At 37.9% G+C, this 72,089-nt stretch overlaps 1 protein-coding gene, 1 long non-coding RNA gene and 1 other non-coding gene across 6 annotated transcripts; 2 read left to right on the forward strand and 1 right to left on the reverse strand.

The window, feature by feature from the left end:
- Positions 1-7,675: 7,675 nt before the first annotated feature.
- NUF2 (NUF2 component of NDC80 kinetochore complex) lies at positions 7,676-44,870 on the reverse strand. 3 transcript variants are annotated; one of them, XM_043877759.1, is made up of 14 exons: positions 44,722-44,870; positions 41,403-41,537; positions 39,892-39,966; positions 38,873-38,949; positions 38,316-38,377; positions 29,695-29,792; positions 28,479-28,552; positions 26,275-26,371; positions 25,068-25,130; positions 22,606-22,743; positions 19,330-19,470; positions 18,333-18,508; positions 17,319-17,454; positions 7,676-8,071 (listed from the first exon to the last, which is right to left on the reverse strand). In XM_043877759.1, the coding sequence occupies exons 2-14, from the start codon at positions 41,523-41,525 to the stop codon at positions 7,934-7,936; spliced, it is 1,398 nt and encodes a 465-aa protein (XP_043733694.1). In that variant the 5' UTR covers positions 41,526-41,537; positions 44,722-44,870; the 3' UTR covers positions 7,676-7,933. The 3 variants fall into 3 exon arrangements, with proteins under 3 accessions (XP_043733694.1, XP_043733695.1, XP_043733696.1); XM_043877760.1 differs by having other exon boundaries at positions 44,718-44,860; XM_043877761.1 differs by lacking the exon at positions 44,722-44,870 and adding an exon at positions 44,578-44,706.
- On the forward strand, positions 21,913-21,985 carry TRNAC-ACA. Its single transcript has one exon. It is a non-coding gene; the product is annotated as a tRNA-Cys (tRNA).
- Positions 44,871-44,986: 116 nt separating the features above from the next.
- Positions 44,987-51,233, forward strand: LOC122677595. Of its 2 annotated transcripts, none has more exons than XR_006335851.1 (4): positions 44,987-45,179; positions 48,433-48,550; positions 50,169-50,390; positions 50,809-51,233. It is a non-coding gene; the product is annotated as an uncharacterized LOC122677595 (long non-coding RNA). The 2 variants fall into 2 exon arrangements; XR_006335850.1 differs by having other exon boundaries at positions 44,989-45,179; positions 50,182-50,390.
- Positions 51,234-72,089: the final 20,856 nt, after the last annotated feature.

Below are 72,089 nucleotides of genomic sequence, written 5' to 3' on the forward strand. Positions count from 1 at the left end.
TAACATAATGTAAGGTGCTTGCCTCTGCACAGGCTGCTGTGCCATGCACTTTACACACACCGTCACTTCCTTGGAAAGTAAAGGACTTGGTGATATGAACGTGGAACCAGTGATGAGCGGCAGGGAGTGATACTGACTTTGGTTCAGTGTCTGGAGTCCCGCAGCATGTTTCACCCAGAAGCTGTTTAGAAATGCAGGATCTCAATTTTTTGCATGTGTGCTCAGTTGTATCTGACTCTGCTACTCCATGGACTGCAGCCACCGGGCTTCCCAGGCAAGAATACTGGAGTGGGTTGCCATGCCCTCTTCCAGGGGATCTTCCTGACCCAGGGATCAAACCAGAGTCTCCTGCATTGGCAGGCAGATTTATTACCACTGAGCCACCTGGGAAGCCCTGCAGGATCTCAGATCCCACCCAAACCAGCTGAATGAGAATCTGTATTTTAACAAGATCTCTAGGTGACTTGTAAGCACATCAATGTATTTCAATTGCTATAGAAGACCTATGAGAAAAGCCTATCCCCATCTGTGAATGGATTTCTCTGTTGCAGTGATTCTCTCAGTGGGATCCCTGACCAGGAGTGTCATCTTCACCAGAGAATTTGAAATGAACATTCTAGAACCCCACCCCAGACCTTCTGAATGCGAAATTCCAAGGCAGTAGTCTGTCTTAGCCTTTCGTGTGATTCTGATGAAACCCGAGGTTTGAGAACCATCCTTCAAATGTACAATCCTGACACCTGTGCTCTACTTGGAACGAGGAGCCAGCAGTGACACCCTGTGGAGCCAAGGGAAGCTTGCATGTTTTCTACGAGTGTACTTGCCTTTTTCCCCGGTAAGATAAAACCTGGAGAAGGCAATGGCACCCCACTCCAGTGTTCTTGCCTGGAGAATCCCAGGGACGGGGGAGCCTGGTGGGCTGCCGTCTATGGGGTCGCACAGAGTCGGACACGACTGAAGCGACTTAGCAGCAGCAGCAGCAGCAAGATAAAATCGTCACGATCTATATCCTTTGTACTAAAAATACAAAGCTGATTTCCTACCCGGTAAATTATATGCTTTAGAATCCTCTGCTCATTTTGGCCAAGCTGACAAGATCCTTTAATTCAGCAAACATTCATTCATCACCAAGTAGGTATAAAGGACTGCAAATAGGGGTAGTGCAGAAAATAGAAAGATTGTTCCCTGGAGCAATCTACTACCAGTTATGTTTATACCAGCACCAGCTACCGTGTACTTGCCGTGGAGTAGGCACTGTGCTGGGTTTTAAAAACTCACTCAATTCTTATGAGCTAAAGATGTATTTATTATTCCCATTTTATAAGAAATATAAATACTGACTCTAAAGTGTACGCTTTTAACCACACAGCAGAGATTCTTAAAGTGATCTCCAAAGACCACTGTTACAAGCACTCAGCGCACTTGTTTTAAGTGCAGCCTCCCAGAGACCCCTCCAAATCAAGGCATACTTAACAAGCACCCCAGGCGAATGTTATACACAGTATAATTTGGGAACTACTGTGTTACACCACATTGCCTCTGTCAAAGGGTATTATCCTTCAAAGTATTATGGATCATATCCTGAAATGAGCATCAAATATTTGTAAAGCAGTGGCAAAGAGATGATTAAATTTGTATTTTAGGGAGATGTATATATTGGCAGTATGAATGGATTAGAGGAGGATGGTAGTAGTAGAGAATGACTTTATCATCTTATCATGAAGACAAACAAACAATGTCACACTAAAATAAGGCCAGGTGGTGGTCTAGGTTAATTTCCTAAGTGACTTGCTCATTCTTGTATGGGTATCTCAAATTCATGTGAGGAAAGTTCAGTTTTAAGAGCTGCATGGAATCTAAGCTAGAAACCCTGAACCAAGTACTAGGAGGATAACTGAGGTAATCTAAAGAAAGATAACAAAATAGGGTCAGAACTGGAGCTTTGGCAGTCATCCTCTTAGCAAACTTTTAAAATAATTTAAAGTTACTATTTAGAACCTACTTCAATTTCTAAATAGATTGTCTATAAATTCTGATACTTTTTTTTTGAGTTGTTACTATCACTTTAAAAATTTTCAGCTCTGCTGTTTCAAATCTTAAAATCGAGTTATTCTATTTAATATCATTGGTTATATAAGTTGTGTTATGCCCCCTGGTGGCAATAAGGATAGGAAGATGAGAAGCATATTTCAATCAAAATGAGAGAGCTGGCTTAATTGAAACAGGGGACAGGCCCTGAACTTGAAATGGAATTTCATATAAAACTTTTCTGGTCTTACTAAAAATAGGAAACATCCCGTTAAAACTAAAATCAGATGTGTTAACTTCAGCCTGAAAAGTGCATATTTCAATTTCCCTTGCTTTGTCATAAAATGGATTAACTCCTTGAAATATGTCAGTTGAACTTGAAATTAAATATTTGCTCTACATATAGCTAATAAGTTGCTGCACTCATAGAACATAACTGAAGTCTATACACAGAATTTCCTTCAAGATCAGACTTTAGCATATGTCACATATACACAGTACCATTGCCTTCTTTCAGAGCATTAATTTCCCTCTATTAATAAACTTTTCAAGGTTATATAAGCCCAAGTAGCCATTTTCAAGAAGGTGTTAGAAAAAAGTTCTAAATTTTATAATTTGCCCTCCAATCAAAACAGTCAAATAATGGTTTTAATGGGGATTATACTGATAGCTTCTTGATTAAGGCTTTTATCTGTTTGGGGGCAAAAAAAGATGAGTGAAGATACTGAACTACTAGAACCTATGCTGATGTTTGGTGTAAAAAAAAAAAATGCACGAAAGATAAATGTTTCTTCTTCGAGTAAGAGAACTTGGCCTCAATGGATATATTATTTGGTCAAAGAGGAGAAAAAAAAGCCTATTTCTTAAGTAAACAAAGTGGTTACCAGGTGCCTGGTACTATACTATCCTGTTAGTACGAAACAGAGACAGTCACTGGCTTCAAGAACAAAAAGCCTAGGCAAGTGGAGGATGTGTAAAAAATTACAATATGATACAAATTATAGTGAAAGTAATAACAAAAAAAGAGAGGAAAGCCTGACCTTTAAAAAGGCATTACGGCTATTGTTTGGGTTGGAGACTTGAAAAATGAGTACTGTATGTTCAATTGGACATACCAAAAAAACCCCAAAAATCTATGCAAAGAAACATGAAAACACATGGAAGTGTGAGGTGCTAAGAAAGCAAAAATAGGTGCTACTCATGGATAAAGTTCAAATGAGAACTAGCAAGAGAAAAGGCATGGGAGGCTAGAGGACAAAAGGTCTTGAAATTCATGCAAATTTCTTCTGTAAGTGACAGGTCCCAAAACTTTCTCAGTTCAAGAAGCTCTTCAGTTCAGTTCAGTTGCTCAGTCGTGTCCGACTCTTTGAGACCCCATGAATCACAGCACGCCAGGCCTCCCAGTCCATCACAAACTCCCAGAGTTTACCCAAACCCATGTCCATCAAGTCGGTCATGCCATCCAATGATCTCATCCTCTGTTGTCCCCTTCTCCTCCTGCCCCCAGTCCCTCCCAGCATCAGGGTCTTTTGAAATGAGTCAGCTCTTCGCATGAAGTGGCCAAAGTATTAGAGTCTCAGCTTCAACATCAGTCCTTCCAATGAACACCCAGTCCTTTAGGATGGACTGGTTGGATCTCCTTGCAGTCCAAGGGACTCTCAAGAGTCTTCTATAACACCATAGTTCAAAAGCATCAATTCTTTGGCGCTCAGCTTTCTTCACAGTCCAACTCTCACATCCATATATGACTACTGGAAAAACCATAGCCTTGACTAGACGGACCTTTGTTGACAAAGTAATGTCTTTGCTTTTTAATATGCTGTCTAGGTTGGTCATAACTTTCCTTCCAAGGAGTAAGCGTCTTTTAATTTCATGGCTGCAATCACCATCCACACTGACTTTGGAGCCCCAAAAAATAAAGTCTGACACTGTTTCCACTGTTTCCCCATCTATTTGCCATGAAGTGATGGGACCGAATGCCATGATCTCAGTTTTCTGAATGTTGAGCTTTAAGCCAACTTTTTCACTCTCCTCCTTCACTTTCATCAAGAGGCTCTTTAGTTCCTCTTCACTTTCTGCCATAACGGTGGTGCCATCTGTATATCTGAGGTTGTTGATATTTCTCCCGGCAATCTTGATTCCAGCTTGTGCTTCCTAGTGTATCCAAAATTCTTTTACTATGCCCCTTGGCCAAAAAAACAACAAAATCCAAAAGCTGAACAGTTCCATTATCAAGTAGTTAGGTTCAAACAACTTAATATGTATTTATGCCCTAGCAATGTTCATTTAAACAAAACAAAACTGAAAGAGTATTTTCTTCTGTTGGATAGCAAATATTAACTGAGTGTGCATGCCAATTCGGCACTGTACAAATCAGATTGGATATTGGCACTCTCATTTCTTATTCCATAATGATTTTCATGTGATACTTGATTTGTATTGCAGCAAGCAAGAGAGTTCCAGAAAAACATCTATTTCTGCTATATTGACTATGCCAAAGCCTTTGACTGTGTGGATCACAATAAATTGTGGAAAATTCTGAAAGAGATGGGAATACCAGACCACCTGACCTCCCTCTTGAGAAACCTGTGTACAGGTCAGGAAGCAACAGTTAGAACTGGACATGGAACAACAGCTGCTGCTGCTGCTAAGTCGCTTCAACTGGTTCCAAATAGGAAAAGGAGTATGTCAAGGCTGTATATTGTCACTGTGCTTATTTAACTTATATGCAGAGTACATCATGAGAAACGCTGGGCTGGAGGAAGCACAAGCTGGAATCAAGATTGCCAGGAGAAATATCAACAACCTCAGATATGCAGATGACACCACCCTTATGGCACAAAGTGAAGAAAAACTAAAGAGCCTCTTGATGAAAGTGAAAGAGGAGAGTGAAAAAGTTGGCTTCAAGCTCAACATTCAGAAAACTAGATCATGGCATCTGGTCCCATCACTTCATGGGAAATAGATTGGGAAACAGTGGAAACAGTGGCTGACTTTATTTTTCTGGGCTCCAAAATCACTGCAGATGGTGATTGCAGCCATGAAATTAAGATGCTTGCTCCTTGGAAGGAAAGTTATGACCAACCTAGACAGAATATTGAAAAGCAGAGACATTACTTTGCCAACAAAGTTCCATCTAGTCAATGGTATGGTTTTTCCAGTAGTCATGTATGGATGTGAGAGTTAGACTATAAAGAAAGCTGAACACTGAAGAACTTATGCTTTTGAACTGTGGTGCTGGAGAAGACTCTTGAGAGTCCCTTGGACTGCAAAGAGATCCAACTAGTCCCATTCTAAAGGAGATCAGTCCTGGGTGTTCATTGGAAGGACTGATGTTGAAGCTGAAACTCCAATACTTTGGCCAGCTGATGCAAAGAGCTGACTCATTTGAAAAGACCCTCATGCTGGGAAAGATTGAGGGCACGAGGAGAAGGGGACGACAGAGGATGAGATGGTTGGATGGCATCACCAACACAATGGACATGGGTTTGGGTAAACTCCGGGAGTTGGTGATGGACAGGGAGGCCTGGCATGCTGCAATTCATGGGGTCACAAAGAGTCGGACACGACTGAGCAACTGAACTGAAGTAAACTGAAACCAGTGAATGCCAAAAACCAAAACCCCAAACCCAGCTTCGTAAAGAGGTACCATTGAAAGGAATTTAGTGTGATCTAACATTGAAACTGAACTACCTTGAGCTAGCAGTTTGCACTGGTGTCCAACAGATAGCAACAATTACTCTATTTCCTTTGCAAACTTAAAATACTGAGCTTACTATGACACCCAAGAACAATTTGAAAATCTAAAAGCTTTTGTAAAAATAATTGACATAATCTAATTAGACAGTTTAGAATAACCTAATACATTTGAAGAGGTGGATTAGAGATTGTAAACCTAGTAAAAAAGATTAGTGCAAGTACATCAGCTAAGAAATGAAGATGATACAAACTGCAACATGGGCAAAGATATGAGAGGTGGAGACTTGGGTACATCCATCCATAGTTCTTGCTAACTAAATGGATATAAAGGAGTGAGTAGTGGCATGAGAGAAAGTTGGCTAAGTTCTTTTTCCATAAAATACTTTGAGTATTTTGATAATCATATTAGAGTTTAATTGGTTCCACCTGCAATCCTGTATTTTATGCACGAAAAACATTATATTACTCTGAAAAGGCCCGTTAGGCTTCACCAGAATACCACAAGGTTAAAAATATCTATAGTCACCTCTCAGTATCCGCAGGGGACTGGTATCTGCAGTATCCCAGGACTCTTGGTCTCAGATTGTGTCTGCTGATGCTCAAGGGCCATAGTGGTCCTCCGTATCCACAGTTCTGCATCCATGGATTCAACCAACTGTGGATCATTTATTCAAAAGTTCTACTGAAACAAATCCACATAAAAGTAGACCGACCCTTGCAGTTCCCAGCTGTGTTGTCAGGGTATACTGTATTGGCTATTGAACATCCAAGTCTGAAATTCAGGAAAAATATGACAAATGTTAACAATGTACACAATGCAGTAAAAGTTGCATGGATGTTTAATTCATGATTAAAGTGGTGGGTGTAGATGAAAATTTTCAAGGAGGGGTACAGAGGTTGAGAAGAGAAGGAGGGTCAAGGGCAGACGCCTAGAGAACACACACACTCTGGGGAAGAACAGAGAATGAGACCCTCATGGGAAAACATCTAAAAGGAACAGACAGACAAGAGAACCAAGAGAGCAGTGTTACTGAGACACAGGGGGAAAAGTATTGTACAGGTAGAATGTAAGGAAGATAAAGATTAAAATGGTCCAGGGAATTTTGAGAACTAGTAAAATGATTTTAGAAAGTTCAGTGAACCAGTATGAATAGAAATAACAATACCATTATGGGCAAGGAAATAAATAGAGGCATGTATAAATTAGGTTTTCTAGAAATTTGGCTGTGGGGAAAAAAAAAAAAAAGAACAAGAGCTAAAGGTGGAGACAGGCCTTGGTGAGTTAAAAAATTTTTAAATATAAAATGAGAGACATGGTCATGTTTACAGCTGTTACCCAGCCTCATCAACAGACCTTTCTATGGGCCGAACTTATTTTTTTAAAAAGCAAGAAAGGGACAGGGCAATAGCTCAGCTTTGTGCCCCTACTATTCCTCTCCTGGACACCTAGCCCTTTCCACTCCTCCTAGGGCTTTTCCTCTTACTGAAAGCCTACTCTCTACTTACTGTAGTATTTTATATTTCTGTCAAAGAGAAAAATAACTGGAACTCTAAACACCATTAATTAATATGTATTGTCTACCATGGCACTGTTCTAAGCAGTTTGCACATTTTATTTTCCTCATAAAAATGTCATAGCATAAGACCACTACACTCATACTTCCTCTTTCAAATAACTACACTAGGAAGTATGGTATAGTAAAAACATTCCAGACCTCAGTATTATACAAAGCACAGTTCAAATTTTGGCTCAACTATTTACTCTTTCAGGACCTTCACAGTTACTTCACCCATCAAGTATTTATAAAAATGTCCACCTAGAGCTGCCTGAGTGAAGATCAAATGAGATCCCACAATGCTTAGTGCAAAGTCAGGGCTCAATAATACTATACCTCTGTATGTTGACAGACAAAGCGACAAAAGCCATGAAAATAACAGAAAAGAAAAATTCAAATGCAATTGTTTTATTTCAATGACTACTTACAACAAGGAGCAGAGACATGAATACCTGCACAATTTAAGTTCATGGACATCTACAATAAATGTATTATCTTACAAAATAATAATCTATGAGAGTATATAAAAGATGACTGAGCCAACATTATTTGGTACTTTTGTTACTTTCATTAACTTCAACTTAACTATTCCCTTTCAGAATATAAAATTAAAAATTGACAAGCTATTTATAAAAAGATGAGTAATTCTGTTAATCAGGTTGAGTTCTGAACATTTTCTTCTTCAGTTCAGCTGTTTTCTCATCTATTTTAGCATGACAGTCCTCTGTTGCCTTTTCAATGCCTTCGTGGTATTTCTCCAAAGCAGCTTTCAAGCTGAGAAATATTTCCTAAGTAGAAAATGAAATACAATAAGGATTATTCCATGAAATGACCAAAACTAAAAGTGAGATATAAGAATTCCAACAGTCCTATTCATATTTATTCATATTTTAAAGCCTACATTATCTTATGCACATACACATACAGACACATGTGTGCCTACTCTTATTAAGCCACACAGATGCATCAAAAGTCAGCTACCTAGAAAGAACAAAGCAGAGACATTAACAATGGCTTGAATTCTAAGACATTAAGGACATATTTTTAATAACCAAAGAAAAGTTTTTACTTCGGAGCTTTTCACGTTTACCAGGCAGATACCTAGATTTCTGTAAACAGCTATAACCTCTGCATTTGACTCTGATCGTCATTTAAATTACATGTGAACAGGTTTAATAAGTAAACTACAGGACTGAAAAATATACCAATAGCTTTGTTTTAATAAACTGCTCAGGCAGTCCTACTATAAGCAATAATGAGTTTTCATATAAACCTATATGGATATATTAAGAATTAAGAAAAAACTACAAAACACTTTTTATAGACTGAATAAAATAATAAACCAATTAGTCTGCATGCATTATCTTTTATCTCATGCTTATCAAGTGCAATTTTGATCCATTTATTATTGATTTTTCTTACACAAAACAATTCTCAAATCTTGATACAAGAAAAAGTAGTGTTCTGAAAGATTATAAAAGGTGTTCCACCACTGAAATAAAACAGCAGGGCTTTTCCAATGGAAGGAAAAAGCAATAAATGGGTATAATGGTTATAAATATTCTCAATTTTAACTGCTGTTCCCATTAAACTTTTCTTAAACCCATAGTATAGCTAGTACTTATCTTAGTTTAAATTCTAGTGTAGATACTGATTTTGAGCAAATTATATAGCTCATAATTAAACATAGTATGAATTCAAAATGTTTCAAAAAAGAACAACACTATTTCCAGAGACTGCCACCTATGCAAGTTTGAGAACTACTGCTCTAGATTAAGTGAGAATATGAAGAGATGGTGAAGGCTAAACACTGTCCTAAGATCTAAACACGGATCATTATTAAATCATAATACAAAAACAGAAGAGTGCACTTAAGATTCCCAACATCCAGTCAGACATAAAATTACTACAACTATGATGGAATATACATCATTAGGGAAATAAATAAAAAATTTTGACGCCTTTATTTCTTAAAGCTTATAGGAAAAATAAGGTGAATTAGTTGCTCGCTTATGTAAACACCATTTTTAAAAATTGGCACAATCAGCAGCTACAGATCAATTTAATTTCATGATTCTATATAGGAATATGTATTTATTCATATTAATAGAAAGCTGAAAAATTCGGTAGAAAGACATTACTCAGGAGAAACTATTAAAACAAAGTGTAGCTAAATAAAGATTCATAATCTGTAAATATCTGAACCAACCATTCAGACACATTCAGGGGAACAATTTTCTCACTCAGGGACAACTATATTCTCAAGGAGGAACCAAATCTGGCAGGTAGAGCCACAATGAATGAAAAAAATATTAAAGCCCAATTCCACTGGCACGTCCACAGAAGCGAACGGACATCAGAAGTTCTAAGCCAATCCTCACAGGATGTTTGTTAACAGCAATAGATCAGAGCCCTCACAAAAGCTACGTATTTCAGTTTCCAATTAAACTCTGTATCCAAGTGGAATTTTATATTAGCTTGCATAATAAGTAAGTCTCACTGTAATGGCTTGCCTGGAGTTAAATATTTTTAATCTCAAACTCTAGTTCCACAGTGTCTAACAGACAACACTAGGAACATGTGATTATTTAAGTTCACATTTAAACAGCTGCATGCTCCTCAGCTGCACGAGCCACGCTTCAAATGCACTGTAGCTACATGTACCTAATGGCCACATCCTCAGTAGTCCAGGACATCCCCAGCAGTAGGTTCTATTGGACAGCATTGGTCTAGGTAATTATCTCACTTTCCAAATCAGAGATATCAGGATTATATAATATCCATGGAGTTCTATGGCCAATATAGCCATTTATCCATCAAGAATGTATTAACTCATCAACCAACATACTATTGACTGCCTTCTACCATAGCGCTGTACATAGCATAACAGTACAGTGGGACATGCAGTTAGTTATGCTTTCCTACCCCATGAAACATACAATCCAGACTAGTTTGGATACTCAGCACTTGAAATGTAGCTAGTATAAACCAGGAACTAAATTTTAGATTTTATTTCATTTTAATTAATTTAACTGTAAGTGTAAATAGCCACACGTTGCTAGTAGCTATGGACAGCACAGATCAGAATAGACTAATAATGCTATAGTATTTGAGGTGAGAAATCAACAAGATCTGAAAGGAGCCACGGAAAGTTATAGGGAGAATATATTTTTCATTAAACCTTAAACAATGAAAACAATTAGCTTAGACACAAAACTTGAATAACCCTAGAAGGCAGGGATCACGGCTTCTTTGCTCACACTCATTCTCTGAATCAACTATAAAGGCTACTGCCTAGGGGATCCCTCTCACGGCTCACAGCTCTGTCACAGCAGAGAGGCTGAAGTGACTCACAGGAGCTGTGCGCCAGGCTCTGCAGGACCCGCCGAGACGGCCGGGTCACAGTGAGGAGCTCTGAGGACACACAGCTCGGTGGGAAGGAGACCGCAGCTCACTGCAGCACTCGTGCCTGGAGAGCATGACGCACAGTGTGAAAAGGGAGACACTATACGCCAGAAGACGAGCCCCCAGTCACAAGGCGTCCAGCATGCTACTGAGCAGGAGCGGAGAACAACCACACATCGCACCAGGAAGAGCAGGCAGCTGGGCCAAAGCAGAAACGATGCTCCCTTGTGGATGCGTCAGGTGGTGAAGGCAAAGTCCGAGGCTGTATACTGTCATCCTGCTTATTTAACTTATACGCAGATCACATCAGGTGAAATGCTGAGCTGGGTGAATCATAAGCCGGAATAAAGACGGCCAGAGCAGAGGGTGAGGTGTACGGAAAGAGGAACACGAAGCTTACATTGCCACATGTAAAACAGACAGCCAACAGGAATTTTCTGTGTGACTCAGGAAACTGAAACAGGGGCTCTGTATCAACCTAGAGGGGCGGAGGGGGAGGGAGGTGGGAAGGAGCTTCAAAAGGGAGGGATACATGTATACCTGTGGTGAGGTTTGACAGAACACAGCAAAATTCTGCAAAGCAATTATCCTTCAATAAAAAAAAATAATACTGCTGGGGGAAATGTCAACAATCTCAGACATGCAGATGATACCACTCTATAAAGAATACTGCACAGGAACCTGGAATGTCAGGTTCATGAATCAAAGTAAATTGGATGTGGTCAAGTAGGAGATGGCAAGAGTGAACATCAACATCTTAGGAATCAGTGAACTAAAAATGGACAGGAATAGGCAAATTTAATCCCGATGATCATTATGTCTAATACTTGGGCAAGAATTCCTTAGTGAAATGGGGTAGCGGCCTTCACAGTTAACGAGAGAGTCCAAAATGGAGTACTTGAGTACAATCTCAAAAATGACAGAACGATCCTGGTTTGTTCCCAAGGCAAACCGTTCAATGTCACAGTAATCCAAGTCCACGCCCAACCACTAACGCAGAAAAACCTGAAGCTGACTGGTTCTATGAAGACCTACAACACTTTCTAGAACTAAAAAAGACATCCTTTTCAACAAAGGGGATTAGATTGGAAGTAGGAAGTCAAGAGATATCCAGAATAACAGGCAAGTTTGGCTTTGAGTACAAAATGAAGCAGGGCAAAGGCTAACAGAGTTTTACCAAAAGAAGAAACTGCTCATAGCAAATACCCTCTTCCAACAACACAAGAGATGACACTACAGATAGACATCACCAGATGGTCAATACCAAAATCAGATTGATTATGTTATTTGCAGCCAAAGATGGAGAAGCTCTATACAGTCAGTAAAACAAACAAACAAACAAACAAACAACCAAAAAAAACCCCCGGAGCTGACTATGGCTCATTATTGCAAAATTCAGGCTTAAATTGAAGAAAAGTAGGTAAAACCACTAGGCCATTCATTCAGGTATGACCTAAATCAAATCCCTTATGATACAGTGGAGGTGATGAAAAGATTCAAGGGATTAAATCTGGTAGACAGAGCATCTGAAGAACTATGGGCAGAAGTTCATAACAGTGTACAGGAGGCAATGACCAAAGCCAACCCAAAGAAAAAGAAATGCAAGAAGGAAAACTGGTTGTCTGATAAAGCTCTAAAAACAGCTGAGGAGAAGAGAAAGGCAAGGGAGAAAGGGAAAAATATACCCTACTGAAGAGAGTTCCAGAGAATAGCAAGAAGAAATAAGAAGGCCTTCTTAAATAAGCAATGCAAAGAAATACAGGAAAATGATAGAATGGAAAAGACTAGGGAGCTCTTCAGGAACATTTCATAGAAGGATGAACACAATAAAGGATAAAAATGGTAGGACCCAACAGAAGCAGAAGAGATTAAGAACAGTTGGCAAGAATACACAGAAAACAGAAGGACAATACAAGAAACGTCGTAATGACCCAGGTAACCACAATGGCGCGGTCACTCACCTAAAGCTGGACATCCTAGAGTGTGAAGTCAACTGGGCCTTAGGAAGCATTCCTATGAACAAAGCTAGTAGCGATGACAAAATTCCAGCTGAGCAATTTAAAAATCCTAAAAGATGACGTTGTTAAAGTGCTGTACTCAGTATGTCAGCAAATTTGGAAAACTCGGCAGTGGTAACAAGACTGAAAAAGGTCCGTTTTCATTACAATTCAAAGAAGGGCAATGCCGAAGAATGTCCAAACTATTGTACAACTGAGTTTATTTCACATGCTGGCAAGGTTATGCTCAAAATCCTTCAAACAAAGAGTCTGCAGTGTGTGAACAGAGAACTTCCAGATGTACAAGCTAGGTTTAGAAAAGGCAGAGCATCAGAGATCAAATTGTGACATCTGTTGGATCAGGGAGAAAGTAACAGAGTTTTTCAGAAAAAACACCTACTTCAGCTTCATTTGACTTTGTGGATCACAACAAACTGTTGATAATTCTTAGAAATGGGAATATCAGATCTCCTTACCTGCCTCCTGAGAAACCTTTATGTGGGTCAAGAAGCAACAATAAGCAGACATGAAACAACTGACTGGTTCAAAATTACTCAAGTTAAGGCTGTATATTGTCATCCTGCTTATTTAGCTTATATGCAGATAAAATCATGCAAAATGCTGAGCTGAATGAATCACAAGCTGGAATAAAGACTACCGGGAGAAATATCAACAACCTCAGACTTGCAGATGATACCACTCTAATGGCAGAAAGTGAAGAGGAACTAAAAAGCCTCTTGACAAGGAAGGAGAATAAAAAAGCTGACTTGAAAATCAACATCAAAAAAACTAAGATCATAGCATCCGGTCCCATCACTTTATGGCAAATAGAAGGGGAAAACGTGGAAGCAGCAACAAATTTTATTTTCTTGGGCTTCAAAATCACTGCAAATGGTGAATGTAGCCATGAAATTAAGACACTTGCTCCTTGGAAGAAAGCTATGACAAACTAGACAGCATATTAAAATGCAGAGACATCACTTGGCTGACAAAGATCTGCCTAGTCAAAGCTATGGTTTTTTCCAGTAGTCATGTACGGATGTGAGAGGTGGACCATAAGGAAGGCTAAGTACTGAAGAACTGATGCATTCAAATTGTGGTGATGGAGAAGACTCTTGAAAGTCCACTGGACTGCAAGGAGATCAAACCAGTCAATTCTAAAGAAAATCAACCCTGAAAATTCATTGGAATGACTGAAGCTGCAGCTCTAACACTTTGGCCACGTGATGCAAAGAGATGACTCACTGGAAAGAACCCTGATCCTGGGAAAGATTCAAGGCAAAAGGAGAAGCCAGTGGCAGAAGATAAGATGGTTAGATAGCATCTCCAGCTCAATGGACATGAATTTGAGCAAACTCTGGGAGATATGGGGCTTCCCTGGTGGCTCAGATGTTAAAGAATCCACCTGCAATGCAGGAGACCTGGGTTTGATCCCTGGGTCAGGAAGATCTCCTGGAGAAGGGAATGACTACCCACTCCAGTATTCTTGTCTGGAGAATTTCATGGACAGAGGAGCCTGGTGAGCTATAGTTCATGGGTCAAAGAGTCAGATACGATTTAGCGACGGAACCACAACAACAATCTTGTAGGTATATAGACCGTTTGCTGAATGGTTGACTAAATGCAGGAATAACTACAGGAAAACAGGGAATTTGGGTTTTAAACAAGAAAGTGTAGCAATAAGAGTGATATTTTAACAGCATAAATTTGGCCATACTTAGGATTCAGGGCAGATTTGATGCAGGAGAATCTTAAGGAACAAATTTAGCAAGTTTTTGCTGCAATTCAAGAATATTAGAAAAGTATGTGATAGAAATATTATTAGAAAACAGTTGTTATGAATAGTTATCAGTGAGTTTTTACAAGTCATGACGTTAACTTGGTGACTGACTGGATATCAGGATTATCTAAAGAAAATCCAAAACTGCAACTCTTTGTGATATTTTGAAAATGATGATGCCACTGAAGAACATGAGGAAACTAAATGAAAAAGAGAGGAAAAGGGAAGGGGAAGGAGACAGAGGCAGAGGGAGAAGGAGAAAGTGAAGGTGAGGAAGAGGAAAGACACTGAAAGATGTTAAATTTCATAAATGTTATTTTGTAATGATAAGCTTATCCACTGAAAATATCCATCAGGCAACTAAAATAAGGAGTTGACGTGGACAGAATAGGAAAAATAGATTTTTGAAAGCTTTCTAATAAAGATGACAATTGAAGCTAGAAGTGATGAATTATCTATGGAAAAGAATATTTAATGAAAAAGAAGAATAATAAAAAAGAAGGATCATTAGGATTCAACAAAATTACGAAAAGAAAAATTTGGCAATTTTAACACATCCTTCTTTCCTTTTCATGAAAGATGACTGTAAAGTAAGCTAAAGGGTTTTTTTTTGACAAAATGTGTCTCAATGTCATCACAGGACTTAGAGACTCTCCCAGGCTATTTTGGAACAAATGGATATGACAATGTCTTCTGGGTAAAGGTATAGTTAGAACAACTTACCAAGTTGAACAACTAACTGCACTAAGTGTTTTGTTGTTGCTAAAAATCCAACTTGATATTATGCTTCATTTAACAAAGGCATTGTGCTCTGGGACTGGTGATACCATTACTTGGAAGACTACATTTAGTACTGAACTCTACATATTAAGCAGAATAAAAAAAGCAGGAAACAGAGTAGAGGACAGTAAACAGAATGAAAATTAAACGATATAAAGAATGGCTGGAAAGCTAGCACTAATTAACCTGATGAGCAGGCTAAAAGAACCCATGATCTTTATCCTCAGATATCTTAAGTACAATTTTATTAAGTAGAAGAGGGTACAGATTTGTTCCAGAGAGATGATCCTGGTCCAGTAGAGTACAGAAATGAAAATTTTTAAACTCAAAACAAGAAGTAACATTTTAATGACTAAAGCTGTCCTAGTAGAACAGCCTGCCTGGTGATGAGCTTTGTAATACTGAAACAATGAAGCAGAATACATGAGTGGTTTTCAAGAGTTATGCTAAAAAATTTAGGTTCATGGGCCCCACTGCTGATGGTTCTAATTCAATACATTTGGATGAGGGGTTGCTCATCTTTAATTCTCTTGAATTCTTTATTGAATTCTAATACACTGCTAGTTTTAAGCAACAGCATGTTACAAATATTTATGGAAAGCATACTACAATATAAGGCATGGTTTCCAGGCATGGTTTGACATGACATATTAAGGTAAAATATTTGATCACTATTGTTAAAAAACTTAAAATGTTATTGGTGAAACACATACACACAAAACTAAAAGGAATTTAAAGCAGGCAAGGCACCTTTTATGACCACAGACAAAAGGTACTTACATTAGTAACTGGTTCATTAATTGTATCTGACGAGGTGATAATAAGTCTGCTCATATGATTTGGTTAAGAAGTAGGATTAAATAAGGTTTTTCTAATCCCCATTCCAGAGATAAACTGAGGGCCAAAGGCTTGGCAAATATCCAACTGAAGGAAAAGGAAAGTAGTTGGAATTGGAATGTAAAAAGAAAGAAAAAAATCAGGACAGTGTACTGGGCAGACCATGGAAGAGGACACCCAACTATTTTCTTTTTCTTTCTTTCATTCCTTCCTTTTAAAGCAGCCTCGAGGTAATTCTCAGCTGTATATATACACTTACATGTGCTAATAATCTAATGCTCTGGAGGATAAAAATTCCTGAGAATAGGTGAGGGATTGTCTACTGTGATTCTTTTTTTTAGTATTAAGAATCCTTGCAAATTAAATGTGAATGGTGAAAGGGAATGACAGCATGTTAAATATCTTTCAGGTTTCAGAGGTTTTAGGATATCAATGTAGGCAAGATGAAGCAAAATGAAAAAAAAGAGGCCAAGGGATTTTACATGATAAAGGGCTATATTTAGTGACTCCTGGTAGAGCAGTTTGGGACCACCTTGAGGCTACTGGACAAACTTTAAAGGTTAAAGACAGAATGATAATGTCATAAACAGAGGAGGAATAGACTACTTCTTTGGGTCTTTGGCAGTCAAAAAAAAGAGAAACAGGTAACATGTTTGGCTATACTGATATTTTGGAAGATAAAAATGTAGAAGATGCCTGTCCACATTAAACTTGAGACCGTTTATGAAACAATAAATATACTTGAAACAGGCAAAGCAACTTGGTAATTATGATAAAATTATCATTAAAAAATCTCAAAATACAGGAACAGACCCAAGCTTCTTTGTTTCAGGTAACAACTCAAATACATCTAAACTGATCATAAGAAACACTTTTGAGATTCTTTTATCAGAAAAAAGATACAAAAATTTTTTGGAAGACTTTACTTTAAATCACCATCTAAGTTAATTTATCCAAAAAATTCAGAAACTTTACAGAGCACCTGCACTTACTGCAAAGCACAATTCTAGGTGCTGACAGGGAAAAAAGGTGAGTAAGGAAAAGGTGTGAGGAGACATACATGCAAACTATCCCAGGGTAATGGGAAAGATACCACAAATGGAAATAAAAGCAACAGACCTGAGGGGCCAATTTTTACTCTAAAGAACTGACAAAATCTTCAAAACGAGGGTGACATAATTTACATTTTAAACCCACGAGATTATCTGAAATTATTTCTTATGAACATATCCTCACCTGAGACTTCAGTTTCTCCCTTTCAGCAGCATCTTTTAGTTGTTGAATTCCAAATTTAATTTTTTGGATTTCTTGATTAATTGTGGTTACTCGCTCATAGACAGCACCTCTTTTTTCTTGAACTTTATTACAGTCTCTAAAGGAATACAGAGATGGGTGAAATTATAATTCCACTTAAGCATTTAAACAGTCAAACATTTAACTCTAATTTTGATTCCAAAGAGATTTGAGAATCACAAGGTGGTGCTATAATCAGGTCTTTGTGTGGAAGACTCTTCCACACAAAGCTGTTATTTAAAAATGAGATTTTTAAGTCACCTCTCCCAGCTGCACTCACTCATGACTGTTGGTGACAGTGTGAATTAATACAACTTTCTTGCAAAGCAAGTGAAAAATTAAAACCCTCAGGTTCTGCCCTTTTTCTTTATCTGCATGAGGAAGAGGAAAGGAAATCTTCAGACCATCCTATATATACCTTTTAGAAACAGAAATAGTGTCATCTCACAGACATATCTGGGGCATTTATTCTAAAAACACTTTTTTAGAACTGATGGGAAGAAGATTCTACCAATGAAACATCCAAACATACTAGCCAGCAACCACGGTGACAAAATTCTTGCAAAGTACTACTTTGCACTTAAATAAAAAAGGCTTTTTCTCAAAATATGCTATAATGCTATAGACTAGCTGAACAGTAACATGAACTAGTTGATTTATTCTAACACAATTCTAGATCGCTGGCTCTGAAATGCACAGAAATAAGCAATAGCACTAGAACCTTTCTAACGAATTATGCAAAGGATTTAGAATTGTGATTATCAGGAAAATAAATTAGAAAACTAATACCTAAAACATCTCTATACATTCAGATGTAGCAGCATCATGAGTCATAACTAACTGCTTTAGTCACCCAAAGGTGGAATACCTTTTTGAAATTAGAGGAGGGTTGGAATCTTAGGGAAAATAAAATGAATTAGGCTTTTCTAATACATTAAACTGAAAACAAGTTCATACTCAATCACTGTGCGTTTGTACTGCTTGACATCCTCATGCTTCTTATTTATTCTGAACTGTGCTGTGGCAAGTTTTTCCTTCTTCACAATCATCAGTCTTTTAAAGGAATTTTCTTCAGTCTTCAATTTCTTCAATTCTGACTCATCACTCTCAATTTGGTCCTCCAAGTTCAGGCTCTATATTTTACGAGATGTATTTAAAGTCAATACAACAAATTAGAATTTACAAACAAAATAAAGGACTGTCTTTGAAGATGAGGTGTAATAAAATACAATTTCAAAATGTGATAAAACTGTTTAAACACTGACTCAACAAAAGAGACAACAGGAAGGCACAAGGGATACTGAGAAAGAATGTGACGCCTAGAGAGGTGTGTCATTTTACCAGCAAGGACCAGGACAGAGGAACACATCAAGATCAGCCAGCAGGCTAGGTTTGAGGGGGTGAGGGTCTGAATTAAAGGTGCAGGAATAAAGAGGAGAGGGGAGACCCTAGAGACAATCTCACCTTCCAACCCCTTCTTTCCTCAAAAGAGAAATCTTTCATCGAAATCTATGTTAGTGATCCTGGGGACAGTCTGGATTGGGATGATGAAGTGAAAAGGATTTTCACGTTTCTAGCCTGAGAAACTTTAAAATATCTCTTTATATACCCTAGCTATAGTGTTAGGCAGTAAGTTGGCACTTTATGCTTACTGACTAGATTTTCCAACTGTCAGAACAGGTTTAAAATTCCATTGCTTTTTCCCAAAATATACATGGCAATACGCTATGTTAATTAATTTATTATTCATTTCATCTGAAGGTAACAATGGGTCTACTGCTGCTGTTTAAAAACAAACCGTCTTATTCCTGAGCATACATCGCCACGTCTATTATACTGTAGAAGGATCCTGCTTTTCTGTAAGAAGGTAGTAACAGAAAGTAAAAGCAAATCCACGGGACTATAGTAAACTACTACATAATAAAAAGGCATAAAAATTCCACACAATACAAACCTCCTTTAAGACAGTGGTTAATTTTTCTCTATTATCTGCAAGGTCCTGTATTTTCTTTTGATATAACTGCACTTCCAGCTGACATGAAGGCAGGCAGTCAACAGAGTCTCGATAGATTTCATATTTTTCCATCACTTCTTGCTTTGAAAGAAAAAAAAAACAACAACACAGAAACCAGTTTGACACTCTCCTTTATGAAACTGCAGTAATGTCAATTTGTTTGCTCTTAATTTCTGTACTTAATACTGAAAGCTTAAGAGCAAAGAACAATTAAAGTTTCTAGGTCAGTAACAAAGCACTATTGCTGACATGTGTTTGAGCACATATAATTAGGCTTCCTAACTGTTAAATATCCTTGAACAAAGGAAACATGCCATAATTTTACTAAATCACTCATTGAAGTACCTTCCAAAGGTTATTCGTAATGATTTTAAAAGAGTTCATTTCTGCTAATACTCAAACTACTCCCAATTACTCCTGGACAATTATATTACCAATTACAATCTTCCTACTCATTTGTATAACTATTACTACAAGTCATTTGTTCAAAAAGGTTAATTCTTCTTCTAAAATTAGGAAATGAGCATATGTTTACCATAAGCACTGCAATAATACAAAGGCTTCTTTCCGAGTCTACCCCTTCTTCCCACTTTATTAACCAGTTGGATTTTGTCTTTAGTGAAATGCTTAATCATAGCACTGCTCATTTTTCCATTAAGCTGTCTTTTTCCTATTAATTCGTAAATACTCTTTTGTGTCTTTGCACATCATGGATATAATCCCTTTACCTATCATATGCATTATATATATGTTTCACAGGTCTACTTTTTTCTGCAGCTTTTGGGTTTTCAATCTTAATTTTAAAATTCTATCCAAGATAATATCAATGTTCACCTAAAACTGTTAAATTTTCAATCCAATTAGAATTTAGCTTTGTAAATGGTAGAAGGTATAGACCCAACTTACTTTTCTTCTAGATGAACAGCCAATGGAACCAAAATTGCTTATTCAATAAATAGACCTCAAACACTCAGATCTACTTCTGGGCTCTCACTACTGTTCTATTAATCTTTGTCTATTCTCATGTGATAATTCTCAATTACCAGAAATGACTTAAATAACAAATTCAGAAACTCTTTTTCAATTAATAGTTTTAAAACCTTTCCTCATCCAAAAGTCTACAAGCAATAAATGCTGGAGAGGGTGTGGAGAAAAGGGAACCCTCTTACGCTGTTGGTGGGAATGAAAGCTAGTACAGCCACTATGGAGAACAGTGTGGAGATTTCTTAAAAAACTGGAAATAGAACTGCCATATGACCCAGCAATCCCACTTCTGGGCATACACACCGAGGAAACCAGATCTGAAAGAGACACGTGCACCCCAATGTTCATTGCAGCACTGTTTATAATAGCCAGGACATGGAAGCAACCTAGATGCCCATCAGCAGATGAATGGATAAGAAAGCTGTGGTACATATACACCATGGAATATTACTCAGCCATTAAAAAGAATTCATTTGAATCAGTTCTAATGAGATGGATGAAACTGGAGCCCATTATACAGAGTGAAGTAAGCCAGAAAGATAAACACCAATACAGTATACTAACGCATATATATGGAATTTAAAAGATGGTAATGATAACCCTATATGCAAAACAGAAAAAGAGACACAGATGTACAGAACAGATTTTTAGACTCTGTGGGAGAAGGTGAGGGTGGGATGTTCTGAGAGAATAGCAATGAAACAAGTACACTATCAAGGGTGAAACAGATCACCAGCCCAGGTTGGATGCATGAGACAAGTGCTCAGGACTGGTGCACTGGGAAGACCCAGAGGGATGGGATGGAGAGGGAGGCGGGACGGGGGATCAGGATGGGGAATACATGTAAATCCATGGCTGATTCATGTAAATGTATGGCAAAAACCACTATAATACTGTAAAGTAATTAGCCTCCAACTAATAAAAACAAATGGAAAATAAATAAATAAATAAAAAGGAAAAAACAAAAAACAAATCACCTATAATACTCCAGTGTGTATCTCTAACACAGAAAGGATGAAAATAAAATAAAACCACAGGAGCTAAAACAAAAAAACAAAAAACCTTTCCTCATAAAGGATGCTAAATTGTCTACCCACTTCTACTTCTATCCCCTCCTAAATCTATCTCCCACTGTTAATTCATAATTTCTTTAAACATAAATCATACCATGTTCCAACATCCCCCACTCATAAATTAGCCAATGGTGCACTCCTGCTCTAATGGTAAAATCCAGCATCCTGAAAAACCTGCCTGTTGCCTATTTTTCCATCATCATCTCATACCATTCTCCTTCTTATACATCATACTTTCTTCCTTGAATATAACTTCCTCCCTACTACTTATCTCATACAATTGGCACATGCTGTTCCCTTTGTCTTGAATGCTCTTCAAAGCATATAATTACTAAGATAACCTCTGTTCATCCTTCAGATGTAAGCATAAATTTTTACTTCCTTCCCATCTTTACCTCTAACTTTCACAATACTAAACTAGAGTACTCTCATTATGCTTTTTTGAAGCACCCTATGCTATTTAACTTCCCTGGTGGCTCAGATGGTAAAGCATCTGCCTACAATGCAGGAGACCCAGGTTCGATCCCTGGGTTAGGAAGATCCTCTGGAGAAGGAAACGGCAAGCCACTCCAGTACTCTTGCCTGGAAAATCCCATGGACCGAGGAGCGTGGTAGGCTACAGTCCATGGGGTCGCAAAGAGTCGGACATGACTGAGCAACTTCACATCACATGCTGTTTTTTATTTATTTCTCTTTTTGGTGCTTAAAAAAAAAAAAACAACACCGTTTTTAGAGCAGTTTTAGGTACACTGCAAAATTAAGCAGAAGGTACAGAATTCCCAAATACTTCCTGCCTCCATACATGCATATCCTATATTTTTTCATACTATATAATTTAAAATTATATAACTGATTATAAAATTAACACCATTCTTCCTTAAGATATAGTGACCTAAGTCTTATGAGGACAAATCACTTCTGTTTTTGATCACCCAGGGCAAAAAAAATTTGTTGCATAATTAAAAAAATGTCTTGAAATTATACTTCTTTTCTTATATCCACTTTAGAGAAGAGCTAAAAATTAGAGACAAAGGCCAAAAGTCTAAGAGGGAGAGATGTATAGATAATTTGGAAATTAGAAAATTAACACATGATTAAACAAGAGTTACTAAAAAATAAAAGAGGGACAGAAAAGCATTAAAATAAAAAGAAAACTCACTCTGGAATTTTTAAGCTTCTGGACTGTATCTTTCATTTTTTCTTTATAATTCTTAACTTTCTCTGGAGAATCCACAATTTTTGTTTTCAAATTCTCTTGTATTTCTTTCAAAGAAACCACTGACAATTTTAGTTCATTCTGTTGAAAAAACATTTAAATATATTAGATATAATAATAAAACTAGTGATTTGCCACTATAATAATGAAAAAGAAAAAAGAAATTGGATCTGATTTTGTTGTAGTCAGAACAACATACTAACTTCTGGCCGTATCACTTTCCTGCTTGACCGCTCACATTTGTCTGCAGGCCAAAGGTCAGGCTCCCTTGTACATTATGGAGCTCCTACTCTCCTCCCCGGTGTCATCTTCCACCAGCTTCCTGCTACACCCTACAGTCCGGTAATTCTAGTCTGCCTTATGTCTGGACAATTACAAGTGATCTCTTTCTGATCTCGGAATACTACCATCCGATTCCTGTACTGCAAATGAATTTCCATTAACCTTTGAAAATCCTCTTCCTACCTACTCTGTATTTTTTCTATAAACAGTATAATCATGTACATGATAATTATAATTATGTATTTAATATGTGTTTCTGAATTAACTGAGCAACCTGGGGTTGTAAAGTTATTTTTGCTTTCCCACAACCCAAAGAAAGTGATAGCACTGAGAAGGTACTCAGTATATGGTTACTGAACTAAAACAAATTTTCTTCTCCTGAATCTCAGACTATCAGGGGAACTGAATGAAGGGTCTCTGAGAACTCTCTTACATAAGACAAATTCAGTCCTATGCAAATAGAACAAAACAGCAACAAATAAGTATATGCATCTATACATGTGCATGTAATAGCATAGAAAAAGGACTGGTAAGGTATAACCTCTAGGGAAGGTTGGCTGAGAGAAGAGGGTCTTTCATGTCTCTCTCTCTCTCTCTAAATATATATATATATATATATATATTTACAACAGGAATGTATTACTATATCACTTGTATAATTTGTCTAAATTATTTTTAATTAAAATTTTTTAAAAAGTTCTCACTTTTTCATCAACTAACTCAGAAGCCAAAACTGAATGTTTGAAACAATATATTTGTTATTTTATTATTAGAATTTAGCATACCACCACATTATCTACTCTTTTAATACCCTATGAAATTAAACATCATTTTCCTTACATTAGCACTGACTCTTTATCACTTTTAGTCCCTTCACAAAAACTCTAAAATCTGATATTATATATAACTACAAAATGATTTTATTTTAATATAGATTTAAATGGGACAGAGAAATGAATAAAATTGAACCATAGTCAATACTACTCTGATAAAAACATCTGGCAATAAAAAGAGTGATAAAAAAGTAAGGAATATATTATACTAAGGTAAATTTCAGATAGTTATAAAATATAAGTATCAAAATAATAGGGAAATCATAAAAGTACAATGGGAAAATATGGGAAAAAATGAGGAATGAGATAGGCCTTTCTATACATAGAATTAAACCCAAATGTAGAAGGCTATCTCTATCAATTTTACTACATAAAAACATGAACCTTCTAATAGGAAAAAAATGATGAATTTGAAAGACAAATAGAGTTAAAACTCCTAACTCACGGAGGTTTAAAAAAAAATGAAATTAAAAAGGAACATAAACAGGTAATTCACAAAGTAAGAAATAATAACAAACCTCTGAATAAGGTGGTCTAAATCACTGAAAATCAAAAAAAATCAAAATGAAGATGAGACATTTATTCCTCTATAAGAATGACACAGATTAAAAAGGAAAAAAAAAACCATAAAAATATCCAATTTTGACAACAATGCAGAGAAAGGAATACTCTCATATTCTATACTAATATCTTTTTAGAAGTCAGTTTGGCAATATGGGCCAAATTTAAGTGTAATTCTCTTTAGCCCCAAAACCCTACATTTAGGAATCTACTAAGAAAAAAAGCAGCCTGGTGGGCAAATATAGATGTACATGTATAGGTGTGTAGCACACATATGCTATTGTTCAATGGCAAAAAATTTAGAAGCAATGTGAATGTCTATCAATAGGACACAGGATCGACATTAAGGTGCAGTTATCAAAATAATGGAGATCTATATAGACATGACAACTATTTATACTATAAAGCGAAAAAAAGCAGGTTTGAGTCACATAGAGTATAATATCATTTATGTAAAATTACACATATATATGTATATTTGCTTAGAGAAATGTAATCTGTGACATGTATCTGATTGTGTGGTGAATTTGTAGGTGATTTTCACTTTTGTCATACATTTCTGTGTTTCTGTATTTTTTACAACAATAGCCATCTATTCTATTGGAAAAAGTTAAATTAGCTTCACTTAAAGGGAAGAAAGAAAGAAACATTTAATAATAACGCACAGTTAAAATACTCCTACACACAAGATTCAAACCTTAAATGCTAGTTAAATGAAAAGATGCTTACCAAACGCTTGGTTTTCTCTGAAATATCTGACTTCTTTTGTGAATTTCCCTCTTGCAGCACTATCTAGGGAAAAAAAATAAACAACTATTTTACAGCGATTCAAACAGATTTAAATTTAGTCAATGCTTTTTCACAAAATAGAAGTCAGAAAGTAGAGGAATTAAACAGATTAGACCAGATATTCTCAAACTTTCTCTGTTCATTATGACCCTAAGGCCAAAATAAACCCCTAACAGATCCTTTATTGGGTCATTAAATTCAAATAACTGAGTATTCATGCCCTAACAACTTAGCAGCCCTTTGAAAAAGTAATACATGCAAATTGAAAGAAAAATACTATTTTTATGTTATTCTTAAACAGCTACAACTACTTCCAAATTGGATGGGTATGGGTATATTGTAAAAACTAAGTACTGTACACATCTTAGAATCATGAGTCACTGGCAATTTTCATTTCCTGTTGCATGATAATATTCACACAGCACTTGGCTTTTTATTATGCCAAAAGCCAAAACCCCAGGTTCAAAAGATATGAAAGGAAGGTAACATGAATTCATGTTGAAACTGTGAACTACCTTGAGCTGGATACTCAAGCAGTGTATGACAGATGCTGAATGTTGTTTTCCTTTAAAATTTAAAATATCCTGAAGCAACCTCGCGGGCTTGCTGTAGCACCCAGGGTGCCTCAGTGCACAATTTAGAAACATCAGGATTAGATATAGAAAAAAATCTTAATTCTAGTCAACAACATCACATATACCTTTGATACCATCAATAATCAGTTATTAAAATTCTGCTGACCTGGACAACAGAAATATATATTCATTATAATGTGAACAAATGGACGCAGCAATATATCCTATTTGTTTAGTAACTGAAAGTAATGTGGTGTTAGCCCCTCCACATCACATATACAAAAAACTTTTGAAAAAGATCTAAGGTGTCTAACAATAGACACCGTTTTTATTTACTTATTTTATTTTTATATATGTAAATATATAAAAATATATATATTATTATTTATTTAATTGGAAGACAATTACTTAACAATGTGTTGTGATGGTTTTTGCCATACACCAGTATGAATCGGCCACAGGTATACATGTACCCCTCCATCCTGAACATTTCCCTCCTCTCATTTCCCTCTCCACCCCATCCCTCCAAGTTGGATGCCCGGGCACCGGCCTTGGGTGCCCTGCTTAGATACCGTTTTTTGACGAAACTCTTGATTCAGCGATTGCTGCAGCTCCTGAATATCATCTGAAAGCTGCTTGAACTCTGCCTGCTCTTCAACTGGGACAGAACTGAACACAGCAAAATAAGTTAAAATAAGATGTATTAAGTTCTTAACCTTGAAAGTCCAAAAAAGGTCTCTGCTCTTCAACAACTTAAATGAAAAAAACTATCTGCTTTCATGTTTCTGAATTCTCATCCTTCCACATGACAATAATTTAAAATCCATGACCTGGACTCTACTACCCAGTAAAAATAAAAGTCAGATGAGCTCTTTAAATCCCTGCCACCAATCTATGCATGGTCTCATCTGCACACACATCTACCCTCACTCCATTCATTTTAGTGCTGATCCCATCTTTCACGGGCTCTCACCACCTCACACCTCTCTACTGTATCACCCATTTGTTTTGCTCCACAAATCCTTCCTAAGAGCACTTTCACATGTTCTAGTCTCTTCCATATGAATGCTATCAACTTTAGTTTTTGATATGTGGTATACAATTGTTACTTTAATTTTCATTTCCTTGACTGCTATTGAGTTTAATGATTTTTACGTATTTTTAATGGTATTTGCACTTAATCCTCTGTAAATTCCTTGCCCATTTTTAAAATTATTTTTTCCCACTAGTTTGTAGTTCTTTGTATTTTAGGAATACTACATGGGCATCATTAGAGATTGAAACACTTTGCTGCAAATGTTGCAAATTTCACTTCTAGTTTGCCATTTCTCTTTTGACTTGGTTTATCATAAATTTTGTTGTTGTTCAGTCATTAAGTCGTGTCCAAAGCTTTGAGACCCCGTGGACTATAGAAAGCCAGGCTCCTCTGTTCTCTACTGTCTCTGAGTTTGCTCAAATTCACATCCATTGAGTCCGTGATGCTAACCATCTCATTCTCTACCATCCCCTTCTTCTTTTGCCTTCAATCTTTCCCAGCATCAGAGTCTTCCAATGAGTTGACTCTTTGCATCATATGACCAAAGTGTTGGAACTTCAGCTTCAGTCATTCCAATGAATATTTGGGGTTGATTTCCTTTAGGATTGACTCATTTGATCTCTTTGCAGTCCAAAGAACTCTCAAAAGTCTTCTCTAGCACGATAATTTGAAAGCATCACTTCTTCGGTGCTCAGCCTTCTTTATGGCTCAACTCTCACATTCATACATGACTACTGGAAAAAAACATAGCTTTGACTTTATGAACATTTCTCGGCAAAGTGATGTCTCTGCTTTTTAATACTCTGTCTAGTTTGTCACAGTTTTCCTTCTAAGAAACAAACATCTTTTAATTTCATGGCTGCAGTCAACATCCACAGTGATTTTGGAGCCCAAGAAAATAAAGTCTGTCATTGCTTCCACTTTTCCCCTTCTATGTGAAATGAAGTGATGGGGTCAGATGCCATGATCTGCTTTGAATGTTGAGTTTTAAGCCAGCTTTTTCACTCTCCCCTTTCACCCTTGTCAACAGGCTCTTTAGTTCTTCTTCACTTTCTGCCATTATAGTGGTATTATCTGCATATTTGAGGCTGTTGATATTCGAACACTGTACAAACTTGCCATCTTAAATTTTATTATCTGACTCCTACTCCCAGTCTTTTCAGTTTACTGTTGTCTCTAAAGGCAATTTATGCCAGAGCAGGCTAAAAACAAAGTTTTTAACTGAAACAGAAAAACCCAAAACATCAACATATTAGAAGGGATAAAAAAATCCTTTTGTTCAAAATCAATACATATAAAGCCAAGAAATTATAACCCTTGAGTGATTTCTTCTCTTATCTGACCTTTAAGTCAAAACAAAACAAATCAAACAATAAACCTCAGGTGAAGGAATAAAAATTTTAAAGAATTAACTGATCCGAAGGAGAAAGACAGTCCTGTCAGTTACTGCTTACTACATAAGATAAATACCACTAGATATAATTTAGGAGCATAAGTTAATGGCTCTAAACATGTCTGGCTAATGTGCTAACAACAAAAAAAGAAAAGAATACACTATGTGTATATTAAGAGTTAAAAGAAGCAAAAGCTAGCTTTTCTTCTTGAAAAAAGGTCAACTTAAACACTCTATTTAGTAAGGAAGATAAAAGAGATGAAGTAGACTGTAGATTGTAAAATACTCTTTACCTTCATTTTGCATTTTGAAATTGAATTTATTTTATTTGTAAATTTCCTACTTACTCAAGTCTCTCCAATTTCATTAATGCCTCCTGGTGTGCAGTATTTAACTGCTGCATTTTGTCCACAGAAGATTTCTATTAAAGCAATTTTAACAATTTAATATTAGCATTTTTCAACATCAATCAGTGATGTGTTTAAAAAATATCCAGTACTTGCACACTCTACAACTTTCACCATGAGAATTAAGAAATTTAAGAAAGAATTAGGCACCTATGACAAATGAGTTAGGAATTTCTTTACTTATTCAACATACAAATGCTGAGTTCTTAACACAATTAATCATGGTGCTAGGTACCAGGAATAACTCCCAAGAAGACTAACTTGTAGTTCCTGGACTTAGATAGTTCAGTCTCTTTAACGAGTCAGAAAAATAAATATAAAACTATACAACTTGTCATAAGGCTGAATATAATGACATTCAACTCAACCTGGGTAATGTCTGAGAAGAAGTATCACAGAGGGTTCATAGAAATGATAGAAGTCTGAGCCATATCTTTAAAAAAATGAGAAATTAGCCAAGCAAAATTGTGTGTTAGTATGTATTGGCACACACATCTGTATGCTTTGGAGAGTATTTGATGTTTAAGTGGTATAGACTGATCATGATTTGTACAAGGAAATATTTATCTGTGTAGCTCAGTTGTTCAAGTACTAATTCTCTCGTGTTACCCAAGTGCTTTTCTAAAAGTATAGTACCCCAAACTGAGGGCAGATGGGAACAAATCACACAGATGACCCAAAATCTTTCTAAATTCTCTAAATTGTTGGTAAAAGGAATTTAAAGTGATTTACTTGATTCTTATAATGCAATGCTGAGCAAGCAGATGAACACCTAATTAGGCCATTATTTAGAAAGCAAATATAAACTTCAAATTTCTCAATTATTTAAAGAACATTACACTATCTATTAAACTCTAAAGAAAAAGAATTTGATTATCACTATTGTCTTCCCCCTCCATTTTCTAATAAAGGAAAAGGAGTCTCTGGTACAAAATTAGAATAAAAAACCCAGCCTCTCCCTAATGATACCAAAGAGAAAAGAAAATCTCATTCTGAGATAACCTTACTAAATTTGAAATTTCATATAAATATGTAAATTTGATTCTAATGGCCATTAAAAATTAGTTATCGTGACAACCACTTCAAGACATATTATTGGTGCATAAATGATGTTACTGATCTGGTATATGACCCCCAAAATACATTTGAATCTTACATATTGCCAAAGAAATTCCATATATGTCTCACGGCATGCTTCTCGGAAGTGAATAAAGTTGATAATGCCGCTTAAAAACCGAGTTGTCCGTTTTGCCTCTAAAAATAGAAAGCAAGCCTTCTTAAATAAATCTTTGAAACAGTAAAAGTGAAAATTTATCTTCTTCCCCCATATATTCTGCTTATAGTATACAGAACAAAAATATTTGTATGCTAATTAACCAAAGTATAGAATATGTGCACTAACTTAATGATCACAATTACCTTAAAAAAAAAAAAAAAGCAATTTTGGCCATGAGAGAACAGAGACCAGATATACCATCCCATCCTAAACAACCAGAAAACCAGATAAAAAATATAAAATAACAAGTTGTAGACACTGAACTATAAGTAATCTATGATAGCAATTTCTAAGAGAGGTAAATGAGGTGAACCCTACTAACGCACTAGCCTACCACTTGAGTGAATTTTCAGGCTGTATCCTGGGGGAGACCACAACTCTTGAGTTTTGCTGAGACATGAAGACAGAATTTAGAGTTTGGAGAGAACAAAAAAATTAGGATTTTTAGAGTTTAAAGAGGCCAAGGAAGCTAGAATATATAAAAACTCTATCTTCTTGACTCAGCCTTCATGAATATAGTCTATAAATACATTCTGTTGGTTCAGGAAGGTTCAGAAAAGCTATAGCATTATAAGGACAGAAAGGAGAGACCCAAATCAAACTTTTACAGCTGAAAAATAAAATATCTGAAATGAAAAATACACTAGATAGGATCAACAGCAGATTATATCTACAGGTGAAAGGATTAATGAAACTGAAAACAGCAATAAAAGCTATCTAAAATAAAAGTCAGAGAGAAAAAAACAAATAGAATATTTAGGAACTTAAGGACAATATCAAGCAGCATAATAAATGTGAGTCCTACAAAAAGGAACGGTAGAAAAAACTTTTATAGAATAGCTAAATGTTTTCCAAATTTGACAGAAACTTGAAACATAACCAGGCTTCCCTGGTGGCTCAGATGGTAAAGAATCTGCCTGCAATGCAGGAGACGTGGGTTCAATCCATGGGTCAGGAAGATCCCCTGGAGGAGGAAATAGCAACCCATTCCACTATTCTTGCCTGGAGAACCCATGGACAGATGAGCCTGGAGGGCTACAGTCCATGGGGTCACAGAGAGTTGGACACGACGGAGTGACTCACACACACACATAAACATATCCAAGGAACTATAAACATATCTAAGGAAGGGGACAAAAATAAAAGCTTCAAAGGAAAACTAATATAAAGAGAAAGTCTTATTAAAAACTGCCAGACATGAGGAGAATCAAGAGAGAATAACTCCAGGCTCAGTAAGCAATTAGTTTGGATTATTAACTTTCATGAAGAAACAGCTGATCACACCTTGGACTCACATGACACAGGGAATTGGAGCTGAGGTCCCTACAAGATGTGGGACTCTAGAAAGTTTATATCCTTAGTGAGATGGTAGATTAAGGGGATAAAATGCAGGGAAATGACAAAGTTAGTAGTGTTTCTGCATCGTCTCTGTGAGGAAATAATCTCCTCTGAGAACTCTAAATCTTGGACTCATTGCCATAAGGATTTTTATTTTAAACTATATATTTGATCTAAGAACTATCAAAATTAGGCATTTAGATAAAAAGCGGTCTTTGACCTATGATAATCCTGAAATAACTTCCAAAAACAAAAGATATCTCAGAAGGGATGTGGCCTCAAATCCCGAAGCCAAAGAGTCACAGGACTACTCTGTTGAAGATAAAACTTAAATTTATAATCACAAATGCATGTGTGTGTGTGTCAAGTACAGGCAGGATGTAGAGAAATTGAAACTACCACACAAACATCTATAATAAAGCCATGGGATACAACTAAATCAAGGCTAGAGGGAAATTTATAGCACCAAACATCTATGTTAGGAAAGAAGAAAGGTCTCAATTGATGGCCTCAGCTTCTATCTTTAAAAGACTAGGAGGAAAAAAAAAGAAAAGCAAACCCAAAGTAAGCATGAAAAAAGAAAGAATAACAATGAGAACAAAAGCCAATTAGACAAAAAACAGAAATAAAATACCTAAAAACTAGTGAGACAAAAAGCTGGTTTTTTCAAAAGATCAGCAAAATTGATAAACCTCTAGCCAGATTGATCAGGGAGAAGTAAATGAATGAAGAAACAAATAACTAATGTCAAAATGAGAGAGGGGACATCACTACTGACCTCAATGATACAGGAAAAATATGAGCAACTTTATGTTAATAAATCTGCCCATTTTAAGTAAATAGATAAACTCTCTGAAAAGGTAACCTACAAAAGCTCACTTAGTAGCTCTGGAAATAACCAGCATAATCCTTTATTTACTGAAAAAAATAAATTAATTAATAATTCACACCTTCTCACAGAGAAAACTCCAATCCCAGATGGATTCACTGGTGAATTCTATCGAACATTTAATAAAGAAATAATACAAGTTTTACATTAACAATTTCTGAAAATGAAAAAGGGAATCTCTCTAAACTCATCCTGAAAGGCCAGCAATATCTTGATATCCAAATTTGTCACTGCAGTAGCATTACAAAACAAAAAAATACAGACCAATAGCTCTCATGAACATGATAACAAAAACACAACAAAATATTAGCAAATCAAATTCAGCAATATGTTAAAAAAAAAAAACTATCATAACCAAATGGGATTCATCCTGAATACAAAGTGGACTTAACATTCAAAAATCAAACAATGTAATCCACTATTCTGAAGAAGAGAAAGCACATGATTTTCTCACCAGATGCAGAGAAGAAATTTAACAAAAGTGAACACCCACTCATGATACAAAATACAAAGAGAAGTTGCTTACCATGATAAACGCCATTTAAGAAAATCCTATAACTAACATACTTCCTGATAAAAGCCTAAATGCTTTCCCCTGAAGAATAGGAATAACACAATGATGCATACTCTCAACATTTTATTCAACATTATGCTAGAAGTCCTAGCCACTGCAGAAGGAAAGAAAAATAAGTAAAATACATCTAGACTGGAAAGATGTAAAACCATCTTTGTTCTCAAACAACAGGACTGCCAGTGTAGAAAACCCTAAGGAATCTATTCTAAAAATCTATTAAAAATAAGGTCACTATATAAAAAACAATTGTCTCTCTACACTAGTAATGTCCAATCAATTCAAAATTTAAACTGAAAGAAATATGCAATATCAGTTACAGATAAATTTAACAAAATGTATATGACCTGTACTCTGAAAATTATAAAACACAGTCATAAAAAATTAAAGACAACCTAAATAAATAGAGGTATAAACACTTGGATCACAAGACCTAATATTATCAAGTTGTCTCAATTATCCACCAAATGAACTATATATTCAAAGTAATCTCAGTCAAAATTCCAGGAGATTATGGAGAGTAGAGGGGCACAAAAGTGACAGGCTAATTCTAAAATTTATATGAAAATACAAAAGACCAGAACAACTAAAACAATTATGAAATAGAGAACAAAGTTGGAGAACTTAAACACGGCCTGATTTCAAGACTTACTATAAAGGCTAAAGTAATCAAGGTAGTATGGTTGGTGCAAAGACAGACATAGATCTATGGAGCAAAGACTGAAGCCAGAAATATATATATTAACTGACTTTTTAATGCAGAATTTTTAGAGCACTTTAGGTTCACAGAAAAATTAAGCAGAAAGTAGAGTTTCCATGTATTCTATGTCCTGATACAGACTACTCCACTATCAACATCCCCCACCTGAGTGGTACATTTGTGACAAAAGATGAACCTACACTGACATGTCATTATTAGTCAAAGTCCATAGTTCACATTAGAATTCACTCTTGGAATGTACGTAGAAATCCGTACATTCTACAGATTTTGACAAAGGTATAATGACACAAATATAACACTGTATAACTACAGTATTATACAGGATAGTTTCACTGCTGTAAAAAATCCTCTCTGCCCTGGTTATCCATTCTTTCTCCCCCCACAGTCCCTGGCAAACAATGATCTTTTTACTATCTTCATAGTTTTTGCCTCTTTCAGATTGTCATAATTGTAATAGTCCTGGAAACAGCATTTGCAGACTGACTTCTTACATTTAGCGATATGCATCTAAGATTCCTGATGTCTTTTTATTGCTTCATAACTCATTTCTTCATAGCACTAAGTAATATTCCCCTGGCTTGATGTACTAGTTTATTCATTCACCTACTGAAGGATGTCTTGCTTGCTTCTAGGTTTTGACAATTATGAATAAAGCTGCAAAAAGATGTCAGCAGGTTTTTGTGTGGACATGAGCTTTCTAGACGTTTGGATAAATACTAAGGCACATGACTACTGGGTCACACAGTAGGGATACACTTAGCTTTGTGAGAAACTGACAACTGTCTCCCAAGGCTGCTTTGCTATTTTGCATTCCCACAAGCGAGAAATCAAAGTTCCTGCTGCTCCATATCCTTCCTCATCAACATTTGGTATGGTCAGTGTTTTAGATTTCTGCCGTCCTAATAGATGTGCAGAATGTACACTTTTGACAAATGTGCCAGGGTAGTTCAATGGCAAAAGGATAATGAGTGGTGCTAGAATACTTTGATAATCATATGCATAAAGGAAAAAAAGTGAACCTTGCCCTTAGCCTCACATAATATACAAAAATTTACGCATTAAATAATAAAGGCTGAAACTATAATATGCTTACAGCAAAATAAAGGAGTAAAATTTAGCCAAATGAATACTTGAGGCCAAGATTTTCTGACAGAATGCAAAAAATAGTTTTATGAATGACAAAAGAAAAATCAATTCAAATACCAATTAGAATATTCAATTTATTAGAATATTCAAAATTCAAATATATTTTGCTTTAGAAAAGACATGGTTATGAAACTGAAAAAGCAAGTAACAGACCAAGGGAAAAATTTGTATAACACATATCTGATAAACTACTTGTTTCCAAAATATCTGAAGAAACCTTCCAACTCAATCATAAGACAAACAATTCAATTTTTAAAAAGTAGCTAAAGGATTCAAATAGATACTTCACCAAAGATATATGGAGAGCAAATAAGCATGTGAAAATTTACTCATTATTATCTAGCCATGAAGGATATGTGAACTGAAACCATGAAACATAACTGGACAGTCTTTGCGTGCACGCGGGCTCAGTCATGTCCCACTTTTTGTGATCCATGTACTGTAGCCCACCATGCTTCTTTGTCCACGGAATTTTCCAGGCAAGAATACTGGAGTGGGTTGTCATTTCCTACTCCACATGATCTTCCCTGACCCAGGATCAAACCCACATCTCTTGTGTCTCCTGCATTAGCAGGTGGATTCTACACTACTGTGCCCAGAGACAGCATTTAGCATGTCCAATTAAAAACCTACAGTATCAAGTACAAGGAGGATGTAGAAAAACTGAAACTATCACATATTGCCAATGAAATTCACTAGAGCTTTACGATACAGCCACTTAGAAGAACAATTTGGCAGTTTCTTAAAAAGGTTAAGCATGTGCTTATTATGTAAACCAGCATTTCCATTTTTAGCATTTATCCCATCTGAATGCAGAGTTCCAAAGAAGAGCAAGGAGAGATAAGTAAGCCTTCCTCAGTGATCAATGCAAAGAAATAGAGGAAAACAATAGACTGGAAAAGACTAGAGATCTCTTCAAGAAAATTAGAGATACCAAGGGAACATTTCATCAAAGATGGGCTCAATAAAAGACAGAAATGGTATGGACCTAAGAGAAGCAGAAGATATTAAGAAGAGGTGGCAAGAATACACATAAGAACTGCACAAAAAAGATCTTCACAACCCAGATCATCATGATGGAAAGATCACTCACCTAGAGCCAGACATTCTGGAATGCAAAGTCAAGTGGACCTTAGGAAGCATCACTATGAACAAAGCTAGTGGAGGTGATGGAATTCCAGTTGAGCTATTTCAAGTCCTAAATGATGATGCTGTGAAAGTGCTGCACTCAATATGCCAGCAAATTTGAAAAACTCAGCAGTGGCCACAGGACTGGAAAAGGTCAGTTTTCATTCTAATCCCAAAGAAAGGCAATGCCAAAAAATGCTCAAACTACTGCACAATTGCACTCATCTCACACGCTAGTAAAGTAATGCTCAAAATTATCTCCAAGCCAGGTTTCAACAGTATATGAACCGTGAACTTCCAGATGTTCAAGCTGGTTTTAGAAAAGGCAGAGGAACCACAGATCAAATGCCAACATCCGCTGGATCATCCAAAAAGCAAGAGAGTTCCAGAAAGACATCTATTTCTGCTTTAGTGACTATAACAAAGTATTTGACTGTGTGGATCACTACAAACTGTGGAAAATTCTTAAAGAGATGGGAATACCAGACCACCTGAACTGCTTCTTGACAAATGTGTATGCAGGTCCGGAAGCAATAGTTAGAACCGGAAATGGAACAACAGACTGGTTCCAAATAGAGAAAGGAGTATGTCAAGACTCAGACATGACTGAGTGACTGAAATGAACTGACCTGAAAACCTTTGACTGTGTGGATCACAACAAACTGAGGAGAATTCTTAAAGAGATGGGAGTACCAGACCTTACCTGCCTCCTGAGAAACCTGTATGCAGGTCAAAAAGCAACAGTTAGAACCGAACATGAAACAACAGACTAGTTCAAAATTGTGAAAGGAGTATGTCAAGACTGTATTTGTTGCCCTGCTTATTTAACTTATATGCAGAGTACATCATGTGAAATGCCGAGCTGGTTGAAGTACAGCTGGAATGAAGATTACCAAGAGAAGTATCAATAACCTTAGATATGCAGATGACACCACTCTTACGGCAGAAAGTGAAGAGGAGCTAAAGAGTCTCTTGATGAAGGTGAAAGAGGAGAGTGAAAAGCTGGCTTAAAACTCAACATTCAAAAACCCAAGATCATTGCATTCGATCCCATAGCATCATGGCAAATAGATGGGGAAAGAATGGAAACAGTGACAGGCTTTATATTCTTGGGCTCCAAAATCACTCAGATGGTGACTGCAGCCACAAAATTAAAAGACACCTGCTCCTTGGAAGAAAAGCTATGACCAACCTAGACAGTATATTAAAAAATTAGAGAAAACATTTTGCCAACAATGATCTATATAGTCAAAGCTATGGTCTTCCCAGTAGTCATGTATGGATGTAAGAGATGGACCATAAAGAAGGCTGAACACGGAAGAATTGATGCTTATGAACAGTGGTGTTGGAGAAGACTCTTGAGAGTCCCCTGGACTGCAAGGAGATCCAACCAGTCAATCCTAAAGGAGATCAGTCCTAACTATTCATTGGAAGGACTGATGCTGAACTGAAGCTCCAATACTTTGGCCACCTGATGTGAAAAGTCGATTCATTAGAAAAGACCCCAATGCTGGGAAAGATTGAAAGCAGGAAGTAAAGGGGACAACAGAGGGCAAGATGGTTGGATGGCATCACTGACTCCATGGACATGAGTCTGAGCAAGCTCTGGGAGATGGTGAAGGACAGGGAAGCCCAGTGTGCTGCAGTCTATGGGGTCGCAAAGAGTCAGACAAGACTGAGCAACTGAACAGCAACCTTTATCCACAGAAATGAAAATATGTGCATACAAAGATTTGTTCCCTAATGTTCACAGCAACTTTATACCCAATGGCCAAAACTGGAAGCAATTCAAATGTCTTACCAACTGGACAATGAATAAATAAACTGTATACTTATGATAGACTGCTACTCTAAAATAAAAGGACAACATACTAATAAATACAATAACGTGGACAAATCTCAAAAGCCTTCTGCTAAGTTAAAGAAGCCAGACACAAAAGACTATAGACTCTATGATTTCAATTACATGAGGTTCTGAAAAATCAAAATATTATAGTGATAAAAAGTAGATTAGTGCTTGCAGGTTAAATGCATGACCAAAGAAACCTGACTGCAAAGGGATATAAGGGAACTGTGAGGGCTCATGACTGTGGTACGGGTTATATTACTATATACATTTCCTAAGATTTATTCAGTTATGCATTTAAAATTAGTGAATTTTTAATTTTGTATAATTTATATGCCAATAAACAACAAAAAAAGTAGGAGATCCAAAATGGGATAAAAAATAAATTTTTATATAGTACACCTAATACCTTGAAACATAAAATAACTTGAATCAAATAAATTAAGGGACACAAAATTAGGAGAACTTTACATTTTAATACAGTATCATGACTATCATTATTATCAGTGTTAAAAGGTGTTTTCTTCATGGTAAAAAGTAATTATGATATTTGATAAAACTGGTATGATTAATTCATTATGCAACATCACAGCTTGCATATTGTTTGTATTCATAATCTCAAATTTACAGAACGTTTTCAAATGTAAAGAGTTAAGAAAAACTAATCAAAAAAACAGCTTTTCTGTGACTTTACAAAGGAAAATTTTCCAATAATGGGATATTAAAAAATTCATCCTTGAGAATCAAGACACACTTTCTAAACCCAAGTTTCTTTAAGTCTTTTCTTTTTTCACATTATTGACAGAAAGGTAAAATGTTAGATTAAGGCCAAACATTAAAAATTGTTTTAATTTTCACTTACTTGGATATAGAATATCAGCAATCTCAAAGTCATTCACCCGACAGATGGGCAGAAATGAGTCCCTTGAAGATAAAGTGGAGCAAGCATATTGAAAAGGATCTTTTGAATTACATTCTAAGTCAAAGAGGATAAACATCCTTTTATCAAAAAGACTTCTGGATATATTTCTCAGTGTCAAAGGACTGAGTCAGAAGTCTACTACAATACATAATCATATACCACTGAAATCTACTTTTTCTGTATATTACACAACTATTCATGTAATACCAAGGTATAGTTATAGATTCTAATAACACACAATCTTGGAGGTACCAGGACTCTCTAAGACGCAAAACTCTAACAATTTTAGACTCACAGTATCTTAATACATCAACTGAAAGAACTGAAGTGGAGGCAGTTAGCTGTATTTGCTAGAAAAGTACAATTTTGAATATTTATGGGAGGGAATGGAGTGAAAAATGGTAGAAATTCCTTTCCAAAGAAAATCATGTCTTTAAGAAAGCCAAATGTAATGTAAATACAAAGGTGGAGTAAGAAAATAATGACTCTTTACTTACAAATGAATAAACAAATTGCTGACTGGTAAGAAGCCTTCCATTATATGTGGATACATGACTTCAGAGTTCACTGGCATCTAAACGTAATAAATCACAAAATCCAAATTACAAATTGATTAGACAGAACGAGAAAAATTTTCAGCCTCAAGAAAGTTTAATCATAGATTAAAATCAAAATATATTAACTTGCTATCATTAAACAAACAATGCAGATCCTGGCACAAAACTAGACGTGTCATTAATATTAATAATGCTCAGTTCATAAGTGAGTGTTCAATAAAGACTTTTTAAATGAATGAAAAAATAAAGGGGCAATGATTAGCATTTGCTAAATATCAGGTACTCTGCTAAATTATTATATAAATATATTCTTAACATATATTCCTCCTTAATTTTTATAACAAAAGTAGGACAGAGTACTAACCTTATTTTATAGACAAAGAAACTAAACCTTAACAAGATTTCATAGTAAATAAATGACAAACCCTTTGATTTTCAAACATCATATATTGAGATTCTACAGATACTGCATTTTTGTACATCTTCAGTTGATGCCCTGATGATTTAACAATAACATCAAAAAAAGATTAAGAAAAATAATTTTCCTACTAGAAATACATAATTTGCTATAAGTTCAACTACTTTATTTCAACTATTTCCAATCTCAGTGCATATCTCTTATTCTAATTTGGAAGTCCTTCCTGAGAAGAGAACAGTATCTGTGAAGACTTTGCTATTGCTTATTGTAGTCTCTGAAGACAAGCCTGAAAATATGTTAATAACTGCAGAGAATCAATAACTTGTTTCATTTAGGTCTTCAGTAATAGTTTTCATCTCAGTAAAGCTATCAATATAAATCATTACTACACCTAAGATTCCTTTGTAAATGACATTAACTTTAAATAAGTCTTTGATTTTGCTAAAAATAAAGTCAAGAACTTCCTATCCTGTAAACCAACATCAATGTGAGCAGGAGAAATGCAGCAAAAAAACATAATTTTGCTTCATCTTAAACCCACCATGTAAAAATGCTCCAGTCGAATTCCATATACGATCTGTAAAGCTCTCATGTAGATCATATGCAAGACTTCAGGCTATAACAGAAAAATAACTTTTAATACTCTGTTGTACCACTATCACCATTACTGTCCAATATTGTAGTTAATGGATAAACAGAAGGGTGACAACATTACTCCATTTCCCTTGAGATATTTTTTTGCCACTTTATTTTTTAATTGAAGGATAATTGCTTTATAGAATTTTGTTGTTTCTGTCAAACATCAACAAGAATCAGCCATAGGTACACCCATGTGCCCTCCCTGCTCAGCCTCCCTCCCAACCCCACCCCTCTAGGTTGTCACAGAGCTCCTGTCTGAGTTCCCTGAGACATACAGCAAATTCCCACTGGCGATCTGCTTTATATATGATATTGTAAGTTTCCATGTTACTCTCTCCATACATCTCATCCTTAATTTCTCCATATTTTAAAACACCTTATATACTCATCAGTTTGCTCATATGTGCTGAGTCATAGGTACTGGTCAATAAGATCAGTTGTTTAGGCTTATACACGGAATGATAACAAGAATATTCAAACACAATCCAAGCAGTCTATCCACATTTAGGGAATGGAAGAATAGGTTAGTCTTTCAAAACATGTCATCAAACATATGACAAAAATAATGAGGGCTTTTTTTTTTTTTTCAAAGAAGAACACGGGAAACCTTGTTTGATGCCTCAGATGTTAATATGCCTTAGCTGTTAAAGGGACTATTATGATCCAGGAGGTATACATTTAATAGGATAGTATGGGATTTTTAACTTTTATCTTCCAAATCAGCAGTTTCCAAATGCTGGCCTATAGAACCTTTTCTCATCCATATGAGAAACAAGTTTGTTTATTCTGAGATTATTCCTTCCATTTTAAAGAATTAAAGAGTCATCAAGATCAAAAAGTTTAAGTTCTACATCATTAAACCAGGTTTTATTATGTTATCACTTCAAGATGAACACAGGAAAATGGAAGGAGACTGGGATTTTCTGTAACACACGACTAGTTCATTTCTGCATTTAACAACTAAAGACATAAAAAACACTATGTGTCAAAACAAGTCAATTCCCTGTTGGGGCATAATGCAAGAAAATTAATCTGTAAGCTTCCCAAGAAGATTGTTTCTAAGCACTTTTTGTGATTGGAAACCACCTGGAGTAAGTTCCTTCAAGCTTTACCAATAAATGATACCCTCAGACCACTACTCCAATAATAAAGTTTAATGTACTGTAATACATCTATGGTTTAGAAGCTTTTTTTGGAAGACAACAACCACCTTAAAGACTTGAACTCCTAATAGGAATGCAGAAGCTGCCCCACATAAAAGCAGTGTTATTTTAAAATAACTCTAGTTGAGAGATTTTCTCTGGATTAAAATTACTAGCCTATATCAAATAGTGATATACATGCCTTTCCCCACACATTACAGACCTAGTGTAGCCTGTATATTAACCACATGCAAAAAGAACCACATTTTACCTTGGGATTTGGAGAAAGATCATTCTTAGAGAGGTTTTTACCATCAGCTCCTGTTAAGATTTTGTTTCGAATATGAACCACAATTTCAGCTGCATTATATCTAGGAAAAGACAAAGTTTCCATCTTGGGAGTCTCCTGTTGGTTTGAAGGAATTAAAAACAAAGATCAGAAACATGGCACAATCAGGAGTTCTCACTACCTGGAAGCTGACAAATACAAGGACAAAATTAACAAGCTAAGGTTGAACTATATTTATGGTAGTGCTATTGTCAAATTATCAAACATCCTAGTAAGATAATATTAAAAACAAATATATATATACACACACACATACATATTCTAAAACAACACAGTCATTTTCTAATTTAACTAATACTGTTTTCTTTTTCATGGGAAAGAGGACTTAGGTTGAACAGACAGATGAGAAACTATGTTTTTTGGTTTGTTTTTTTTTAGTTTGGGAGGCCGAGTTCAATAAGATCCCAAAGATTAATCCTCAAAGTAAAATATATAGGTAACACTATCAGCAGAATCTATACACAAACAACAGCAACATAGGGTAAATAAATAATAAGCTGTACTGTACTCTGATTTGACATTCTATTTAATGACACACAGTGAGATGATTAATAAGGTTTAAGATGTAAGTAGGATGAGAGAGAAAAAAACAGAGTAAGAATAGAATAGCTGTGAGTAAAAGTCATCAGTCATGTCATCATCATTCTTTGTGACACCATGGATTGTAGCCCACCAGGCTCCACTGACCATGGAATTTTCCAGGCAAGAATACTGGAGTGGGTTGCCATTCCCTTCTCCAGGGGATCTTCCTGACCCAGGGATTGAACACAGGTCACCGGCACTGCAGGTAGATTCTTTACCATCTGAGTCTCCAGGGAAGCCCATGAATAGCTGTAACTGGCAGGAATTCCAATCACCAGATGAGAACTTGAAAAATAAAATAACCAAAAAACCACTCCGTACAATGTCCTTCAACAGTGAAATATTCGCACCTGTGTCCTCCGAGAGCAGTTGCTCTCACAATTTTGGAGACACTTTTGGTTGTCTGCACTAGACTGAGGATGCTACTGGAACCTAGTGGGTGGTAGGCCCAGCATGCTGCGAAACACCCTGAAAGGTGATTGACAAATAACTTCCCAGCTCTGCCTAAACATTAGAAACCTCACAGAATTCACTGTCTCAAGGCAACTTTTTGTCCACCTTAGTATGAATCTAATAATCAGATAACTTTCTCATACTATACAGAAATCTGTTTGTTATAACTCATTCTGGTCCTACTTCTTGTCATTGCAACTAAATAGAATTTATTATTCCTTGGTCACATGACTCCACTTTCAAAAAATGTGAAGAAATCTATCATATCTCTCTGCTTAGTCCTCTCTGATCTAAAGAAAGTATAGTTTAAGAATAGCCACTCTATTTATGACTTTTAGAAACTATCATTCTGCTCATTTACCTCTACAACTATTTCATCAGTGTCTTCTTAAAATGTAATGCTCAAACTGAACATAATACTCCAGATATGGTCTGATTACGGTGGAATATCAATACAGTTGGCAATAGTCACTACTCATCTAACGCTACTATAACACTTACTGACAAATGTGTGTGTGTGTGTGTCTGTGTGTCTGTGTATGGGCGTTTGACTCAAAGTCCCAGAACTTTTTCAACGTAGCCCACTTCTCCATGACTTTTTACATGACTTTGTAGTCCACTAGCCAGGAGTTCTCCATGCTCTTTTTACATAACTGATTATTTGAACCTTAAGGATTTGTATTTCCTATGACTGAATTTCCCATTATTCCTATTTCATACTATTGAATTTCATAATTTGCATTTCCTATTATTGACTTTCATAATTCCAGACTTTCCTTCTATAGTCAGAATCTTTTTGTATCCAGATTCTGACACCTCACATGTTATATGTCCCTTTTAACATAAATATGCATTCTATATTTTCATCTGAGTCATAGATTTGAAAATCATTGCCCAAAGAAAGACTGCAGAAAAAGTCAATTTTCCAAAACAAACTATTAATATAGCTGGATCAGAGATTATTCCAATAGAGAAAGAGGTGCAAAATACAATATCTTCATAATTATTATCACACATCTCTCCCTTCTAAAGTCTTGTGCACTTTGCTATCAGGTTAATCTGCATAGAACAACAAATGCATCAGGTAACATCTTTACAAAAATAATTACTTGCCCTACCCATCACATCAAATTCAAATGTTTCTGCTTGGCTTTTAAAAACTTCCACAATTTAATAACCTAATCTATTTTCTGTTACAAGTTAGTCCCCTCCAGGACGTTTCCCAAACTTCCAATGTTTCCTTTTGAAACCACCTCTCCTATCTAACTTCCGCTTTTGTTTGATAGTACAATTTCAGTTCCAATTTGTCACGAGTGTGTGGAGAGAGGGAGGGAGAACGGGACAGGGAGGAGAGGGAGAGAAAAAGACAAGAGGTGGAGAGGCCTTCCAATCCAGTTTGAGCTCTCTGGTGAGATAAAGTATATAAATGGCCTAATATGTAAAGTAGCAGGCCATTTACTGCTAATCACCTCTAGGTGTCTCATTATCTGCAACACCACAATCCAGCGCACAGCAGGTTCATTTTTCTAAAATAAACTAGATCGTGGAAATCAAAAGCCCAAGGAGCCGATGCTAAACAAGGAAAAAAGAGTCCCAACCTCAAAAGATTAAAAGTTTCCTGAACTTATTCAGGGAAAAATGATCGTGCCATGCACGCAAAGCGCTATATATACACCGCCCTCTTCCTCTGACTTTTGGATTGGCATGATATTTCTAATATCACACCGCAGGTTGACGAGCTGCGGTCCAGTGGGTCGCAAAGAACACGACCTGGAGACTGAACAGCAACAACAAGATGATATTTTAGCCTTTCGATTTTTGGTTTTGACTTTGGTTAAGCGATGTTTGAGTAACGGAGATTCATGACAGCATCTGGAACCCCATTATCTTCTAAATAAATCGGTTAAAAAATATAGAAATACAACCTTCAACTGACCAGCTGGACCTCAAGTTTCTTCTCGCGTAATCTTTGCTGTACCAGAAGACAGACATTCGTTTCGTAGGAAACGAGTTCAGATTGTTTTGGGGACTAAAATCTAACAAAAACGACCGATGAGCTCACCCGCACCACCCAAAGGCGGGCTTCTGCAGCCTCCTCCCCAGCGACGCGTGTAACGAAAACACTGTCAGGCCCGTGGCTCCAGAGCGAGAGAGCACACACTGTCTCCCGGACTCCGTCCACGCGTGTCTCTCTGCTCTCACCTACCGCAGCAGCCGCCCTCAGGACGGCGGCGAGTCCGTGGAGCAGCCACAGGCGAAGTCAAAAGTCAGCAAACACCGACCGTTGTCAATTTTCAAACCCGCCGCCTCCTACTGGAAGTCCCTCCCCGTTCCGCCCCGCCCACTTCCTGCGCTCCGGCCGCGCCGGGTACCGGCTGGGCTCAGTACGCTTAGAGCGGTTGGCGCTGGAGGCGCGAGGGAGAACGCTGGGCTCTAGGCGGAACTATTTTTCGCGGAGTTGACGTCCAGTCGGAATTGGATTCTGCAGGAAGTGGGAGAGCCGCAGTTTGGGCAAGCAGTCCAGCACGGCCGCGGAATTCTCGAGGTCCGTGGACGTGTTTGGCTTCAGAGGTGAAGAGCGAAAGTGGATAGAGGGTTTCTGGAGACTTAAGCTAAGCTCAGGGTAACAAGGAAAGGAGGACGTGGGGCTGTCAGTGGGGCAAGGTAAGTCATAGAGTCTCAGAGTGTTAATAATGCTGATGCTTTTTGAGCAGAACTCCCGGGTTCTGTGTTGGATGCTTACAGGTGTTATATTTTTTCAGTTCAGTTCAGTCGCTCAGTCGTGTCTGACTCTTTGCGACCCCATGGAATGCAGCATGCCAGGCTTCCCTGTCCATCACTAACTCCCCGAGCTTGCTCAAACTCATGTCCATTGAGTCGGTGATGCCATCCAACCATCCCATCCTCTGTCGTCCCCTTCTCCCGCCTTCAATCTTTGCTAGCATCAGGGTCTTTTCCAGCGAGTCAGTTCTTTGCCTCAGGTGGCCAAAGTATTGGAGTTTCAGCTTCAGCATCAGTCCTAATGGATTTTCAGGACTGATTTCCTTTAGGATTGACTGGTTGGATCTCCTTGTAGTCCAAGGGACTCTCAAGAAGCTTCTCCAACACCACGGCGCCCAGCTTTCTTTCTAGTCCAACTCACATCCATACATGATTACTGGAAAAACCTTAGCTTTGATTAGACATACCTTTGTCAGAAAAGTAATGTCTCTGCTTTTTAATATGCTGTCTAGATTGGTCATAGCTTTTCTTCCAAGGAGCAAGTGTCTTTTAATTTCATGGCTGCAGTCACCATCTCCAGTGATTTTGGAGCCCCCAAAAGGAAAGTCTCTCACTGTTTCCATTGTTTCCCCATCTATTTGCCATGAAGTGATGGGACTGGATGCCATGATCTTAGTTTTTTGAATGTTGAGTTTTAAGCCAGCTTTTCACACTCTCTTTCACTTTCATCAAGAGGCTCTTTAGTTCTTCCACGCTTTCTGCCATAAGGGTGGTGTCATCTGCATATCTGAGATTAATGATATTTCTCCCAGCAATCTTGATTACAGCTTGTGCTTCATCCAGCTCTGCATTTCTCATGATGTACTCTGCATATAAGTTAAATAAACAAGGTGACAATGTACAGCCTTAACGTATTCCTTTCTCAATTTGGAACCAAACTGATCCATGTCCCGTTCTAACTGTTGCTTCCTGACTTGCATGCAGATTTCTCAGGAGGCAGGTCAGGTGGTCTGGTATTCCCATCTCTTAAAGAACTTTCCACAGTTTGTTGTGATCCACAGTATCTTTTTTAGGATTCATTAAAAAGGGAAAAGGGGCTAATAGATACCATCATCAATTTAGAGATTAACTCAGAGAAATTATGCCGCTGACTTAAAGCTATGTGCAGAAGTTCGTTCGTGCGTGCGTGCTAAGTCACTTCAGTTGTGTCCAACTCTTTGTGACCCTATGGACTGTAGCCCACCAGGATCCTCTGTCCATGGGATTTTCCAGGCAAGAATACTGGAGTGGGTTGCTATTTCCTACTCCCATGTAGGATAGAATCCTGGCCTTTTCTTCTGCCTCCCTTCTTTCATGCTGCCACAAGAGCCAGGCACTGCGGGTGCCTTCCAACACTGAACTGTTCTCTGAACACACATGTCCCTGAGTGAGGTGGATTGTTTAGCTGATGCCTGAATGAGGGGCAGGCACCTCATTCCTAGTCACAAATCAGGGCCTTGCAGCAGAAGATGGGACGATAGGACGGCCTAGTTGTCGGGGAGAGTGGGGGACAACCATTTATGAATTGGGACACTGGAAGATGTAGTAGAACTTGCATCTGACTGTAGGGTACAGTATTAGTGAGGGTGATGTACTAGTTGGGAAGTCTGGACTGAATCAAGTGAAAAATAATGCTGAGAAGACTGTATTGACAATAGACACAAGTTCTGGTACTTTGTTGTATGGGGGAGTGGAGGCTTTACCTATGAATATAGAAATTTATGCTGATTTGAAGTGAAAGTACATTTCATATTCAGTAGTTTAGGGCTTTCTTTTCCCCTTTCTATGTCCATTTACTGATGTAATTCTCAAAAGTCAGAATCTAATAAAACTCAGAAGTTAGTTAGGAAATAGATTTTTTAAAAACACTGAGAATCTGAAAAAAAGAGACCTTTCTCATTGGCACTTACCAAATCAAGCTGATTACTTGTGAATTCATGTAACTCCACTAGGCCATATCTTAGAAACAAAGAAAAGGAATATAGATAGCATAATGGCTGAGAACTTAGCTCTTCAGTCAGAAGAACTGACTTTAAATCCCTCATCAGAGTGCTTACCATCTATGTGGACTCAGGCAGCTTGCTTAACCTAACTAAACTGGTTTTGGCATCTTTAAAATAGCGATAATATCTGATTTATAGGGTGTCATGAAGATTAGATAGATTTATTCCTGTGAAGTATTTGGCAGAACAGTATTAATATTGCCAGTTATTTTGACTATTATTATTTATACACTATCCTAGTAAAATATCCTGCAAATGTTAAGTGTTCAACCATTGTTAAGAGTCCAGACAAGGAAAGGTGACCTATTTGTAAACCAAAAATAGAATGAACCATATGGAGAGAGAAAAGTGAGGTGAAAGCAGAGCAGAATGACTGTATTTATAGGATAATAATTGTGTATTTGGAGAATAATTTTACTGTAGATATGGCAAATTGATAGTTTATTAGAATTAAAGTTAAGAAAAAACTAATAGGTGTTTATTCAGGTTGTCTTGATTATAAGGGTAGATCTGGTTTTTGAAAATATAGTTGTCTGTTACTGGTCATTGTGGAGTAAGAAGGCAGAACATCAGAAATACAGAAATCCCAACCTAGACTTTCTTGAGTTTGTCATCATTCATAAAGACATTAACTACAGCAGAAAATTAGATTCCACTACTCTTTATGACTGTAACATCTTTTTCCCCTGCATCTCTATACCCTCACATGGTCCATATCTGCTCTTATATTTCATTTTCCCTCTCAGCCCTCCTGCCATTACCTCCCTTCCCAGCCTAGACCACAGATTTATCAATATCCAGATGCCCCGTGTTTCCTTGCCTCAGACCCCAGTGCCTGTCAAAACCTTAATCCTGAGTCTGTCCCATAAATCTCCAGCTGAGCACTTTGGAGGAAATAACACAAAGTGACATAGAACAGATTCTGGGTCTGCAGCTTCAGCTTACCCCAATTCTTGACACTCCTTTATCATTTGTCAGTTCCCGGTCTTATAACTTTCAGTGATAACCACCTCCTCCTTCCTCAGCTTCAACTTCTTTTTTGTTACAAGGTGACTAGTCTAAAAGGTATTTTTCAAGCACTCAACACACATTCACATGTGCCTGCGATTTTAATGCTAGTTCCTTTTTTAATTCGTGTTCTTTTTCTATTGTAGGTTGCACTTTAGATCCCAGATGACAGACCTGTAAAGGCCGAGCAGACCTTTGACTGACAAGATGGGGTGCTCAGTGAGACCATCACAGCCTGCAACTAGGACTTTATCTTGAACTCAGGTGGTGTTCTTGTGGTAGCTAGTGCTTTTGGTTGAAATTTTTTAAATCTCTGTTTAAGTGACAAGATTTCCAAATTGTTTCTGCTTTTTTTTTTTAAGTGGGTTAGTAAGGATGAAAAGTTGATTCACTTGGTCTAGTGTGGTAGGAATAGGTGAAATACTAAGATTGGGTTTTATGCCCTCCTTGCCATCAAAGACCCACTCATTGGAGGATGGAGATTTCCTCGGGGCCACAGACATTTCCAGCAACCTTGTACCTAGTTAATTGAGAAAATCCAAGCCCTCATGTGATGTATCTCAGCTTCCTGTCCACCCCACATTTATCTGCCCCTCTCTTATTGGTCTTGGAAAATGAATAGCACCCACTCCGCCCGTGCTATTGACCAGTGCCCCTTCCTAGACCTCTGTTACCTTTCACGCCATTGGTCAGACGCTTCTTGAAACCTGAATCCCTTTGCTTCTCTCCTGTTTGTTCTACTTATCTCATGCTGCTTAGGGCCTCTTTCTCTGCCTGTCCTTTAAATAGCATACGTTTAAACCTTGATTTTTTTTCTTTTTTCTTTTTGATGAATATTCCCATTCAGAGTACCATCCATGCTCATTGTTTCAAGCTATTTGCTTCAGGATCCTAAAACTGCTGCTATACCTGACTTCTTCCTCGAGACTCAGACTTTTGTTTGCCTGCTAGATAGATCCATTTGGGAGGGCTCATGAGCCATTCAGATTCTAATTTATCCCTTCCTTTTCTTTCAGCTACCAATCTATCTCACTGTTGCCTCCAGCCTTACAACCCTCACCTACATCCCCCAATTTGTCTTTTCAGTAGCAGCCAGAATGATCAGTCTTAAATGTAAATCGGACCATTTTACTGGTCTGTTTAAATGTCTACAACCCTCCCCCGCCCCCTGCCACCTCCACCATCACCTGCAAGATAAAGTCTACCTCCATAGCCTGTATCCTAGGACCTCCATAATCTCACCACTGTTTATGTTTCCACTATCATCTTCCATCACACCCACTTCCCCTCCATGATTCTGTTTTACACTTAGAGAACTTTTCATATTCTTCTTGACACTGTCTGGATGTCTTGATTTTCTTTGCCTAACTCCTACTTTCTTTACTTATTTTTCAGAGATCTTCTAGAAAGCCTTTCCCTAATCCACAGACTGAGTTAGTTGACTTTCCTTCTGACTTTCTGAGTGTTGATTGATTTATCCAGAAAATACTTAGCCTCTTATTTTATGCCAGACACTGAGCTAGATATGGAAATATAATAATGAACAAGTAAATGTAAAAGTCAATCTAATAATTGACCTGACAAAGCTTATACTCTCATAGGGAAGGGAAACATGAATTTAAAAAAAAAATGTAGTTCAGTCTGAATGGTTCCATGCTTGTGAATAGATAGGAATTAGCCAGATTAAACGCTGGAGGGCAAGATAGAGACAACTGTAAAGGCCCAGACAGGAGAGGAGAGCATAGTCCAGGAACAGAGATTCTAGATGCAGGGCTGGGGAAGCAAATAGGCTTAGATCATGAAGAGTATTGCTGATCATGTTAAGGCATTTGACCTTCTTCCTAAAGATTATAGTAAAGTTGAAAGGTTTCAACATGATTAGGTTTATATTTTAGGTGATGACTCTGACTACTGTGAGAAAATGGAATTGAGGAGTGGCAAGACTAATGGAAGGAAAACCAGTTAGGCCATCATTGTAGTAATCCAAGGAAAAGAAGATGGCGGCCCGTACTAGGGCATTGCCAGCGTGGATGGAATTATAAATCCCGGAGGGATCCAGGAAGTAGAACTGGCAAGATTTGACAACTGGATTGGAAGGCCAGAGGTGAGAGAAATAAAGAGTAGAGTTCCATAAACAAGTTTTAGTGAAGACCCTATTTGCTGTCATATGTTCACAGCCTGAAAGTCCTTAGACATTGTAGATGCTTGATAAATATCTGCTGAGCGAGAGTTTTCTGGCTTGAGCCTAGATAAATGGAATGCCATTTTCTGATTTAGGAAACGTAGAGGTGAAGTTACTGGGGGAGGTGACTGATGATTGAGTTTTGAATGTGTCTATCTCAAGATGCCTGTGGAAGATACACGTGAAAATGACAGATATGATGCAATTGGGAGAAATCTCAGGCATATTCTTTGTATACTTTAAAAAAATAAAGATTTATGTTTTATTGAAATGATCTGTTTTGTGTCTGTCTCCACTATTACACAGGACTGATTCTTTTTTTTTTTCTCTTTTTTTCTAGCTTATTTTTCAATTGGAGGAAGATTGCTTTACAGTGTTCCTACTATCCAGCAACTTGAATCAGCCGTAATTACATATATATCACCTCCTTGGGCCTCCCTCCACCCCACTCCACTGCCACCCCCATCCTGCCCCTTCAGGTGGTCACAGAGCACCTGGCTGGGCTACAAGGGCTGGTTCTAAATGACTTGATTCCCTAGCACCTTACACCGTGTCTGGCACAAATAGGGCACCTGGTCATTGTTGAACTGAACTACTCCTTTTTAAACACGGTACATCTAACAGGAGAAATGAATAGTAGTAGTCTCTGAGGAGGGAGACTGGGGCTCAGAGTGAAAAGATTTTATTGTATATATTTTGGTTCTTCATGCCTTTTCCCTCATTTGCTTATATTTCCTATGAAAAATAAAAATGATGAGAAAGAAATGCTCAATTTGTATGAACTTTAAACTGAAAAAATATTCCACCTATGATCTGATACAGAAAGTGAAAGTGAAGTCGCTCAGTCGTGTCCGACTCTTTGTGACCTCATGGACTGTAGCCCACCAGGATCCTCAGTCCATGGGATTTCCCAGGCAAGAGTACTGGAGCGGGTTGCCATTTCCTTCTCCAGGGGATCTTCCTGACCCAGGGATCGAACCCAGGTCTCCCACATTGTAGGCAGACGCTTTACTGTCTGAGCTACCAGGGAAGCCCATGATCTGATACAGAGTAGAATATTAATGCTATATGAAGTCATACTGTTAATAGCATTTTTGACCACATCACATTATCAGCTTTTTTACAAATTTGATGGTTGTATCATTGTTGCTATTGTTCAGTTCGTTATTAGATAAATAACATTTATGTCTTTAAAAAAGTGAAATTATCAGCACATACTTTATATCAAGGGCATCAGAAAATCTTTGAAACTATGTATTGTGAGGTATAGTTAAAACTTACTAAGCCAGAGGAGTATGGTACTTTTATATCTGCCTAACAATTCATATGAGAGAAAACAGTGTGCCTCTTTGACCTGTCAGTTAACGTTTATTGTTTGCTAACATTACAAGTAGTGTCCAACATGCAAAACCCTTTCTTTACAAGTGTTGGAATGTTCCTTTTACATCTTCAGTTCAGTTCAGTTCAGTTGCTTAGTCGTGTCCGACTCTGCGACCCCATGAATCACAGCACTCCAGGCCTCCCTGTCCATCACCAACTCCCGGAGTCCACCCAAACCCATGTCCATCGAGTAGGTGATGCCATCTAGCCATCTCATCCTCTGTCGTCCCCTTCTCCTCCTGCTCCCAGTCCCTCCCAGCATCAGAGTCTTTTCAGGGGTCAACTCTTCACATGAGTCGGCCAAAGTATTGGAGTTTCAGCTTCAGCATCAGTCCTTCCAATGAACACCCAGGACTGATCTCCTTTAGGATGGACTGGTTGGATCTCCATGCAGTCCAAGGGACTCTCAAGAGTCTTCTCCAACACCACAATTCAAAAGCATCAATTCTTCGGTGCTCAGCTTTCTTCACAGTCCAACTCTCACATCCATACATGACCGCTGGAAAAATAGCCGTGACTAGACGGACCTTTGTTGGTAAAGTAATGTCTCTGCTTTTTAATATGCTGTCTAGGTTGGTCATAGCTTTCTTTCCAAGGAGTAAGTGTCTTTTAATTTCATGGCTGCAATCACCATCTGCAGTGATTTTGGAGCCCCAAAAAATAAAGTCAGTCACTGTTTCCATTGTTTCCCCATCTATTTCCCATGAAGTGATGGGACCAGAATGCCATGATCTTAGTTTTCTGAATGTTGAGCTTTAAGCCAACTTTTTCACTCTCCTCTTTCACTTTCATCAAGGGGCTTTTCAGTTCCTCTTCACTTTCTGCCATGAGGGTGGTGTCATCTGCATGTCTGAGGTTATTGTTATTTCTCCCGGCAATCTTGATTCCAGCTTGTGCTTCCTCCAGCCCAGCATTTTTCATGATGTACTCTGCATATAAGTTAAATAAGCAGTGTGACAATATACAGCTTTGACGTACTCCTTTTCCTATTTGGAACCAGTCTGTTGTTCCATCTTAATTGTAGTTAATTATGAGTGAATATGTAATAATGCTTTTATAGATTGTGAGTTGGCATTTTAGTGTATAATTTTTTTTTAAAAGGTTGGGGTTCTAGGTGCACTACAGATGCCCTGATACTTAGAGGTGAATTCTAGGAGCATTTTGTTCCCACAGCCTACTCACTGGGTGGCGCTGTTGTATTAGTGTTGACCTCACACAATTTAGATGTTTTCATTTTCTTTTACGTAAGTAAATAGAGTGATGGACATTGAACACAGTGTTCTAGGTGGGAAAGTTAGATTCTGACTTTGTTGGCTTTAAGATACGTATTTAGAGTTCAGGCTTAGGACAAACAGCCTTGAATTCAAAGCAGGTCTCTGTTTTTGTATTGCCTTATAATCATTCCAAATCTGTTAATTACTTCATTCCTCATCTGTGTCCATCTTTATTAGTACATTTGGGAACTGGGCTATACATTTGAGTTACTTTAAACAGCATCTTTGTTTTGGTTTCAAATGAAATTTTTAGTCTGAAACCATAAAATATATGTCCTTTGTTAATTTGTGATGAACTCTAAACCAGATGTAAGGAAGCAAAAATTTGATATATTCTACTTTAACCTCCTAGTATCCTATCCTCAACTTTCACATCATCCTGTATTGTTGTAACATAGCATAGAGAACCTTGGGCTTCCCAGGTGGCGCTGGTGCTAAAGAACTGGCCTACCAATACAGGAGACGTAAGAGTTGCTGGTTTGATCCCTGGGTTGGGAAGATCCCCTGGAGGAGGGCATGGCAACCCACTCCAGTATTCTTGCCTGGAGAATCCCATGGACGGCGGATCCTGGTGGGCTATGGTCCATGGGGTCACACAGAGTTAGACACTACTGAAATGACTGAGCAGCAGCAGCAGAGAGCCTCAGAAATCAGTAGCCCGTATAGATTGAATATTGATAAAAATATTTGTCTAATGTGACTGTTTAAACTATGACTTTTGTACTCTGGGTATTTCTGAATTTGGTATTGTGATACCCTATAGTGAGATCAGTCCTGGGTGTTCATTGGAAGGACTGATGCTGAAGCTGAAACTCCAATACTTTGGCCACCTGATGTGAAGAGCTGACTCATTGGAAAAGACCCTGATGCTGGGAGGGATTGGCAGGAGGAGAAGGAGACGACAGAGATGAGATGGCTGGATGGCATCACCGATTCGATGGACATGAGTTTGAGTAAACTCCGGGAGTTGGTGATGGACAGGGAGGCCTGGCGTGCTGCGATTCATGGGGTTGCAAAGAGTTGGTCACGACTGAGCGACTGAACTGAACTCATAGTGCTACCAGGTATTTCAAGGAAATTTAAGAGATTCTTGGGGAGGAGGGTTGGGAAATGTGAACACTTATGTTAATCATTTATAACAAATTTTGGAAAAGGAAGTTAAAAAATAGAACCAATAATGATAGTACCAGAAAACTGGAGATAACTAGCTTTTTTGTCAGAGTTTTAGTGTCACTTCAGTGACATTGTCACTCCAGTAGATTGTCATTCCAGTAGATTCTTTTATGCTAGTAACTTGTTATCTAGAGTAAATCTTCTAGTACAGACTTTATTTAATGAACTCTTAGAAGGAAATCACTTCTAAGTTCTCAACATCTTCTTTCCATAGCCCCTAATCTTATTTCTCTCAAAAAGAAAGCTGTATCTGTGTGTTTTATCAAAACATTTCTACATAAGTACCAGTTAAGAGTATCTAATTTCGTCATTAGTATTTGAAAAAAGTACCCTTTAGTTTTCACTGACTGTTAAGCAGGCAACCAATAAACAAATTGACCATATAAATTCAAACTTGATAGCTGAATGTTATGCCTAGGATAACCCATTAAGACAATTTCCATTTATATTCCTTTTGCATACAGTATTTAAATAATACTAGTCCACATTCATAGAAGATATTCTAGGTGCTAAGTCTGTGTATTTTCTCATTAATTCTCAGAACTGCATGAAGTACTTTCCATTCCCATTTTTCAGATGTAAAACCAAAACCTTAAGAAAACTTAAACAGTTTGTTTATAGTCATATATCTAGAAAAAGAGCCAAACTTTGAACCCACGCAGTCTGACAGTGGAAGCTGTCTTTAGCTACTCTACTGTACTGCCTAATCTCAAACCCTTATAGCTGGTGGGGCAGTGTTAATTTTTGTAACAGACTGCTTCTTGTGTTCCTCGGGTTGTGTTCCTGGGTCCTCCTAGAAAGGACTGTATCCCCAGATACCTTCCACCCTTTACCACCTCCCTACAGTACTCACACACAAAACCAGTGTTGTCTGACACTGTCTGCTTGACATTAGTGCCACAGCCCACAAGTTAACGGGGAGCTCTCTCTCACAAGGCTGCTGCCGCTTCAGCGGCCCGCTGCAAGTCCCACATTGTCATCTGTACTTCTGACTGACGGACTATAAATTGGAGTTACCACAGTTCCCTCCTCAGGCTTCAGTAATTTGCTGGAATGACTCAGAACAGGGAAGCAAGTCTGCTGGCTTGTTGCATATTAAAGGATATAAAGGAGTAGCCAGGTGTGAGACACATGCAGCAAGGTCTGGATGGGCCCAAGCACAAAAGTGTCTGTCTCCACTGAGTGGGGTGCTCCCTGGCACGTGGACGTGCTCATCACCCCAGAAGCTCTCTGAACCCCATACTTTCATCCTGCAGACATGACTGATTACTAACTCAGTCTCTAGCCTCTCACCTCTGACCACTCTCCAAAGAATGGGGATTGCAGCTGAAGTTTCCAAGCTTCTACTCATGGCTTGGTCTTTCTGGTGATCAGCCTTCATCCTGAAGTTATCCAGGAGCTCACCATAAATTGCCTCAGAGCAAAAGATGCTCGTATTACCCAAGGTCTTTAGGTGCTCTGTGTTAGGAACTAGGGTCAAAGACCAATTATTAGAACAAAAGATATTCCTAGCACCTTTATCAGTTAGCAAATTACAAAAGTTTTAGCATCGCTGGCCAGGAGCCAGGACCTAAGGTCAAATTTTCTATTATATCACAATAGCATAGTAAGAAACTACAGTGTCCTTTTATCTGCCATGTTTAGACTCATTATTTCAGTACTAGTGTGTTTCTCACATCATCCAGTCCACTTTTCTTATTCAACTTAATCTTCCACTACATGTGTTTTATTTGTTTAGTTAATTTATAATGTGTTAATTTCTACTGTACAGCAAAATGACTCAGACTCAGTTATACATATGTGTGTGTGTGTGTGTGTGTGTGTATTCGTATGTACACTTTCCTTTTATATTCTTTTCCTTTATGGGTTATCCCAAGACATTGCTCTCTATGCAATACAGTAGGACCTTGTTGTCCTTCCATTCATATGTAACAATTTGCATCTACTAACTCCAAACTTCCATTCCATCTCCCCGCACTTCTCTGACCTGACCTTCCCCTTGGCAACCAAAAGTCTGTTCTCTACGTCTGAGAGTCTGTTTCTGTCTTTCACTGTCTTTTAAAACATCCCTCTGTTCTCATCAGACTGGTCTCCTTACCATAATCCCAGCTCCCATCACTGTCAGCCCTCTTTTGTTCCTTTTCCATTTAGGGTTCTCTTTCCTCTATTTCCTGTCTAGCCAAATTGAATTCAGCAATCACTTCTTTCACCCATCCTTCACTTCCTGCTCCAATCCACACAGATCTCTCTTTTATTTGCTCTCCTAGTATGTACCACATAGTAACATACCATGTTATAAGCTCTTGGGTCATTCCATACAGGTAAATGTGATTATCTTAATTAAACTGTAAATACTCTTAAAGTCCTAAAATTACTCTCAAGTCCTAAAATTTCTTCTTTATACATCCTAAAACAGTGAACTCCAGTTGGTCTATAAATATAGTCTGACCCATGGACCTATTTAGATCCCTGATAAAGTTTTATCAAGTTAAATGAGAAAAATAAGACAATGTAGTGAGTTTCTCATAAAGCTAGATTTATTTGGTTTAAAAATCAGCTTAATATTACATTATGTCTTTTCTACATTATTATTTTTTGAGTTGAATTATCATTTTTTCCCTAAGGTGATTGTAATAATAGATGGCTGTTTTCTAAATGTTCCTATTTGTCAAAGTACATAACTTTTCATCCTGTGCCAGTACCTCACTTTTGCTTGTACTGCTTCAGATAATCCAAAAGTCAGAGCATCACTGCCATCACATAAGAATTTAGTGATTAGTTACTTTAATTCATGTTGCACAGCTCATTTATTCAAGAAGTTTCAGCTGAGTACCAACTCAATTTAAAATGCATTAAATATTAAACACATTGAGAACACGTTGGTAAACACTGAAATGAGGAGGGATTCTTTTTATTCAGTTATTGTCTGGCAGAGCATGTTCTCTGGTAAAGTGATCTGAACTAAAGGTTAAGAATCACTCTCACAGAGAATTTTCTTTTTTTTAATGTAGTTCAGTAGTCAAAATCATTTGTGATGGTGAACTTGTTTGAACTTCAAATTTTTGGACCCCCACCCCCAGACCCACAGAATCAGGATCTCTGGGTTTAAAAACTTTAGCACTTTAAAGTCGTTTCCCCAAGTCATTCTGATGCAGTTGATTAGAGTTGAGAACAACTGCTAACCTAGCGGACTAATTATAGATCTAGATTCAGGACCCAGTTCTGCCAGTCACTAGTCATCATTTTTTGGGGAAAGTTTCTTGACATCTGTAAATCTCAGCTGTTCTAGAAAATACGGTTAATAAGTCTGCTGGGATGAGGATTAGTGAGATAGTGACTGTAACACAGTGGCCCAATGAGTGTGGTCAGTAAATACTCCTTAACTTCCTTTCCTTCCTCTGAAATTCCTTTGCGCTTTGTTAGGTAGAATAGTTTCTGATAATTTATTTGACATTACTCCTGACTACAACCAGTTGTGTGTTACTAATTTTTTTTTTCGTCTTTTTTTCTTATTGCTGTTGAAGCCAAGGTCATCCCACGTGTCATTAAGGAGCAGGAATATAGGACTTTCTTAATCCCCAGGTTCCTGCTGCTCCTTTTCTTACCAGTAAGTAACCAAATGGACTAGAAAACATGTGGGTGTGGGTTTCTGTCTGGGGAAATCCTCCTTAACTCACCTTCACAATACTCGTGACACCAGACGTGGGGGAAAGAGGGTCCACAGAGGGGCATGCAGTTCCCATCAAGCACTGTTCAACAGCCAGCTGGGTGTCCCGCAGGTCAGTTCAGTGCTGGTACTGTCCGCCTGGGGCTCGCATCAGATCCCACAAGTTAAGGAACTGAGTCCACAAAACTGCCCGCATTTCAGATGTCAGTCACCAAGTCTAGGTTGTTACCTGTGCTTCAGTCACCTATAAACCAGGGTTTCCATGACCCTTGGGTTTGATCATTTTCTAGAATGGCACACTGGACTCAGGGAAATTCTTACTTGTCTTTACCAGTTTATTATAAAGGATATAATAAAGGATACAGGTGAGTAGTCAGCCGAAGAGATACATAAGATGAGATCCAGAAGGGTCCTGAGCATATGAGTTTCTGTCCTTGTGGAGGGGAGTTGTCCTACCCTCCTAGATGGACTTCCCTGGTGGTTCAGACGGTAAAGCATCTGCCTACAATGCCAGAGATCTAGGTTCAGTCCTGAGGTTGGGAAGATCCCCTGGAGAAGGAAATGGCAAACCACTCCAGTACTCTTGCCTGGAAAATCCCATGGACGGAGGAGCCTGGTGGGCTACAGTCCATAGGGTGTCAAAGAGTTGGACATGACTGAGCCACTTCACTTTCATGTTTACTTTTTCACCCTCCTAGATATGCTCACCAACCCAGAAGCTCTCTGAACACCATACTGTTGGGATTTTTATCACGGCTTCATCATGTAGGCATGATTAATCGTTAGCTCAGTCTCTAGCCCTTCTTCCCTTACCAGAGAATGGGGATTGGAACTAAAAGTTCCAAGCTTCTAGTCATGGCTTGCTCTTCCTGGGGACCAGCCCCCCTTGGAAGCAATCCAGGAGCCCACCAAGACTGCCTCATTAGAACAAAAGACGCACTCCTATAACCCAGGAAATTCCAAGGAATTTAGGAGCTCTGTGTTAGAAACTAGGGTCAAAGACCAAACATGAGAACAAAAGATGCTCCTAGTGCTTTTATCACTTAGGAAACCCTTAAATTATAAAGGTTTTAAGAACTCTGTTCCAGGAAGCAAGGGCAGGAAGCAAAGGCATTGTTTCTATTATTTCAGTTTCCTATTCAATAAAATAGGAACTTATTCTAGATAATTTAGTAGATTCTTCCTGCTTTAAAAAAACAAAACAATTTTCTAATTTTCATTTCATAAATAAAAACTAAGAAGTCTTTATTAAGTTCTCCAACTATTACCACTTTGCCAGTGTAGAATGCTAGACTTATATTGGAAAAAACTATTTTCTTTTAGGGAAAATAAAGGATATACTAGAGTCAATTTTTATATCAATGATGACATCTCTTTGGCTCAGAAAGGAGATGCGGTAAGGAGAGATAGCAGGGGCTAGAAAGTGGGAAAACCACACTCTGAGTAGCCTAGTCATATCAAAATCCCATATCTCTTTCCTCCATTTTAGTGTTACCCCTTATAGGAGTTGCTCCCAAATATGAGATGAGTTCTTTTGTATATGAATTCAGAAATTAAAAGATTAGGAAAAAGGCATTTTGTGTTATTAAATAATTTGCTAGGGCTGCTATGAGAAGTACCTCAATACTTGGTATCTTTAGCAACCAGAAATTCATCATCTCATAGTTCTGAAGACTACAAGTGCAAGGTTTGTAACTGAACAAGGCCAGCACTGAATGCAAGCTTGGCTGCTTCCCAACTGAAAGTCCAGTATTCAAGAGACAAGTGTTGGTGGAAAAGGAGAAGTCATTTTATTCAGGAGACCAGAAATTTGGAAGGTCGGTGAACTAATGTCCTAAGACCACCTCCAGGTTTCAGGTTGGAAGACAGAAGTTTTGGAGACAAGTGTGAGGGAAGGGGCTGCAGAGGGCATGAAGGGCTTGTGCACAATTCTCAGACTGGTTGACATCAAGGTGAAGTTTTGAGCATCATCAACATTTTAGTTTCAAGCAATCTGGGGTCTACATGGTTGAAGTCAGCAGTTTTCATCTGATGGAAGTCTGCTTCCTGTAAAAACAACTTAGCAATATGTGTCTATGCTTTATCTATCTATATCTTTCAGGGAACTGGGAGTTCAGTGACTCTGCCACTGTGACTGGTTTATAGTCCAAATTGTTACCAATTTTCTAGCCCAACAGCTATTCTTCATTTTTACATCTTCAGATTTCCTGCTCATTAACTGTTGAGCCAACATTTGCAGAATCAGGGGAGGCCTGGGACTCTAACTCAAAGCCTTTCACTTCAAAGGACAGGGATATAGGAGCTTGTATGCAGTTTCAATCCCCCTTTTACTTGATACTCCTCAATCTTGAGGGGAACAGGATCAGGACAAGAAAGGGAATGCAATTTTGCATAGAGGGGTTAACCATAAACTCTACTGAGGAAACAAAGTTTGGGAGTTTTGGTCTCAGGGGCATTTGGTCTCAGATTAAGGTGTCAACAGAGTTGGTTCCTTCTGAGGGTTCTGGGGAAGAATCTGTTCCATTCCCCTCCCCTAGCTTATGATGGGTTGCTGGCAACTTTGGGTGTTCCTTGGTTTGCAGATATACCACCCCAATCTCTGCCTTCGTCTTCACATGGCATCCTCACTATTTTGTATCTGTGTCCAAATTTCTCATAAGGACACCAGTCATATTGAATCACCCAAATGACCTCATTTTAACTTGATGACTTCTATAAAGACCCTATTCCCAAATAAGGTCAAATTCTGAGATTCAGGGGCTTAGGACTTCAGCATATTTCTTATGGAGGGTGTAATTCAATCCATAAAATATGATTCACAACACCCTTCCTGAGCAGGATCTATAAATAGCCTAAGGGTTCAAACCAGGACAAATGTGCACGCTTTCCTCATAGCAAAATACAATCCCTTTTTGTACCTCCTTTTTAAATCGAGTACTAATTTATTATTTTTATATTGACTAATGTCCTTTGAGTGCAAAATGCTCAGTTTATGTGTTTCATTTTATTTTTCTTAGAAACAGAACTCTTAAAAAGCACGTCTGAATATCTTCAAAGGGAACAAGCAAAGGTAATTGAATTGGTGGCACTTTGGGTCTTGTCATAGAGAACGGTAGGTTTCATTCAACAGATCATAGACGGCTATCCTAATTTACTGAGGACTGACAGTGTCTCTGAATTCTAAAACTGTGCACTTAGTGAATTGTTTTTTTACCGTTGCTAAGTTGTGTCTGACTCTTTTGCAACCCCATGGACTGTAGCCCACCAGGGTCCTCTGTCCATGGGATTTCCCAGGCAAGAATAGTGGAGTGGGTTGCCATTTCCTTCCCCAGGGAATCTTCCTAAGCCAAGGACCAAAGCTGCATCTCCTGCAGTAGCAGGCAGGTTCTTTACCAGTAAGCCACCAGGGAAGCCCACTTAGTGAAAACACAGAAATAAAGTTAAAAGGAACATAATAGAGTGAGCATGTATCAGTTTAGAACAACTTTAAAAATATGCCCAAACTCCAGGCTGCTGAGAGCGTAGCAGTTTGCTAACAATGAAAAACTTTGTTTCACTGTGCGTAGTCAGTGTTCAGTGATCCATGTTACAGCCGTATCATTCTGAAGGTAGTCAGATACCAGCATTGGGCACCGCGGTTTTGTAGTGCCAGCCACAACTGATCAGCTGAGGACCTGTGACCCTTACAATCTGGCTGAGAGGATAAAGGGGAGCATGGTGCAAGAGAATCACAAATAGAAATGCCAACAAAAGGGAGAGCTTGTCCTCTTAATCCTTGCTCCTCTGTAGAACCTACAGGCCTGCTTTAGAGTTCCCTTTGGAACACAGTGGGCTAGGACAGAATTCTTAGGAAAGCTTGACAAGGAATTCAAAACAGCATGTTTTAAACATGAAAGAAAGTGCCTATTTCCTTCTTAGATATTCTGAAAGCAGAAGGCTTACTAGTGTAGCCTGCACCTGTAAGGCTTAAAGGCACCAAAGTAAGGAATATTTGGGAAGAGAACCCATGGGTTATGAGGCTGCATGAGAAAGAATATACTGGTGTGGGGGGCTGGGGCGGTGCGGGGAAGGATCCCTGAAGTACCTCAGACAGCCATAGGACCAGGAGGCTGAGCCCCCATCCAGAAAAAATATTGCAGCAGGAGACACGCTAGGCTTAGGACAACTGAACACCTCTTCAAGAACTAAGCACTCCACCAGCAAAGGACAGAGCCATTCCAAGCCAGGGAAATTCCAGAAAAGCCTCACACCCTGGTGTGTGGATGCTTTTGTAAGATGACCTCTGGTTCTCCTGTCCCTCCTCCTGCCCCGCCCCTAATTTCAGTGAAAATAGACCCAAGATGCAGGGGGAAGAAGTGGAAGAGATGCCATGCTTCACCTACTCCCCTCCCATTTTAAACTAACAAGTCTGTGTTTAGTAATTAAAAGTGACCAGAAAATTATGGAATCTAAGATACTCTTAAATGAGAGATTTATGATGGCCTAGTTGGAGGTATCATCTGCATATCTGAGGTTATTGATATTTCTCCTGGCAATCTTGATTCCAGCTTGTGTTTCCTCCAGCCCAGCGTTTCTCATGATGTACTCTGCATATAAGTTAAATAAGCAGGGTGACAATATACAGCCTTGACGTACTCCTTTTCCTATTTGGAACCAGTCTGTTGATCCATGTCCAGTTCTAACTGTTGCTTCCTGACCTGCATACAGGTTTCTCAAGAGGCAGGTCAGGTGGTCTGGTATTCCCATCTCCTTCAGAATTTTCCACAGTTTATTGTGATCCACCCTTGTGGCAGAAAGTGAAGAGGAACTAAAAAGCCTCTTGATGAAAGTAAAAGAGGAGAGTGAAAAAGTTGGCTTAAGCTCAACATTCAGAAAACTAAGATCATGGCATCCAGTCCCATCACTTCATGGCAAATAGATGGGGAAACAGTGGAAACAGTGACTGACTTTATTTTTCTGGGCTCCAAAATCACTGCAGATGGTGATTGCAGCCATGAAATTAAAAGACGCTTACTCCTTGGAAGGAAAGTTATGACCAACCTAGATAGCATATTAAAAACCAGAGACATTACAGAGTGAAGTAAGCCAGAAAGATAAACACCAATACAGGGTACTAACGCATATATATGGAATTTAAAAAGATGGTAATGATAACCCTATATGCAAAACAGAAAAAGAGACACAGATGTACAGAACAGAATTTTAGACTCTGTGGGAGAAGGCAAGGGTGGGATGTTCTGAGAGAATAGCATTGAAACAAGTATACTATCAAGGGTGAAACAGACCACCAGCCCAGGTTGGATGCATGAGACAAGTGCTCAGGGCTGGTGCACTGGGAAGACCCAGAGGGATGGGATGGAGAGGGAGGTGGTAGGGGGGATCGGGAAGGGGAACACATGTAAATCCATGGCTGATTCATGTCAATGTATGGCAAAAACCACTATAATATTGTAAAGTAATTAGCCTCCAACTAATAAAAATAAATGAAAAAAAAAATCCAGCTGGCTGAAAAAAAATTTATTTTTTTCTCTCTTTGTAAAGAATTAATATTGTTAAATAAAGAACAGCGTGCCTATCTGAACTGAAAAATACAGGAATAACCAAGAAGCCAATATTTGGAATATGGGGGCCAAATATTTGCTTTAAACTGGCTCCTCAATGTCAAACAAACAAACAAACAAACAAGGTTCCCTTCCTAACTTAAATATCACATGGTTAGAATGGGTATCCTGGGAAGAGCTTGAGTGTTTCTGGGAGATTATTAAGTGAAAGCAGCCATTTATACTTATTTATCTGTGGCCTGACCAGACAATGTGAAAGTTGTACCTCAGCTACTGAACCAGGGAGTCTCAGGTATGCTCCATACTTGTTGGAATAACAGCTTGTGTGGTCTGAGAGCCAGAGGGAAGGAGAGACTTGAGAAATACTAGGACAGTTTATCCGTGTAGAGATCCATTCTAGATTATTATTCTTCTGGTTTCTGGTGTTCTCCCCTAGAATTCTATCTCGGTTGTTTATGTAAAATGAGCCACAAAGACTCATGATAAATTTGTTCTCTGACAATGGCAACTAGAGGAATGGTTACCCAAAGTGCCCTGTCATGGTCTGTAATAGCCACCATTGCTGAGCTTGTGTGTTTACAGATAATGCCTCCCCATTTGGGCATTTTTCTTTCAAAAGTGAATTCTCATCAGCAGTTGCCTTTGTTCATACATTTTCTCCTTGACTTCATTCCCGTCCCCATTGCTGAGTACCCAACATAGATTTACAGCTGAAGAGAAACCACTTGTTCCCTTGTCTCTCCCCATCAGACCTGCAGTTTGCTCTCAAGTCTATTCCTTTGCATAGTCCAAAGTAAGCGGTGTCTTAGGCTCATCCTCATTCTTTGCATTTGGGGTCAGTAAGCTCGCTAAGTGCACAGCTGTGACACTGTAGGATTCCTTCAGATTTTAAACATACAGACATGGTGTTTTCAGTCCCAGAAGACCATTCCTTGAGTGATTTGCCCTGGGTAACATTTTTGGCAGTGCCTCTTCCTTTGTGTTTAATAGCAATCTGGATTCATGTTTGGGAGACTCTCAAATGTATTTCCAATCAGATAAAGGTGACCTTCCTCGTCTCCAAGCTGAATCTCCCATGAGACTCATGAGTTCTGTTGAGGCCTATCACAGCTGTCCTTAGTTAACTGATAGAGCACCTTGAGTCCTAAAATAGCTGACATAAAAATAAGGCCATGACACAAAGGAAGAACAGAATGGTCAGGCACATCACACCACATTTTTATCAAATTATTTGGGTTACGACTTGAAAACCTGGTTAGTGCTTGACATTTTGAGTTTAAAGATAGATGGAGAAACTGAAGGAAGCTTAATCACAGAGCGTAGAATTAGGACCTATCATATTCAAAGCCTGGGAACAGTGAGATCGGGTTGCTTTAGAACACTGCTCTCATTTGTCTGAGTGGCCCCCGTACAAGAAAACACTCTGTCATGTGGGTGAGGCTGACTGCAAGACCATTGGCCTCCATCCCATTTATGCTCCAAGGCTTGATCCCCCCTGGGGCTCACAAAAGTCAGTCACTCACTTTGGGAGTGAGATGGCTGAGTCACTTCCTCCTTTCTACTTGTTTTTCTGCCTGTCTAGGAAAGGGACAGGTTTACTGCTTGCCTTGGGAAACACGAAAGTTAAACATGATAAATATAAATGGTGATTGAAACCAGTGTTAGATTCTATAAAGTTGAAAGTGGGGCTTGATACTCTGGGATAGTGTATGTTCTTTTGTATAGTCATTTTAGAAAAGTTAAGTTCTACCACCTCTCCAAATATAGGCATAATTTCAAGCTACTGTATGTAGGTTTGGTTCCAGACCACCACAGTAAAGTGAATATTGCAATAAAATGGGTCACACACTTTTTTTCTTTTGTTTCCCAGTGCATGTAAAAGTTAGGTTTATACTATACGGCATGCTATTAAGTATGCAATAGAATTATGTCTAAAAAACAATGTACATACCTTTACAAAAAAATACTTTATTGCTGGTGATCCAGTGAATAAGACTCTGCCTTTCAATGCAGGGACTATGGGTTCAGTCCCACAGGCCTCAAGGACGAAGAACCAAAACATAAAACAGAAACAACATTGTAACAAATTAAATACTTAAAAAAATACTTTATTGCTAAAACTTCCTAACCATCTTTTGACAACGTGAGACAGTGAGAGTGAAAGTAGCTCAGTCATGTCCATCTCTTTGTGAGCCCATAGGCTATACCGTCCATGGACTTCTCCAGGCCAGAATGTTGGAGTGGGTAGCCTTTCCCTTCTCCCAGGAATCTTCCCAACCCAGGGATCAAACCCAAGTCTCCCACATTGCTGGCGGATTCTTTACCAGCTGAGCCACAAGGGAAGCCCAAGAACACTGGAGTGGGTACCCTATCCATTCTCCAGCAGATCTTCCTGATCCAGGAATCGAACTGGGGCCTTCTTCATTGCAGGTGGATTCTTTACCAACTAAGCTATCAGGGAAGATCTTTGTGAAAAACACAGTATCCGTGAGGCGCGATAAAATGAGGTAAACCTGTATTCCCAGAGCAATGAAAGAGTAAAATTTAAAACACTGGAACACTGTTGGTTAGAAAACTCTTTTCCTGTCTCTAAGTTAGGAAAGAATAACACCTACTAGATAAAAATCATAGAACAATGATGTTTACTCAGAAGCTGTAACTCTGGCCTCTAGGAAACAGGATCCAAATCATTATTTCTCAGAATTTTTCATCTCAGTGATGCATAGATAGTTTCCTTCCTTGAGAAAACATCCCAGTATTTATTTTAGATTCACTATCAACAAAGAATGATAAATTGTATATAGAATGCACTTCTATGCTTTTTGAGGCATTTCATATATGTGCCTTAATTGTTCATTATGGTAATAACCCTCTCCTGGTATTGTTATTTCAGAAACCCTCCAAGTTTGGGAACAACATGCGGAAAGAAGGGAGAAAGTTAGTTGCTATTCCCCAACTGGCTTCTCTACACACCTTTCCTCCCGATATTTAAAAGCTATAAGGGAAGGAAGAGTTGAGGCAGGGGACAGATGGGGTCCAGGCTGAGCAGTTTCTCCCCTATAGACAGAAACTCCATAATAGCAGAAACTTCACAGAAGCAGGGTGATGGAGGAGGCTAGGCTATGCCCAGATAAGAGGTTAAAGACCACATATTCCTCATGGTCCTGGAGTAGGAAATGGCAAGCCACTCCAATATCCTTGCCTGGAAAATTCTATGGACATGTGCTGGCGGGCGGCAGTCCATAGGGTTTCAAAGAGTTGGACATGACTGTGTGACTAACACTTTCACTTTTCACTTTTGTTTCACTACTTTCCATCTTTGTGGGAATTCTTTTCTGCAAAGCCACAGAGCCTGGGCCTTGTCACTGACCACTGGTCTACTGGTTAGGATTTAGTGCTTTCACCACTGTGACCCGACCTCGGTCTCTGGTCGGCAACCAAAGCCACTGCAGGCCCCAGGCTTCTCAAGATCAGACTTGCATTTTAAACACAGATATTGCTCAGAGAACTCACTTCCCTGAAAAAAGAGGATAATTTGTTCTTCTAAGGTTGTACAACTGCACTGTCCAATTAGATCATGTGGTTTCAAGAGTTTATACATTCAGCTCTTTTCTGCATTCCTCCAGTGCCTACCCCCGCAGGGGAAAGAGAGAGAGAGAGAGAGAGAGAGAAAATACTATTGGCTTAACAATTCTTGTGAAACACAGTGTTTAGATTTCAGAATAGGGACAAGGGAAACCCACAACTGGCTGTCCTCTAGATTGTGTGTTTCTATCACAGAAATTTGAGTATTCTTTTAAAAGGAAGTATGGGTTGTGTTTCTTGCCAGCAGCCACAAAGTGAGTAGTGATCTACTTAACCTACATAAAAGCAGTCATTAGAGTAGTTTGAAATTTACCCAATTGTTATATATATATGGGCTTCCCTGGTGGCTCAGATGGTAAAGAATCTGCCTGCAGTGCAGGAGACCCTGGGTTTGATCCCTGTGTTGGGAAGATACCCTGGAGAAGGGAATGGCAACCACTCTGGTATTCTTGCCCGGAGAATTCCATGGACAGAGGAGCCTGGTGGGCTACACTCCATGAGGTCGCAAAGAGTTGGACACAATTGAGTAACACTTTCATTCTATACATACATACTTGTACATGTCTTGCCGTGCCAGGTAAAATAATATATACGTGTAATAGATATTTCCTATCTCTGTGCCCTGTTTCCTGTTCATTCCTAGAATTGGACCTTGTGTATTTTTAGTGTTCAACAAATATTTGTCAAATCAGTCAGAAATCAAATGAAAGAAAGACAAACGTCAGTCTACAAACTTAACCATAGTAGACAGTAGTGGCAGTATTTTTTTTTTTCTCCAAAAAACCAAATGAACAGCTTCCAAGCAAAATCAATCTTGCTGATGTTCCTTAATGACTTAACAATCAAAAATTTCCAGCTCAAAAAATAAGATAAAACAAAACATTAGTTTGCTGTTACAGATCCTTCAGAATAATTTGTTCATCATAAATTCAAATATGATTGAATTGTGCTTTTATGAAACTTTTGGGAATGTATTTCATTCTGTCCTTTGTTCTGATGACACTTGTAGTAGGATGACATTCTCTTTCTCCCTTATTCCTTTTTTCTCTGCTCTGCCTGGTTCTGTGAAAAGGAGACTGTGATTTAAAAAAAAAAAAAAAAAAAAAGCTTCAGATTTGGCTAGTATTAACAAGTGAGAGTCAATATATTGAGAGAAAGAAACATTCTGTCTTATAAATACCATGATCTGAAGAATTTAAGGGTCAAAAAGCGTCCTCTGAAGATTCACAATACCAATCTGATGCCATCCATCAAGGATTGTTGTTGTTCATTCAGTCGCTAACTTGTTTCGACTCCTTGTGACCCCATGGACTGCAGCACGCCAGGGCTCCTTGTCCTGTCCTTCACTATCTCCCTCAATTTGCTCAAACCTATGTCCGTTGAGTCAGTAATACCATCCAGTCGTCTCATCCTCTGTCATCCCCTTCTTCTCCTGCCCTCAAGCTTTCCCAGCATCAGGGTCTTTTCCATTGAGCCAGCTCTTCACATCAGGTGGCCAAACTATTGGAGATTCAGCTTCAACATCAGCCTTTCAAATGCATATTCAGGGTAGATTTTCTTTCGGATTGACTGGTTTGATCTCCTTGCTGTCCAAGGAATTCTCCAGCACCACAATTCAAAAGCATCACTTCTTCAATGCTCAGCCTTCTTCATGGCCTAACTCACATCCTTACATGACTACTGCTAAAAATCATAGCTTTGACTATACAAACATTTGCTGGCAAAGTGATGTCTCTGCTTTATAATATGCCGTCCATCAAGGATGGAGACAGGGTATTTGCTTAAACCTTTGACATCTTGATGGTGTACCTCCAAAATGGAGTCAAGTACCTCAGATTGGGGTGTGGATGGGCAGAAAGGGAAGAGAAAAAAGTGGGAAGAAGGGAGAGCAACATGCACATCTTGATTGGGAAGCAGTGTGATGTAGTAATTAAGGTCAGATTCTCTGGAATCAGATGCCTAAGGTTGAATCTATCACCTTTTTAAATGAGGAAGATAGTCCTGAATTCAGAGTCATTTTAAGAATTCAGTGAATTATCCATGTAAATTTCCTAGAACAATGGGTGACAATTAATCATTTTATAAATATTACCCATCATTATCTGAATCTGTTTCTTTTGAATTGGTGGGTATTTTGATCGGGAAAGGATGCAAGTATTTTGACCCCTCTCCTGGACTACATGTATATGTTGGATCAGGTAACAAAATTTCAGTTATGGTTCTAAATGACAGGCCTAATTTTGCTTGGTTTCCAAATTCCCTCCATAGCGGTGGTGACTTTAGTTTTCCCATTAACAGGAGACTATTCTGTGCTCATTCCATAGTTCTTTTCAAGGAAATAACTCAAGCTCCCGCTTTTTTCAAATCTACATCATCTGTTTATTTCTTTAAGTTCACTAATGGAGTAGTATTTTCTATTTTTAGTTTTCAGTCATATTTTTTTACATAAAAATCTTGTGCTTCCTTTTGTATTCAAAGTGCCATTAAAGCAAATACTCACAATATACTATTAAATTTTTTAAATGCAGAAAATAACAATCTATGTACAGGTTAACCCCAGTTGTTTACTGTAGTTGCCTCTAGAGTAAGATCATGGCAACTTCTGGGTACCTCTTTATACTCTTAAATATTTTCTATATCACCTAAATATGCTTAGATTACTTTGACAAATAATTAAAATATTACTTAAAATTTTGTGTCACCTCCAAAATGAAAGTTATCTAGACTAAATTTTAAATGGAGAAATGAAACTAAAAAGAAGTACCTGATTTCCCCTGAAACATATTCCCCAGATCATTAATGCTAGTGGTTTTAATGTCAACCTACGATTAAATGATAAAAGTAGATGATACCAATATGCTTATAATGTTGTTTTATCAGAGTAATCTGGCTGATAGAACCTGGACACATGTTATTTTCTCTTTCCTTATTAACATTTAGTCCACATAACAGAGATTATTTATCAGTCCCACAAGTATGATGGTTATGCTACATTGGGTCTATTGACAACTCCAGATTTTTCAGAATAATGAGAAGGAGGAGATAGAAATGAGTCTAATCCTAAATGTTGTATAACATCAAAAATCATTTCCATTTGGGTTTGGAAAGTAATTGTTTTGGTACATCTATGCCTTTTTTTCCCCCTTTGGAATTAGCAATACATTAAATAAAATAACGAAGCTGTACCAGCGATTGAGGTAGCGGAGGGAGACTTCTTTGATTCAACAGAGGACCCTATCATTTTTTTAATGGCCTGATTTCACTTTCTCAGAATGGATGCCCTGAAACTATTTGCAGCACTAGGGATTCATCTGCTATTAAAGAAATCTTTTGATTCAGTTGGTTAAGTCAATAAAATCCATGGGATTGGAAACAACAATTTGAACTCTTCTATTATTTTAAATTATTAAATTCCTGTAGTTGCCACTTACAAGCATAATTTTGTCCTTTTATTTATCTCTAGTCCTAAACCCGAAGAATTCTATTCAAGTGATATTTCTTATTATAACAGCCATTTTTAGGACTGTATTTAATGGTGAGTAGAAGATTTCAAATTGGGCTGACATCACGGAATATCAAATGGATCCTTTCTTTAGTGAATATATGAAAAAGGAATCAAGAGAAGAATCTTTTTTGATATTTGAAAGCCTATATTTTTGTCTTTCAGTATGGAAGCCTTGAAGTCTGAAATTTTTGAAAGATCTATTATTTTTCTCTCTGTGAGCTCCAAGTATCTTATGGGCAACATACTTGAATATGGATGTATTGCGATGAGAGAGAAGAATATAATATTAATTTGATATTTATTACAAGAGAATAAATAAACCTTTGCTGGCAAAAAATAAAGGCATAGTTGGATTACTAAAAAGGCATCTCTATAAATATATTGGGATGGCTTAGGAAACAGTGAATAAATTTTGTGCTATATTTTAGAAAGGGTTTTACTGAAGGAGATACTGGTCAGATGTTGTTTGTAAGATTAAATATGAAATGGGATACACTTGCACCAAACCAAAAGATAATAGAATTATGCAATCAGCATTTTAGATCAAGAAGAGGTCTAAAAGTTCAACTAACTCCGCCACAGCGTTTCAAAGTATAAAATATAAAATTCAGAAAGATGGACTTTTCCAAGGTCTGAGTCAATAGCACAGTTAGATTTAATGTAACATAGTTATATTAAGCGCTTACAAAGATTTAAAAAAAGATAAAACAAATCCTTTCTTTGATCTGATTACCTACTATCTGACTGGAGAACCATGCAATCTATGCATTCCCTAGATTTAAATATTAAGCATCGTATTATTGTAAGTACTATGATAGAGGTAAACAGAGTACCTGATATGGAGTTTCTGGAGAAGATGACACATAGATTAGCCAAACCAAGGATGACAGGAAGGACATTCCAGGGAAACGTAAACTATAGGAGCAAAGAGATAGGGTATTGCGTGTACAGGAAATAATGAGCAGAAAAGTGTGGAGGTAGAAGGTGGCAAGAGCTCTGTTAAGTAGGGACAAGGTCTTATAGGGCAACATTGGCAGAACTTGGAAGCTTAATCTTTGGAACAGTAATATGGGGCATTCAGACAGTTTTAAGCCTGAGAATATTTTGAATGTGAATTTATGTGATATTCTGGTTGTAGCATCAAAGAAAAGCAACCAATTAGGAAGTGTTTAGAGCAGTCCGAGCTAGCAGTGATGAGGCCATGATCTAGCACAGTGAAGAAACTATAATATACCAAGGTGATAAAACTGGACTATGCCAACCTAGAAATGCCAAAGAAAAGCAGTTCAAGAAAGACAAGGAGGTAGAATTGTCAAGGGTGAGGAGTTTATGACTGCTTTCAGGTTTCCAATTTGAGTGGCTGCAGAGATGATGGTGCCTAAGTACTAGAATAGGAAAAGTTTGTTTGGAATTAAAAAATGAATTCAGTTTTGAAAGAGTGTGAGATGCTTGTGGGACATCCAATTTGATATGTAA

Source organism: Cervus elaphus, chromosome 20 (genome assembly GCF_910594005.1).
Source record: "Cervus elaphus chromosome 20, mCerEla1.1, whole genome shotgun sequence".
Taxonomy (NCBI): Eukaryota; Metazoa; Chordata; class Mammalia; order Artiodactyla; family Cervidae; genus Cervus; species Cervus elaphus.

Bases quoted from the DNA above. Each gene is read 5' to 3' on its own strand.
- NUF2 (XM_043877759.1), bottom strand. From the start codon at position 41,525: ATGGAAACTTTGTCTTTTCCTAGATATAATGCAGCTGAAATTGTGGTT. The intron at 38,950-39,891 runs GTGGGTTTAAGA...TATTACGTTTAG, and splicing joins GACTGGAGCATTTTTACATG to ATGCCAGTGAACTCTGAAGT. The intron at 28,553-29,694 runs GTAAGATTCAAA...TTGCTTTAATAG, and splicing joins TGGAATTTCTTTGGCAATAT to AAATCTTCTGTGGACAAAAT.